The sequence below is a fragment of the Phaseolus vulgaris genome, chromosome 8 (assembly GCF_000499845.2).
Source record: "Phaseolus vulgaris cultivar G19833 chromosome 8, P. vulgaris v2.0, whole genome shotgun sequence".
NCBI classification, from domain to species: domain Eukaryota; kingdom Viridiplantae; phylum Streptophyta; class Magnoliopsida; order Fabales; family Fabaceae; genus Phaseolus; species Phaseolus vulgaris.
Window position 1 is genome coordinate 22,048,655 of NC_023752.2, and position 72,089 is coordinate 22,120,743.

The 72,089-nt window shown below is 37.1% G+C and overlaps 3 protein-coding genes and 1 long non-coding RNA gene across 12 annotated transcripts in view; 3 read left to right on the top strand and 1 right to left on the bottom strand.

Moving 5' to 3' along the window:
* LOC137826904 (rop guanine nucleotide exchange factor 2-like) overlaps positions 1-1,888 on the top strand; it is a 3,939-nt gene extending 2,051 nt beyond the window's left edge. Inside the window, exons 6-7 of the mRNA XM_068633061.1 lie at positions 785-1,129; positions 1,518-1,888. Coding sequence (XP_068489162.1) covers positions 785-1,129; positions 1,518-1,640 — 468 coding nt within the window. The 3' untranslated portion in view covers positions 1,641-1,888. The remainder of the gene's footprint in view (positions 1-784; positions 1,130-1,517) is intronic.
* Positions 1,889-2,112: 224 nt separating this feature from the next.
* Positions 2,113-17,647, bottom strand: LOC137826903 (mediator of RNA polymerase II transcription subunit 12-like). 2 transcript variants are annotated; one of them, XM_068633059.1, is made up of 13 exons: positions 17,507-17,647; positions 16,891-17,388; positions 15,563-15,622; positions 15,155-15,260; positions 12,451-12,519; positions 11,982-12,035; positions 11,714-11,821; positions 9,972-10,118; positions 9,524-9,868; positions 7,004-9,405; positions 3,993-6,599; positions 3,217-3,535; positions 2,113-3,049 (listed from the first exon to the last, which is right to left on the bottom strand). In XM_068633059.1, exons 2-13 carry the CDS (start codon positions 17,016-17,018, stop codon positions 2,612-2,614), a joined length of 6,783 nt encoding a protein of 2,260 aa, XP_068489160.1. In that variant the 5' UTR covers positions 17,019-17,388; positions 17,507-17,647; the 3' UTR covers positions 2,113-2,611. The 2 variants fall into 2 exon arrangements, with proteins under 2 accessions (XP_068489160.1, XP_068489161.1); XM_068633060.1 differs by having other exon boundaries at positions 2,237-3,148; positions 16,891-17,579.
* Positions 17,648-31,925: 14,278 nt separating this feature from the next.
* LOC137826866 (uncharacterized) lies at positions 31,926-34,817 on the top strand. The gene is made up of 3 exons (XR_011083599.1): positions 31,926-32,091; positions 34,174-34,287; positions 34,522-34,817. It is a non-coding gene; the product is annotated as an uncharacterized lncRNA (long non-coding RNA).
* Positions 34,818-41,091: 6,274 nt separating this feature from the next.
* LOC137823420 (probable beta-1,3-galactosyltransferase 3) lies at positions 41,092-44,114 on the top strand. Of its 8 annotated transcripts, none has more exons than XM_068628539.1 (8): positions 41,119-41,488; positions 42,316-42,467; positions 42,566-42,639; positions 42,730-42,941; positions 43,040-43,103; positions 43,281-43,353; positions 43,510-43,630; positions 43,754-44,114. In XM_068628539.1, the coding sequence occupies exons 4-8, from the start codon at positions 42,833-42,835 to the stop codon at positions 43,843-43,845; spliced, it is 459 nt and encodes a 152-aa protein (XP_068484640.1). In that variant the 5' UTR covers positions 41,119-41,488; positions 42,316-42,467; positions 42,566-42,639; positions 42,730-42,832; the 3' UTR covers positions 43,846-44,114. The 8 variants fall into 8 exon arrangements, with proteins under 8 accessions (XP_068484645.1, XP_068484646.1, XP_068484640.1 ...); XM_068628546.1 differs by having other exon boundaries at positions 42,730-42,920; XM_068628541.1 differs by having other exon boundaries at positions 41,125-41,543.
* The last annotated feature ends 27,975 nt before the right edge of the window (positions 44,115-72,089 follow it).

The following is a 72,089-nucleotide window of genomic DNA, read 5'->3' on the forward strand; positions in this document are numbered from 1 at the left end:
GAAAGTTGAAATCTCAAAAATGAGCCTTGTTGTGAAACATGGTTGAAAAGAAAGAGGTAAAAGAAAAATAAAACTACTATTTGATTGAATGAGTGAAGGTAAATTACATAATGAAACTTCTGTTTCAATTTTCAATAAAATATTAAAACTTCTATTCCAACTTTGTTCCCTGATAAATATTATTGTCTTGAAATAGTTAACAATGTATTTACAGAAATTAAAAAAGTGAGCAGGAATATTGTACTAAAATTGATTCTTGCTGAATATAATTTGTCTTAGAGTAATTATTATGTATGAGAAAGAAAACCTTCAAGGTAATCAATTCGAAATAGAGGATTAAGGTAACTAGTCTCTAACCAAGTAGTAACTAATCTCCAAATAGGCATCTCTAACAAGTCTGCATCTCTTTCTTTCCAGCTGAAAGAAATTCTATTGCCAAGTGCTTGAGAATTCCATTAAATGTGACCCCATAAGCAAATGTCTTGGAATTTATCATCAAAATTTATAAGCATTTTATGGAAGCCAATAATAGCAGCTGATTTTTGTAGAAAACGGGATGATATAATTTCAGTTAAGGTACCAATATCAATCAAATCCAATTAGATCTAGTAATCTCATGCATATTCCCTTGAAATTAATGATAAAAATTCAATTACTGACTGAGTTAATGCAGGAGAAGAATTATTTTCGTGTTATTATAAATACTGTATGCATTGACAGCATTTTTATCAAAATGACTATACTTTAATCTTTCTTCTTTTACACTTTTTATGAATTTCTTCAGAGTGGAAGATCAAGTTTAGGGGACTCAATTTACCACTTCATGCATACTTCAGACAAGTTCTCACCTGAACAACTACTTGACTGTCTCAAAATAAGTTCTGAATTTGAAGCACTGGAGTTAGTAGACAAGGTTGAATCATCAATGTACACGTGGAGGCGCAAAGCTTGTTTGAGCCATTCAATATCATCATGGAGCAAAGTAAAGGATCTCATGGAAGACACAGACTACAATGACAAAAGCTACACTTTAGCTGAGAGAGCTGAGTCCTTATTGTTTTGCCTGAAGCAAACATTTCCTGAACTTTCACAAACTTCTTTGGATACATGCAAGATCCAACACAACCGGGTAAGATTAGCAAACTATATAGTGTGAGCATATCAGCACATCATTTTCCACTTAACCAAAAAGATTAACAGTAGGATACCATTTGGGCTTGTTTGTTTACTATTTTCAAAGGCAGTATTCTGTTTTCTAAAATATGTTTCTCTCCTAAACACTTTTAAAAGTGTTTGTCTCTTGACACAATTTTATTTCCTAAATGTTTCTGTTTTAAGTTTCTAAAACACTTATTTTGAAAGAAAAACAAAATTTAAAAGATTTTGGATGCGTAGTTGATTGCTTATTAGAGTATAATTATTGTTAGAAAGCAGTTTTAGAACAAAAAGGTGAGAAGGAAATCAAACAGATTCTCAATATTTTGAATTTGAAAACATGACTAAGAAATGTTTTGCAGGATGTAGGAAAAGCAGTACTAGAGAGTTATTCAAGAGTTTTGGAAGGCCTAGCATTCAACATTGTTGCATGGATTGAAGATGTTCTCCATGTCGACAAATCAATGAGAAATCGAGATGTCTAGAAATCCTAACACTTGCTTATCCAACCTTTGTTTCGTTAAGGGAAACACTTAAGGCTAACCTAAATCACTTAGTAGAATATCGACATAGATGATTGCGTATTCAATTGTATATGTATGAATCATAGTTGCTAAATGTACTAAAGGCAGTTTTCCTTTAAGCGTAATTTTTAGCGGTTCTACCGAACAAAATAAAAGGCTTTAGACTCCTACAATTGAGGGTATAGTAAATAACATCGATAACCATATAAGTTGTTTTTCCCACCTTATCACATCACTTCAGGATGGTGCATTAGTAAACTATTACGCATAATTATTGATTAAAACTAAATCTAATTTTTATTAAGATAAAAACATTTTCATTAATGAGAATTAAAAGAAAATAAAGAATACCTTTATCATATTTTCATGGACTAAACAAATTCAATCTCTATTGATAAAATTCGCTGGACTGGCAAGTAAGTCGAAGGCTGGATTTTCCAGATGAAAGCACATATTTTTCATATTCTGAATATTTAAAAAGTAAATTTAAACACGTGGAGTGGTGTGTATGCCTATGTCCCCAGAAGATAGAGGCAGTTTACACATCGGGACATGAATTAGAACGGCACAACTACAGACCACTTGAGATATATTATCAAATAAATTGGGAAAGTTGAAACAATGATCCTATATTTACAATAAACCACTGAACTGTGTCTCAAAGTGCACTAGTCCAGGGTGGGGGTGATGAACAGGTTAGTAGTAGTCAACCATTCCAGAACCAACACGATGATGAGCTTCACTTTTCTTTAACAAAAAACGCACCTTCACCTGTTTCCCAAATTGATGTCCCCTCAACCTCTCTTCAACACGGGAAGAGCGAGCACAGAAAGGCATCTTCATGCCAGTCTGCCATAAAAAATAGACGATGAAACAACTAATACACCTGCTGAGGGGTTTGCATACATGAAGCCAATAAAAAATCTTGTTAATCAACTATCCTCATCCACAGCGCCAACATATGTAAGGTCTGTTCTCCGCACTCTTACTGCCCCTTTAAGCCAGCTGGCAGCACGAATATTAACTCGATCACCACTTCCTATGATATTAGTATTATTTGCAGATGGGCAAGATCCAGCCCCATCTTCTAAAAGCATCCAAGGGTCAATGTCCAAATCATTGTCCTGCTGCTTTGACTTCCCCGATGATGTAGTCCTTGATGAAGGAACCAGGTTCCTCTGAGGGACAGTTGAACTGCTGGAGTTAAACCAAGAATTTGTAGTGTTGGGTTGAAGAGATGCAAGAGCAGAAGTTGGAACTGTTGGCAGCTGGCATGAGAAAGTGCACCGTATAGAGGGAGGAAGTACAGGCATTGCAGCTTGGATACGCCACCGGATAGTGTCTGGCAGTTGCATGTTATCAAGGTGATTCTGTATTTATATAATAGACCATAAGAAAAGTAAGAAGCCCGCATTCTTTCATTCTAATCAGCATCACCCAGATGATAATATCAACAATAAAATGCCTTCCTATAAATAATAACAGGGATCAGTCAGAGAAACTGGGTTTTGCACATTCATAGGCTGAAAGATCATACCTGCAATGCCTCCAAGGGCTCACGGTCAAATCCAGAAAATTCCCTTGCAGGTTCATTAGCTGTCTTTGTAACATGTTTCGACCTAAGCCAACTTGGAAGAGAACTACTCAACAATCCATGCAAGATCAACAAGAGACGATCAAACAGGCATTCAACAGAAGAATCTACAAAAGCAGCCTCAGCAGGTGACTCCGCCTCCTTTCTCAATGGAGAATATTGCATGGCATTCACCATTGCATCCTCATGCACAACCCGGCTGCCAAGGAGACGAAGAAGTACAGATGCAAGCGTGTATCTCATACTCCGTACAGAAGACTCCCTGCAAAATCAGACATCTAGATAAACTACCACTATGAACAGCCTACATTTGATACACTAATCACAGTTAAACAAGCATATTCCTTCATATCACCACCAAAATCTAAATTTTACTTCTGCAAATATCAGAAGCAAGTTGATTTACAGCATCCAAAATGAACTATCATAATGCAAGTAGCTGAAAACCATGATAATACAGCAGATAGTAGATAACTGTATTGTTGAAAATGTTCATATTGCAATTATCTATCTCCTTTTCTATTAGTTTCAACAAAATCAAAAAATGGTAGACTTTTACCCCCAGAATAGTTAACTATACAAACATGTTTCAAGAAAACCTCATACTACTTAATCCCAGGAAGAGACTACTTTAGAGCAGCAACGATCGAGAAGGAGAAAGCATTTCAAGAAAGCATAGCAAACAATTTAGAGATTAGAAGAAATACAGTCTTAATTACCCATCTGTGCAAATAATAGGAAGAAATCTCATGAGTAACTGCACACGTAAAGATATTGATGCTCGCAAAGCAGCAGGAGAAAGTGGAGAAGAATCCGGAGCAGGTGTTGGTCGTCTGGCTAAACCAGGGCTGCCACTTCTTATAGTTTTGCGGCTATTTACTTTGTTTGTCTGACCTTCAGTTACAGGAGTATTTACTGGCTTAGTTGGTCCTCGGGTAACTACAGCTATCTGTTGCTCGATATAATTTAATTGTTTAATCAAATCACTTGCAAAGGAATTACGAGATTCATCAGAGCTTTGATCTATGCAAGGAAGAATTAACTCAAGAAGTGCCCTCTCAGTCCCATGCTGCTGCTTACTGGTAGAGCTTTCAGATTCAAACATTGGGTAGAACCCTTTTATGGACCTTTTCACATCCATTCCCTCTTCAACAACTTCTCCTTCTTCAAGAGGCATAGAATCAACTTTCTTTTTATTCCCCTTGAGAGTAACTGGAACTTTACATGGGCTGCACCAACCCCAGGGTTCGGAAAACTGTGTCTTAACAGAAAATCTTTTAGACTCTGCAATGTTAATCAGTCGTTGCCTAATAGTCTTCCGACCAAAGAGGACATCTTGACCTGCAAGGAACCATTTAGCCTGTAACAACATTGAATCCTCTAGTGACTTCCCAAAAAGATGAACCACCTCCGAGAAAAGGGGTGCAGCATCAGGTCTAACCAGTAACCTTGTCAGAATTATTTCAATAAAATTGTTCTCATTCTCAGAAGCACCACTCTTCTCTAAACTAGGTGAGGACAACTGTATAGCATCAGCTAAAGATATATCATGCATCTTCATTTTCTCAATGAGGGCTTGTTCATTTAAAAGCAGCCTTAGTTCAACCCATTGCCAGTGAAACTTGGCAGGCTGCAAAGCATCTAACACATTCACAAGCTTATCCTGTAGTGTAGATTCACTATCAGTAAAATCAATTTTAGATTCACCATGTCCAGAATTCCTGCTTCCTTCATCCTTTGTATAAACAGACTGAGGCATCTTACAATCAATCATGGCATTTAGAAAATGTCTAGCACGGAGGGGAATAAATGCCACAGATTTCGAATGGATATCAGAGCCATTCAACTCTAGCAGGGTTGCAAACTCTGCATCAGTCGTATTTCCAGCCATAAGATCATAAAGACCCTGACAATCTCTTAAGCATACATCTCGGAACGGCAAATGTTTTAGTGCATCACTTATGGCCATTGTTAAAGACTGGTAAAGTTGATTCATATCTTCACGAACTGCTACATTGGCATTCATAACAAAAGGCCGCCACATAACAAAAGAAAATATTGAATAGGCAGGTGGAAAGACCAATGATAGAGAAAGCATCCGCTGCATCCTTGAAAGAGCAACAATGGACGGTTCATCCAAGAGATCAACCACTAAGCCTTCACAGATGGTTCTACAGTTTCCAACAAGCAATCTAAACCAATGGACATGAACTTCAACTGAACTATCCACCTTAAAAGCCCCAACTGTACGTACACTCCCATTTGAATTGGATCTTGAGCTTCTTACAAATTGTACAACATCCAGGCCCTCCTTTAATCTGAGAATGGTTACCATTCTTTCCAGGCTCATAACACCAGATATAATTGCACCAACAACAAGGGCAGAAACAGCAGCACTAATTTTTGTTGTTCTTGCAACCACAATTTTACTACTGTTGTTTGAAACATCACCTGGAATAGTACCAGTATCATGGGTTTCAGGTGACATTTGAAACTGAGCTCGAGATGCTTTACTTGGAGCAAAAACTCCAGCAAGAGCAGTAGAGGCCTCCATTGCAAGAGCAATCTCAAATACACGGCTTTGGCGTTCTCCTAAGGCTTCCTTAAGCAAGCACAAACAAGTTATATGCATTCGCAAAATGCATTTAGCATAGTTCAAAGAGCTTGTAGCCAATGACATAGTTGAATGGTTACTTCCAGCTGAAAAATCTGGCAATTTTGCCAAAGTAGGACCAACACTGCCAACAATGGCAGATACAGCAGAAGTAACCAAAGATGGATCCCCTTCTTGAGCAGCACCACCAGTCTGCCGTATGCAATCTATCAGACCCACAACTATTTGTTGAGCAATTTGATACCCATTATCCCATTTTTCAAAAGCAGGACCTCTGGGTGTACCAGCAGCAAATAGCTTCCTGTCTTTACCAAAAAGATAGTGAAATGCTTCTTCCACATTACGCTGCACAACATCTCTCATTCCTGAACCTACTCTGGATGGTAACCGGCCACCACTTATCTTTTGACGGAAAAAGTCATCAGGGTCCTCAACTCCAGCAGGAACACCAAGTGGAAGCCCTAACTCTCCATCAACTGACCGTCCAGACTCAATTTCAGAAGCAAGTCTCTTATCACATGTACTCCTGAAATTTTTCTCCCACTCACTGACACTCACCACATTGCCATATTTTTTTAACAAATGACGACCAAAAGCTAGGGCACCTGAACCTGAAACCCTTCCATTAGATGCCATAATAGCTGCAGCACGATGCATTATGGATGACAGAGCTTCAGGAATAAGATCTGCTGCAGCAAGAATGTTCTCATACCTACATCAAATACAACGAGACAGACAGATAAATCAAAATTAAATTGTATGTAAACATCCATAATAAAAAAATTAAACAAAAGAAGCCGAGTTAGCATAAAGATGAAAAGTAGATTTGCTCAGCTCAGATTAAAAAATAATGAGATATAATTGGGAGTACACATGAAGTCAAAGAAAAATTACTTAATTAAACCTATAAGACAAACAAGAGCAAAAGATGCACCAACATGCAAAAGTTTAACAAGCATTTGTTAAAAAAATCAAGTAAAACACATCGTATGGCACATTACGAGTCACAGTTACTTAAAACACAGGGAACACACAAGGATTAGAACTGATAAAAGGTACAACATAAATTGTGGCAGAACAGACCCACAAAAAATACAAAATTAAGTTGAATACAACCTTCTTAAGGATGATAACAGATAAGCCTCACTAACATCACAAGCTTGGTTCTCCACATTCCTTGGCAGCATTAAAACACTCCTTCCACTATGAATAGTAGTACTGGGGCTACTATAAACCTTTGGCAGCAACCATAAGAGGAATTTGACAGCTGAGACTAAATCATCTGACACATCCATCAGATAAAGTAAAGCAGAAAGTTCATCCTCGCCAAGTTTCCACCGTATTGAACTTTTATCATCCACAGTGGCAAAAGGCCTGCCAAACTGGCTAACTTTACCAACAACTTTTTCAGACTCTTCAATAAGCTGCCTAATTACAGTCAACAGCCAAAGTGTTATTTCCTTTCTTTCAACAAAGCGCAGCTGTTTTAGAGCCTTTCCAATTGAGACAATATCTTCACATTCAATAGATTGAATTCCATCAACACATCTTGCTGTATCTCCATTCATAGCAGTTCTATGGTGAGGGCAGCTAACCTTATTGTCACACATATGACTTGTTGAAGCCCCTTGGCTACCCTCAATTCTAGAAGCTGCCAGTTGAGCAAGACTTTGGGTTTTACGAACAGTCTTCTGCCGAGTCTTAGTAACCTGCTTGATAGGTTTAAGTGGTTGATCAACTTTGAGAGGCTCTGAGGATTTTAGACCCTTCTTCGCCCACCATGTATCTTCATCATCAGACAGTACAGGAGAAGGAGCTTGAACAAACAAACTTCTTTCCGCACTCAATTTTTGTCTCTTTGATTTTCTACATTCTTCACATCCAGGAGTAGTCTCCACTAGATCAATCTTGCTTTGGGACCCAATAGGTTTCCTGACATTGCCTTGAGATTCATCCGTTCCGGTAGAGCTCAAATTAGATAAACTTTTTGGTAGCTGTAACAGGGCTGAGATGAATGTCTTCAGATCTTCAACACCGTTGTCATCCTTGCCATTTTTAGAGGCTGTTTTACTAGAAAGAACACTTTTCCATTGATCAGTTGACACCGTAGAAGCTCTGTCTTTTGTTGAAGATATACACTGGTTTTGTTTAAGAGATGATATATTCACATTACTGGCATTACCATGGTTCTCCCACAAGGAACAACGTAGTATGAGGCGGCGTTCATTCAAGTAAATTTGCAATGCTTCAGTAAGCTGTGGCCCTGCATTAACCCCTGATTCTACCAAAGCATCACGCACAAACTTCTCAGGAAGTTGCTTCAAGATTCGGCAATGTCTCTTCTGTTTCTCCAAATCAATCACATTCATATCCATGATCCCACTCACAATCAGCTGGCGTACATATGCCAGTGGATAAAAGATGCCTGCCCGTATGAGTTCCACTACAAGTAGATGTAGACGTTTGAGACCTCCCCCTTTATGCACCATATGCTGATCAATCCAACAAACAATAATATCATGCAGAGGACCAGGGCTTTCAAATATAGCTGAAGAGCATATATTCTGATCCATACTTCTTGAACTAGATTTTGTTTTGGACACATTTTTCACAATGTTTCGATTACTCTGCTGACCTGAACATTTTCCTAAATAACTGACCCCACGACCACGAGTATTTCCACTCTTTTGTCTTGGAGAAACCTCCATATCCCTCAGCTTCATCTTTAAAAGTCTAATTGCAATATGCACTTGGGAAAGATCTTTCCTGCCAGTGAACTTTACGTCACAGGGAGCAGTCCGAAAATCCCTAAAATCACATGTAGCCCACTCACACAGGAAAAACACTGAATAAATAAGTGATGTATTTACAGTCCGAAACCACTTCAGAGATAACCTTAAGCAATGACTGACTTTCACAACCCAACCTTCAGATACAGTTTCATCACAAAGATCTTCAAAAAGGAATGTGTATGCTCCATGTAGATCCCCAAGTACAAGGGATTTATCCAAGGCTTGTGCCGCTTTAGCCAGATATTGACCTGGATAGCCTGGCTTTACAGCCTTTGTTAGATCTTGTACTCGTTCTTGAATGCATGAAATAACATGATCAAATGCCAATGATTGGTATTGTGCATCAAACCCTTTACTTTTAAATAAACAAACAACATCTTCTGAACTATTTTTTATCTTTCCTGCAGCTTCAGTTGCTTTTAATATAAAATTTCCATCATTTATTGTATATGAAAGTATAGAGGATGGCAAAGGAAAGCAATCCAAAGCAACAAAAGTTTCTGGAGCCCCAAGTATTAAAAACCGGAGCATCTCAATCAGAGCAGAAGTTGTATATGCTCTCCGGGAATTTTCTACTAGATCTGATCCACCAGGAGCAGGATCCCGAATAACACGAAGAGCTACACCAGCAAGAGTGCGAACATATGTTTGAGATAGCACCACAATTTCTAAAAAGCCATATACAATAGGCAATAGCAGCTGCCAAATCTCAAGCAATTGTTTTTCCTGAAAGGGGCAGAAGTGTGAAACATCAACACCACAAGTCTAAATATTGAAATCAGCAAGGCATATAAAAACTCAGTTTAATTTCCATGAACACAGCAGACTTGTTACATGCAATCACCTGTAATTGGCGCAAAACCCAGTCAATGATAAGAGATGGAATAAGAAGCCCTTCGGCGTGATGCCATTGCAAAAGCCGAACAATATACCACCATCTAAAATGTAAAGATGGTTCTTCACCATCAGAAACAGATAACTGATCACTTCTGTGCTGATGTGATGCAGTATAAGGTACTTGGGGTGATCGATCTCGATTATGAGGGGTAAAATGAGAAGTATTTTTTGAAAAAAATTCATCAAGAAGAGTTTGCAAGTATTCAATAACATCTTTGGTCCAAAGCTCAGAACAAGTCAGCTGAGTTTTGTCACCAGTCCCAGAAGGAATACTAGCAGAACCTGGCCGAACCTGCAAAATTCAACCATAATCCATCTTAACTATTGAGAAAAAGGGGAGGGGAACTTCAGGGTACACTAAATAGGTAAATTACATTAGATTGATGCATCCATACCAGATTAAGGTAATTAACCTTTATAAACCAGGTAGCCCTCAGCAATGGAACATTATTCCTAATAAGAACCTCTAAAAGTGATTTCCTTCTAACATGAGGGACAAGATCTGCTAAAGACCGTAATCTCTTGTGCTGCTGAGATAATCCCTGTAAAATAATAACTAAGTTAAAAAAAAACTAGTAGCAAAAAATCCCAAGAAAGTAACTAAGTTTTAACAAAGTATTAAAGACCTAAGCAATATCTTAAAGGAACGTATTTAACAGTAGCCCTCTTAAATTCATGAATAGCTATGGCCTGTACAGAAGTAGCTAGTGTATAAACATATTTTGTATACATATTTTCACACTGCCTCGAGCTGCTTAAACTACAACCTCGATCAACCCAAACATACAAATGAGTAAAACTTCACGCTTTCTAAATATAGATTCAGCAAAAAAAAATTATCAAAACTGTTAGAATACCCAAGTTATTAGTCTTTGTGAAACTTGGCTTATATTAGCAATACTACTACTTGAGTTATTAATATATATATATATATATATGTGTGTGTGTGTGTGTGTGTGTGAGCATTAGGCTAGTATCGTGTAACATCTGATAACCTCCATTGTAATAGATGTTCTTCAATGTAGTCAAACTCGTAACTCGTACGAGGATCGGGAAGGAAATAAAAGATCGTAACTCGAGAATCGTAACTTAACTCGTAAGAATTACTAACATATAAAAAATAATATTCAATACATAACACAACTAGAAACAGGTTCATAAATCATAAATTATTCATACAAAAAACAACTAAGTTCACAAATATCTAATACAAATATCAAATATTTAATACAATTAAACTATCCAAGGAGAACCGTGACTGTGATGGAGAATAAAAAAAGAGGAGAGCGTGAGCAGTTGTTGTGGAAAACGCAAGCGACAACAATGGAGTTCACGAGCGGCGACAATGGCGAATGTTGGTGGCACCAGTGGCGATGGCGAACGTTAGCGTCGGCGATGGCAAACTCGAGCAGTGGCAGTGGCGAACGTTAGCAATGGAGAACGCGACGCGACCACGAGCATTGGCAGAGAACTTGAGCGGAACAGCGACCCCGGTGGAGAACGTGAGTTCTGCAGTGGTTTGTGACTCTTCAGTATCTTTCACTTTTCACTCTACTCTTTCCTACTTCACTCACTCACTCACATATATGTTTTTGGGCCGCACTAGGCATTAAAATGGCCACGCTAGGTCAAATAAATTTTGGCCAAAAACGGGCCATGCTAGGTTACAATTCGGATCGACGATGCCTTCCGATGGAACGATGCCCCGAGCCACACGATGCCACGGTACGATTCGCTCCGATGTCGATCCGTCGGCCAAGTCACCTTGGTTTGGCTTCCAGACTCACTACCTCGTGCGAGTTCGCGAGTTTACTCGCTATTTTGACTACATTGGTTGTCTTTCTCTCTTTACATCCTTTTTTTACCTCAACCATACTATTCTAACATGCTATAACTATGTGGTTTGGGTGAGTGATAAAAATGACTAAAGTAAGCTTGATATTGATAACTGAGTTGTACAATATATAATTCTCTAAATAATTTATACCACTAATTAGGCCTAGCACCAGTATTGTACGAGGTTATAAGCCCAACCAAGTTACAACAAACTAATAACCCTAACATTCTAACAGAAACAAATAACTAGTAATAGTTACACAAGTTGTAAAGAGTAAAAGTGCAAGATTTTCATTAATACCTCAATCCATTTCTTCCGGATGTCTTCAGAACATGGCCTTTGCTCAGGGAAAACACCAGGCTTAGCAAGTTGTGACCCTGAAAGAGCCACTCCGTAAACTTGACCAGCCTGTCAAAATAAGCACTACTATGTAGATCAAATACCTTCATAATAAGTAGGGCCCACTATACCAAAGAAAATCCAAAACATAAATATGGAATATTTTAGAGGCATACACAATGTTTAGCAAGCATAATGAAATAATAGAATAAAGATAATTTGTCATCACCTTCCGCTTCTGAACACGAGATTCATTGATTGCCCTCAGACGTTTTTTGATGGCCTGGAGAGAAGACAAAAGATCAACGAATTCAGTGAATAGAAAAAATATGGAGAATGTCCAATATATTCAAGGCATAGGCTATGTTTTGAACAAACTAACTGACAAGTTTTTAAAGCATATAATCCGATTTAAGAGTTACAAGTCAGCTTATTAAATTAAAAGTATGGTAAAATCAGTTACTGAAGTGGCTGATAAATGTAAAATGACAAAACAGAACATGTTTACATGATGTTTATATAAATGATATTTTTGTTTTGTAGACAAAAAAACACATTTTTAAGTTATTATAGTTTTAGAATCTTTTGTTAATTTTACATTCTTATTAATATTAACTTTCAAATGATCAAATATTTAAATAGTACTAAATAAATGAAAGAAAAAAACAAGCTACAAGCTCACAAAGACTAGGAGTCACCTCTTTGCAGTTAAGTACAATTGCCTTGTTAAAATTCGGAACCTGGGTCAGAGAAATTTCTCTAGATTCCTGAAGACATAAAAGGTAATACCATGTTATAATAACAATAATCAGTTTTAGAAAGCACAAGTTGATTTTCAACAATTCATCAAGGGAAGCCAATCCTCTAGAATATAAAATTCCATAAACCACAATTTCAAAGATCATGAAACAATAGAGGATGCAATGGTCTGTGTATGTAGACTCGTTGTTTAGCTTACTAGGCCAAACTCAGTAGACTCGATACAAATGATTGGATGTCGGGTGAACGAGTGTGGAAGAAAAGCCCAAAACGACCAACGCTCGGATGCTAAGGATGCTAAAGGTGAAGAGAGTGAATAGAGTTTTAGTAGAAGCAAGATATTTAAAAATAAATCTAGTGATGGTGTTCAAGCACTCTAAATCAAGTATACAAGAAAGGTGATAAAGAAAAATTTGATGCTTAAGTTGCTGAATTTTTCTACACAAGTGTTATTCCATTCAATGTTATTAGAAATTCAGCTTTTGCAAAAATGTGACATGATTGGGAGATATGATGTTTGGCTATAAACCTCCATCATACCATTATGTTAGAGAGAAGCCTTTGAAACAAGCATTGGAAAAAATTGATCTACTCCTTCAAGTGTACAAGGATGAGTGGAAGAGAAGGTTGCACAATTATGTTTGATGGGTGGTTAGATAAGAAAAGACATTCAATTTGTAATATTTTGGTGAACAGTCCGAAAGGAACTACTATTTCTTTATTCATTGGATACCTCAGACTTCTCAAACATTGTTGATAAAATAATTAAAATGTTGGATGATGGTGTAGAATTTGTTGGAGAGGAAAATGTAGTGCAAGTAGATACTGATAATACTGCAAATTTCAAGGTAGCTAGAGAATTATTGATGTAAAAAAGAGAACTTTTGAAGGTCCATGAAGTAACTATCAAGAAGGGAAGGATCGCTACCTACATTTATGTTTGAACAATGCTAATTAGAATGTTGAAGGAGTTTACAAAGGGTAGAGACTAGATAAGGCCTAGAATGACTAGATTTGCCACAACTTACTTGACTCTAACTTGTCTTCATGAAATGAAAGCATAATTGATGAGCATGTTTGGAACTTCACAGTAAGGAAGAAAAGTTCAAAATGTAGTATTAGATAGTTCATTTTGGAAGGACGTAACAACATGCTTAAAATTGTTGCCCTTCTTATGGTGGTCCTTTGATTGGTGGATTCATATGCAAAACCCACAATGGGATTCATATATGAGGAGTTGGATTGTGCAAAAGAGAAGATTAAATGCAACTTTAATAATATTAAGAAAAGGTAACATTTCTAAACTTTCTTTCATTTTAAATTTAATTACTTATTTGTGTAATTATTTCTAATATACCACAATTGGTACTTTCATAGTTATGAAATTATTTGGAAAATCAATCAGGGGTGGGATAATCAACTTTGCATGCAGCAGCCTATTACCTAAACCCCCACTTGCACTATGAACCAACTTTTAGAACTGATGATCCTAAGGTGAAAGAGGGGTTGTATACGTGCATGGGAAGATTGGTTAATGATGTTGCAGATAGGAAAAAAATCAATTTGCAACTTATTTTTCTATGGAAAATGCAAAGGATTGTAGGAAAGCTATGGGCAATGGTGGGAGATGTTCTGGGATGGAACTCCAGAATTAAAGAAGTTTGCTATTCAAGTTTTGATTTTGACTTGTAGCTCTTCAAGGGGTGAGCTTAATTGGAGCTCATTTGAAATGGTAATTCAAGTTCATGAAGTTATTTAAGGTTTTCAATTTTCTTTACTTGATATATATATTTACTAAAATTTCATATTTAATTGTAGGTTCATACAAAAAGAAGAAATCATTTGCACCAAAAAAAGATGAATGACCTGGTTTATGTGATGTATAACTTGAAATTGAAAAATAAACAAAATAGAAAAATTGTTACTCTCCCATTTGATGAATGAGTCTGATGATGAATGGATAATTGAAGAAGGAGATAATGTTGAGGTTGAGCAAACACAAGTTGAAGGTGATGGTGGATATGTTGACTTAGTTGGTGCAGATTTAAATGATCCAACTCCAGATGCACTTGATCTTGATAACATGTTTTTTATAACAACGTTGATCATCTGGAGAAGAACTGGATGGTGATGAAGATCTTGTAGATGATTTCATTAGAGGATTAGATGAAAGACACCTATCAACTTGATAACATTTGTGTTTTTTTAGGTATTTAAATATTATCTTATTACTTTGAGAACTAATATTTTGTTGGTGTATTGTATGAACCTATTTATCTTAATATTGTGGAATTGGTATCATGAATGTTTATCTTTTTTGTTGAATTTTTATATGAAATGGACTCTTACAAGTCTACAAGTCGAGTTTACGGGTCAAGTTTACAAACCTCCCACAAGTCTACGTAGACTCTCGAGTCTAATAACATTGGAGGATACATATAAGAAATTTGAAAGAAAAAGTCCAACTATATTCAAATTGATTGAAACTAGGACAGATACAAACACAATGATAAATACAACCGAGAATGAAGGAGAGCATCAAACCGGATCTCCATTCATCATAGATGCTACATTGTAATAATTTTAAATAGCTACTTTATATTATCCATTTCATATAAAAACAAGAACTTTAAAGAAGTGTACCTCAAGCCCTTCAACTGTGTCCCTGTATCCAGATTGCAAATATTCTCTGGTCAGAGTCTCTTCAGGGCAATTTGGTGTTTGGGGGTGATAGTCTGGGGGCCCAAGCCTGATATTAAATAGAGACATTTACAATTTGTACAACTAAACAATAAGGAAAGTTAAAGAAAAAGCTAAAGGTTAATACTACCAGAATTAAAACATTGCAATCTTAATAGCATTGATTAAATAACAACTCTCCAAAATAGACACTTAAGATCAAGGTAATCGAGACAGTATATCAACAATATTTATGAATATTAACAATGTACATGCAAATTTCCTCCACAAAAACTTAAAATGTTTCATGTACATGAACTAACAAAAGTGAGCTACAATTTGAAAATAAGTTTTGTTACAAACAGGAACTACCTAGAGTTCAGAGGTTCTTTATCACACTTCAACTTGTATGGGGTTAATAGTGGTTGTCGCCTGCAAAAGCAAAAACGTTGTGTTTAAAATTATTAACAGCATAAAATAACTGATTTATCATAACAAAATAATAATATACCATTTTATTTTGAAGTATCAACAGAATATAGGACTACAATTGCAAACAGCTCTATCATTTCATCTGTGTATTTAAAGTTGTTGTAAATAATTGGCAATAGTGTAGACTCAATAATCTTTTGAATAGAACATGATTCTTTTTTTACACTATAACTTGAGTAGGGGGGAATATGTAATTCTTTTGACATTCATTGGGGAGAGATATATTTTGATACGGATTAAGATATATAACTATTGGAGTATATTATTTTAAAATTATGGTCATACTCCACAGATACCAACTTCTGCAGATTTATTGTTATCATTCTCTAATTTTATATGAAACTAAATGGTTACTACTCCTGAATCTGATTTAAAAGTTCAACACTTTGTGAATTTCATTCTTAAAACTATAAAGAAAAACATTACATATTTCAGTTGTGTGCTTTAGCTAGTGAGTGGCCATTTTGAGGTTTTTTTTCCTGATAAAACAGTAAGCAGCCATCAAATTTTCAGTGTAAACAACAAAGAAAACTAAATTTCATGGGAGAAAAAAATTCCTATAACATTTACTTCACTTAGTAGTCAGTACAACCACAAGGATAAATATTTGAACAGTTTCTACAAATTTTAGTATAACAATCTCTAGTGAATATGTATGCCGTTCTGAAATATATTAGGATAGGAAATCAAAAAAGGCTCCAAAAATAAACCACACAATCAAGAAATAGATGATGCTTTTCAACCTTGCATATACCAATTTTCTTATAACAAATACTATGGCCCTCTCCAGTGGCTCATTTCAACTGTGGATATGAAACCTAATAATTCTCGCTCATCTGACCACCCAACCAAAGCATCAGAAGTAGTTATAGTAATAGAAAAGAACATAAAAAACAAAAAATGTTTAGTTGGTTCATTTAAATGCATATGAACAGAAATGAAGACCAAAAACTACAATATTGTGATCACTCAAGAACCAAAAAGAGTAGTTTTCCAAGTTACAAAATGACATCAAGTCAAATCAATGACTGTTGCAATAAAGAAATCGTTTAGCTAGCTAACAGGGACTGAAGCAACAGAAGGTGTGTCACAACCACAGTCATTTGGAATATGTAGTAATATTTTGATCACAAGTGCTACAGTAACACCATCTTAGAAGAAAAAATAGGTAAATTGAGCAAAGAAATATAGGCAGAAAGCATGTTCACCTTGAACTCAAAGGAAAGTTAGCTGGCAAGGAAGATGAATCGGTTCTTCCAATGTCCCTAGTGGATTGCCCACCAATTGCAGTGTTATTAACTGCACTAGTGCAGCTGCCAGCATGATACCTTTGCATCTCCCCCAATTATAACCAGCATACTGCCCTCAGCATCAAACCACTACAAGTAGCTCTAAAAGCTAAACTGCATCATCCAATAAGGGAAAACGACCTTAAGCATCAAATCAAATCTCTGTATTGCTGAACTGCCTTCAACCCAGGCCGTGGCGGAGCCGCCCCTAGCCGCGACGGGGCCTCCGTAGCAGCGCGGTTCAGCGTAAACGTGTTCCCTGTGCCCTCATTTGGTGCTTCTCAATCTTCTGACCGTCTCCGGTGGTGTAAACGCGGCGGCTGGATGGCTGATGTCAGAAAGTGGCTAGGGTTTTTGCCTTTCTAAAGTCAGAGAGGGTGTTTATGATTCACAATTCCGCGAACCTAGGGTTTTTTACTACAATTCCGCGAATCGGAACTAAAGGGATTTCGTAAAAATTAAAGGCAATAATAATAATAATGGGGAAATTGCTTAGATAGTTAAGATTAATGGTAAGAGGAAGGTAGAGCCATACCTGAAAAAAAAAATCCAAACTTTGACGGAAAGAGTGAGAAAGTGGGAGAAAGTAAGAGAGAGAAACGAAGAACAAGAAGAATGGTCTGAAGTGTGGTCGAGGGTTTGAATTTTTGTTTTTTTTATTTTTTTATTATTTTTTTTTTTTGGTAGTAACAATGATGATTGTGTTGTATTGGTGGTGTTTTCTCTGAATTGCAATGAAGAATAGTGGAGGTGAAGTAGCTGGTTATGATAATTTGGTAGTCAAATATTGGTGTTTTCTCTTTTAAATTTTATTTATGCAGGAACTGAAAAAATTGTTAAATACTTTATTTGGTTTAAAAATAAAAAGAATAATAGAATTTAATCAGAAAGAAAAGTTGGTGAAAAAATTAATAAAGATTCAAATTGTCTCAAGTAAGAAATCAATGGAACAGTCAAATATTTAATTCATTTGCTTCTTTAAAAGTTTGACAATTTGACTTCTTTTCTTGGATAATTAGTATTTTAACATGTGTATAATGTATGATAAATAAGTATTTCGTTTTAACATTTGTTTCTAAATTTAGTTTCAATATATTTATAAGACATTGTAATAGCTAAATATTATTTTATATCACGTTAAAATTGCTTATCATAAATTTAAAACACAATATATAATTAACATATTTATTTGTTAAAAATTATAAATAATATGATTTATATATTAAAAAAATTAATATCATAAAATTTCAGCTACTTTTTTATTTTCTTCACTTTTTAATTTCTCGATTTTTTTATTTTAGTTCTTTATTCAATTAATTCTTACACCTTATATGTCTATTCAAGATCAACAAGAAAATAATTCAATTAAATAAATTTGAACTATGTCCTAATTAAATGTTAAAAGATAAAAGATTCAAACATATATAAATATAAGGATCAAAATGGTTGAAAAAGATAAGAAAACCAAAATAATGAGTCAAAATTACAATTCACCCTAAATTCAATTATATGAAATAAAATTTTATCGTTTGCATTGCAAATTTAAATTAATGATTATGTAAGGAACATATTAGATATTAGGTAAGAGAATGGAGTTTCGTGACAAAATGAGATGATAAAATTGTAAACCTTTAATTTAAAATGAAGGTCAGAGGTTTAACTAATAAATATGCATGAAAGAAAAACAAGAGGAAAATTTGATTATGTTATGCCATGAATTTTGAATATGCATTTCTCCTTAAATGACTATGTTTTCATTCCCAATGAAAAAATATATTTGTTTTGTCTAAAGACAAAAAGGTATATAATGAGAATTGTGAGAGATTTCAATGTTAAAATAAATTTGTTCTTCGTCTTTTGTATCACTCATACCAAACAAGTATAAGTATAAGTCTAAAAGTCATAATAATTTTAGGCATATCTCTTTAACTATGTCATTCAGTTTCGGTGACCAATCGAGTGAAGACACATATAAAACACTTACAATAAGTAGCACTTAAGGTAATTACAAGAATTCCTTAAGAATTATGGACATGTCCCATCAAATTTGGGTAACACTCCGAGAAATTAGAGAACCTCCCTAGAATAAAGCTAATGTTGATATACGATAGATTTAGCCATTATAACAGATGACGCATGACTAAACACTATAAATAAACCCTTTACAAAGGTGTAAAGTACGCTTTTAATCAATTCTTAATATACACTTTGTATATTGAGTACTTACTTGATCGTCGGAGTACCTTTTGCAGGTCAACCCCAACCGAGGACCGGTAAAACAAAGGAGACTTAGGGTAAGGAGCAAGGAAGCAACCGAACAACCGACATGTCATTAATTGTACAACGAGTTCCAAGTACTATCTAGGCCTTGTCAGTGTATATAAGTACAATTGTCCTCCACCATGGGGTCGAGATAGAATACAACAAACAACAATGGTTTTAACAAGGCAACATCTAGTGAACAATAATATAATGCATGAAGATCAGATTTCTATGCTCCAAATACTTCAAAAACAAGTATAAGAGATGCGTCAGAAAGGCATTGAAGATCGATAGAAAAAATAAAGAAGAGATGTGTCTCCTTAAGGAGCAGAATGAGGAATTAAAATGACAAGTCACCGAATCTGAGCATAGAGAGCAATCTCGTTCAAATGAACCTACCCAGAGTCAAGAAAGAACAACAACCGTTCGAACTCATACCCATCAGACATCCAGACAACATACTGAACGAACACAAATTATTGAGGAGGAGGATTACCCAAAAGGACATCCTTTTACTGATGAAATCATGGAGGCTCAACTCCCCCCAAATGGAAGGGACTTAACATCAAGGTCTATGATGGTTCCACAGATCCGAGCGAGCATATGAATGTCTACAAGAAACAAATAAATCTTTACACCACAAATAAATTGATATGGTGTAAGGTTTTCCTCACCTTTCTCAAAGAAGAGGCACTCAACCGGTTTACTCAGCTTCCAACCAACTCGATGGATAGCTTAAAGCCTTTAGCAGCAAAATTTAACACTCAATGTGCTATTAGTCAACCGCACCACATGTCAACTTCAGCTCTTTTTAATGTCAGTCAAGAGAAAGGGGAACCATTGCAGACATTCATGGAAAGATTCAACAAGTTATCTCTAAGCATAAAAAATCTCATGCCAAAAATAACCATGCATCATTTGATTTTGGCGCTTAGACCCGGACAATTCACTAATAGTCTAGTAAAGAAGCCAACAAATAATCTAAATGAATTGAGAAATTGGGCTACCAAATTCATGCAAATTGAGGAATTGCATGATTTTCACAAGAACGCTCGAGCTCACAATGATATCCGACATATACCCGGTCAGTTCGACAAAATCAGAGATAACAGAGGTCCTCGGTTCCATACTTATACCCCATTAAATGCTGATAGGGGTAAAATCATGGGTGAAGCTTTGCATATCGACCTGATTCTGACATTGAAAAAATTGCAAGGTTTGTAGACATGTCAAAACAATGTCAGTATCATCACAACTTTGAACACATGACCGAAGAATGTCAAGCTTTGAAGGATAAAATATAAGAACTCGTATAAGTTGGTCACTTACATAAGTTTGTTCAAACAGCGATAGAAGCTCGTATTGATCTCCACAAAGAGAAAGGTACCCTTCCAGAGAATGAATAGAGTCATACTCTCGACGTGGTTAAGAAGAAATATCACAACGCCCTAAGAACGACCAATGTCCTACAAAGCAACAAATAAGGAGTGAAAGCCCCAGACAACGTGATCTTCAAGAAGAAGCGAAAGTCCTCAGAATGAAAATTGTTCAAGACGCGGCGTTTGTGAAGTCATTAATACGATCGCTGAAGGATTTGTACTCGGTGGCCAAGGCCGAAAATAAGAGAGATCACGTCGTTATGGTCGACGTTCCTCACTAAGGAACAAAAACCTTAAATCTCATTCGGGACAACATATTGGCGTTGTAGTGAACACAATTGCAGGAGGATTTGCATGTGAAGGATGTTTTAGTTCAACCCGCAAGAAACATCTTCGGGCTATTCAATCAGTCCATTCAACTACTATCAAAGACCGACTTAGAATCCCTCCAATTCTCTTTAGAGATGATGATTTTAGTGTTATTGATCCAACTCAAGACGACCTTATGGTCGTCATAATAGAGATTGAAAAAATTTCCATTACTAAGGGTTTGGTAGATCATAGCAGTTTGGTCAACATTTTATACTAGAAAACATTTAAAAAAAGGAGGATTTCAGAATTCGAGATTCAACCCTATGATGATCAAAATGTAGGGTTTTCAGGAGAACTAGTTGGCATTAGACATTGATTTGTATACCACGTTCAACGAAGGCATATATTTATGTAAAATAATCTAAATCAGGTATTTTTTGGTTAATGCAAGTACTTTGTATAATATTTTACTTAGGTAGTCGTCCATCAACCGCCTAAGGGCAATAATGTCTACTTTGCACCTTGTTATGAAGTTCCCCTCAACTTCAGGTGACATACTCACCATTCATGTTGACCAAAAGGTAGCCCGAGAGTGTTATGTAGCAAGTCTAAATGTCGAGCCTACCAATTGACAACGTTACAAATAATCACCACGCGGACAGTTAAAAGAATACAACAAAGGGCGTTCACCATGGTCCAGAGGGTCATTTAAAGATCATTCTCATGAAATTAAATCTCCTAGACGGGAGCATACAATAGCATTGGTCGACCTTTACCCTAGGTTGAATGAGGCTCACATTGAACCGAGAGAAGATCTTCACCCGTTACCCTTACGTGATGAAGAACATGCAACACATATAGGAATTTGTTTAAAGCCGCCCAACAACAAATTGGTAAGTCAAACATTAATTGAATATGCTTATTTATTTGCTTGGATAACCTCAGACATGGCCAAAGTGAGTCCAGACGTTTACACATCGTCTCTCAGTATACAAAAAAGCAAGACTAATCGCCCAAAAGAAAAAAAAATGGGTGAAGAAAAGCACAATGTTGCACCCAAAAAAGCCGACAAGCTCGATAAAGTTGGCTTCATCCAAAAATAACACTACATCACATGGTTGGCAAATGTGGTCATGGTAAAAAAATTGAATGGTAAATGAAGAATGTGTATTGATTACACCGACCTCAACAAAGCCTATTCAAAGGACTCACCAAGCATCGATCGTTTAATCGACGGAGCTGTTGATCAACAAAGCCTATATGAAGGATTCTTATGCTTGTTGAGCTTCCGTTTTTCTTGCAGACAGTATGTTGGGTAGGTTCAACAAGAAAGACTTGGCAACTAGAGCCAAGAAGATGAAGGCAGCTGATGGCATTGAGCTCTTCTCTTTTACGGTTTTTGTGGTGGTTTGCGGAAGCTTCAATGGATTGTAGGTGGAACAAGGCTCTCTTAAGAGTTGTGGTAGCCTTGGAGGTGCATGAAGAGTAGGAGAGTGAGAGAGGTTCAGCCAACTCTCTTTGTAGGTGAAAGGTTTGAAGATTAGAGACCTAAATCTTAAGAGATTTTAGGCAAGGGAGTAAGAATGACGTATTTTGGCAGCATTTCATTACTCAAATTAATCTTGTGAAAACATGAGGTAGGCTCCTCCTTAAATAGCCTTGGAAGACCGGAAATGCAAATGTAAATGAAAAGGAAATGCTAGCCAAATTACATGAAAATGTGAGCACATGGAAAACGTGAGCACATGGGTGCGCCTATGCTTCACATGGGCGGCCTAAGTTAGTTTAGTAGGTTCTAGAAACCGTAAGCTAACTTAGGTAAACCTATTTTAATCCTAATTGCAATTTAAACAATTTTAACAAAAGGAAATTCTATACTATTTGGACAAGAAATTAAAGCTATGTTACACTTGATGTTGGGCTTCTTGGAGCATGTAAAGATAGATTTCTCTGCCATCAGTGGCAGTGTCCCATTCCTCATCAAGCCTCTTGGTCATTGCCCTTGTAGTTTGGCCCTAGATGTCTTTGTGGGTGACCTTCCTTTGAGGTGGTGCTTGGCCCTCTTCCATCTTTCCCTCCCCCTTGGAAAGGATTTGTCCTCAAATCCAAATCGTCCTCATCTTCATTGGTACCTACAAATGGAGATAAATCAGTTACATTAAAAGTATCATGTACTCCATATTCAATAGGTAAATCCAATTTGTAAGCATTATTATTGACTTTCTTGAGGACTTGAAAGGGTTCATCACCGCGGGGACTAAGTTTGGACTTTCTCTTAGTAGGAAATGTATCTTTTCTAAGATGAAGCCAAACTAAGTCTCCCTCCTCAAAAATTATTTCTCTCTTCCCTTTATTGTTATATCTGGCATACTTTTCATTTTGTTGTTGTATTTAACCTTCTCATGTATTTTCTTAACAAAGTCGGCTTTGATAACTCCTTCCTTATGCACAAATTCTTGTGGATTAGGAAGAGGTAACAAATCCAAGGGTGTAATAGGGTTAAATTCATATACAACTTCAAAAGGAGAAGCATTAGTAGTTTTGTGAACTACTCTATTGTAAGCAAATTCAATATGGGGAAGGTACTCATCCCAAGATTTGTGGTTACCCTTCATGATTGCCCTAAGCATAGTACCAAGAGATCTATTGACTACTTCGGTTTGGCCATCCATTTGGGGATGACAAGATGTTGAAAATTGTAGTCTTGTGCCAAGTTTTCCCCAAAGGGTTTTCCAAAAATGGCTTATAAACTTAGGATCTCTATCGGATACTATACTTCTTGGTAAACCATGAAGTCTCACCACTTCTCTAAAGAAGAGTCTAGAAATATTTTGAGCATCATCCACTTTGTGGCAAGGAATAAAATGTGACATTTTACTAAAACGATCCACTACCACAAAGATGGAATCATGACCTCTTGCAGTCCTAGGAAGTCCTAAGATGAAATCCATGTTAATATCTTCCCAAGGAGCATTTGCAATCGGTAAAGGGGTATATAGTCCATGAGGCATTGTTCTAGATTTTGCTTTTAAACATGAAATGCATCTAGAACAATGTCTTTGGACATCTTTTCTCATGTGTGGCCAATAAAATTTTCCTTTTAAAAGATCAAATATCTTGTCAACTCCAAAATGGCCCATGAGACCCCCCCTCATGTGATTCTTTTACAAGAAGCTTTCTATGTGTACCTTGGGGAATACAAAGTTTGCTTTCTTTAAAAAGATACCCCTCGGTCACATAGTAACCTTCTTGTGCTCTATGTTCACATTTAGGATAGATGGATGCAAAGTCTTGATCTTCTTGATAAATTTCTTTTACGTTGTCAAATCCAAGAATTTGAGCACCAAGTTTTGAAAAGAGCACATGTCTCCTTGAGAGAGCATCCGCCACTATGGTTGTGCTTCCCTTCTTGTATTTGATGACATAAGGAAATTGTTCAAGAAATTCTATCCATTTTGCATGTCTTTTATTGAGCTTGTGTTGGCCCTTCAAATATTTTAAAGACTCATGATCACTATGAATAACAAATTCTTTTGAACAAGATAGTGTTCCCAAGTCTTTAAGGCCCTCACAAGTTCATAGAGCTCTTTGTCATAGGTGGGGTAGTTAAGGGTGGCTCCATGAAGTTTTTCACTAAAATAAGCAATTGGATGCCCACCTTGTAACAAAACCGCACCTATGCCAACCCCTGATGCATCACATTCTATTTCAAGAGTTTTAGCAAAATTTGGTTGAGCTAGAATGGGTGCATTGGTAAGTTGAGCCTTTAGCCTTTGAAAGGCTTGTTCATGCTTTTCATTCCAACAAAATGTAATATCTTTCTTTACAAGCTCATTGAGAGGTGAAGCTATGCTTGAAAAATTTGGCACAAAGCATCTATAAAAGCTAGCTAAACCATGAAAGCTTCTCACATCACTTACATTTTGTGGAGTTGGCCACTCTTGGATGACTTTGATTTTCTCAGGGTCAACATGTACCCCCTTTTTGTTTACTATAAAGCCTAGAAAAACTATACTATCCACACAAAAAGTACACTTATCCCTATTGGCAAACAAACTATTATTCCTAAGCACTAGAAGAACTTCCCCAAGGTGACTTAGATGGTCTTCTAGGTTTTTACTATACACTAAGATATCATCAAAGTATACTACTACATATTTACCTATACAATCTCTCAAGGCATGATTCATTAGCCTCATGAATGTACTAGGTGCGTTAGTGAGACCAAAAGGCATCACCAACCATTCATATAGACCAAACTTAGTCTTAAAAGCGGTTTTCCATTCATCACCCTCCTTGATTCGAATTTGGTGATATCCACTTTTAAGATCAATTTTGGAAAATATAATTGACCCATGTAACTCATCAAGCATGTCATCAAGCCTTGGGATTGGATGCCTATACTTGATGGTGATGTTGTTGATTGCTCGACAATCACAACACATTCTCCATTTTCCATCCTTTTTGGGCATCAACAAGACAGGTACAACACAAGGGCTTAGGCTCTTTTGAACCCATCCCTTCTCCAACAAGTCTTGAACTTGAGACTCTATCTCCTTCGTTTCCTCAGGGTTAGTTCTATATACTGGCCTATTTGGTAGGCTTGCCCCCGGAATCAAGTCAATTTGATGTTCTATACCTCTAATAGGAGGAAGTCCTATGGGTCCCTCTTTAGAGAATATATCATCAAATTCACTTAAAAGATTTTTTAACTTGAGGAGGTAAAATCATAGGTTCAAGATTTGTGGCAGTGCATGCAAGTGTTCCTTTACAAAAGATTAGGCTAGGTTGTTCAACAAGAAGCTTCCAAGGTGTTTTCAAAAGGTTTGTCTTGTTGAATAACCTTATGGGAAGGAACACTCTTCTCCCACGCCTTCCTATCCTTAAGGATTTTCTTATCAAATTGCCATGGTCTACCTAATAAGATATGACAAGCTTCCATAGGTACTACATCACATAAAACTTTGTCTTTGTAGTTACCTATAGAGAACTTGACTTCCACTTGTTTATCTACACTTAGTTCCCCATTCTCATTGATCCATTGTAATTTGTAAGGTTTAGGATGAGGAACTACTTATAGATTTAGTTTCTCAACCATCCTAGTGCTACAACAATTGCAGCATGATCCACTATCCACAATGAGAGAGCATATATTTTCTAAAACATTGCATCTTGTGTGAAAGATGTTCTCCCTTTGTGTTTCTATGGATGCACTAGGTTGATTGTTGAGGGTTCTCCTAATCATTAATAAGCCCCCCTCTAAAGGATTTACCCTCTCATCATCTCCCCCTTCCTTTTCTTTTTCACTAGGCTCATCCTCACCACTAGTGTATTCATCTATACCCTTTTAAGAACAAAGATCTTTGGTTTGGACATTGTGCTTGCACATGTCCTCTTCCAAAGCATTTAAAGCATTTGGTGTCCCTAGTTCGGATGGGTGGGGTGGAGGTATCCTTTGCTAAGGGTTTGGTAGTTTCTTTTGGTTGCTCTTTAGATGTGTTACCTTCCCTTTTAAAATCTCTCTTGGGATAGGAGTTAGGATATGAACCTACTCTTTGACTTGAAGCTTTTCTTAAATTTTGTTGTTCAACTTTAATGCAAAGTTGAACCAAATCATTCTAGTCTTGATAGGGTAGAATTTCAACCCTATCCCTTATCTCAAGATTGAGCCCGCTTAGAAATCTAGCTATGGTGATGATATCATCCTCTCTAATAGAGGCTCTCATCATATAAAGCTCCATCTTTTGTCTATACTCTTCTACACTCATATTTCTTTGTTGGAGTCTTTGGAGCTTGTCCATTAACTCCCTATTGTAGTAGGAGGGTATGTGGCGACGTCTTAGGGCTCCCCTAAGGTCATTCCAATATTCTATGGGAGGCTCCCTATGAAGACGTCTATCTCTCTCTAAAGATGTCCACCAATACATAGCATTTCCTTCAAAACTAAGGGTGGCTAAGGGTACTTTCCTCTCTTCACTCACTCTATGGCAAGCAAAAAGTTGCTCTACCTTCATTTCCCAATCTAAGTATACTTCTACATCTTATTTGCCATGGAAATGAGGTAGGTCTACCCTAACCTCTCTTGGGCTTTCTTGCTCTTTTCTTCTATTTCTCCTAGGGGGTGGTTGATAGTAATCATTTATTCTAAGACTTCCCTCCCTAAGAGAATCATAATCTTTAGAGTTAGATGTATGAGAATGTGATTTTTTTTTTAATTTTGAGAATTCTCATCCTTTGCTTTAGTCAATTCATTAATTTTGGCCTCATTCTCCAATTGTCTACATGAAATTAATTGAACATCCTTGGAGAGTTGTTTTAAAAGAGATTTCAAGGATTTCACATCACTTTCAAGAGATTTAGAGGAGTGAGAAGACATGACTAAAAGTTTGTGTTTATAAGTGCTTTACTTCAAGAAAGAAAAGGAAAGTTAATGAAGGTAGCTTTCCAGGTAAGAGAGGTGAGTCACTAAGGACTACTTAAGTACCAAATCTTTGCCTTAGCCAAAAGCTATCCCTCAAAATCTTCACACAATTCTTTTTCTAAGTAAATCACTTAGAACACAATGAGGATGGAGAAATCAAATTTTATGCAAGAAAACAATGCAAAGCTATTTAACAACTAAAGCAATTTATCAAAGCTTTAAACAAAGATAAGCGTAAGCAAATTGAAGTAAGACTAAACAAAGATTACCGTAGAGAAATCTAGCTAACACAATTAACAAAGCCTAATCTACAAAGCTTAAACTAGTCGTTTCCTAGGTGAGGCTTCTTAGAAACTTTGAGCCTTTGAAGACACACTCACCGTCTAATTCGTGATTAATCCACTAATTAACCAAAGTGAAATGTGATTACAACTCAAGAAATGCAAAGAAATTAAATTGCACAAATAAAATTTCAGCTTGCTAAGCTATGCACTCATTTGACTTGTTGTTGCTCTTCTTTGTTGTGTCCTTCAAAGTGTATGGTTTGTTTTTGGTATTTGTATTTGCTGCTGCCCCTTGCCCTGAACCTCTTATGATTTAAGCAATTAAATTCTCCAAAACAGTACCTACTAAGTAGAGCTAGACTCTCCTCAAGTCAATTTCCACTCAACAAGCACCAATTGAAATTTATCCACCAACAATATAGAGGTCAAGAAAAGAAAGCAAGAAACAATTAAATTTTAAAAACAGAACCACTGCAATTGGATTTAATGATATGACACAACTAGAAAGAGTTCATAATGAAATTGGACAAGCAAATAAAAATAGGCACTCAATAAAGGATGGCACACAAAAGGAACCTAAAGAATGGCACTAGAATTGATTTGAAAAACCAAAACAACACTACTGGAAAATTAAGGTTCAGAAAGCGTGACTTCAAATATTTATGCTTAGCTGGCTATTTTGAATTTGCTTCTGAAAATTTAAACACAAACAATTCAGTCTCTTAACAAAATTTTGGCGCTGGAATCACACCAAAAACATGTACCAATTAATTGTGATAATTTTTTCAAAATCAATGTCCAATTACCGCCAGTTTTTAGCGCCAGAATGCACACTTTTTTTTGTGTGATTTATCTTTTTTTTTTCTATTTTGCCTTTCAACTAATTATTTTTTTCTTCTTTTTCTAACACTTCAAACCACTGAAATCCAGAATCTCATATTTTTCTTTCAACGTATTTAATTTTCATAAAACAAAACAGCCATAACAGAATTTGTTAAAACAGAGGATTCCTAAATCTGGAATTAAAAACAGAATGAGAAACTACAAAAACACAATGGAATGAATGTGATAGAATTTGTATGGATCTAGCATACAAATATGAACTCAAACTAAAAGGAAAAATGCACCAAAGGAACAAATCAATTCAGAATTCAAATTAAACACTCAAATCAAAACAAGAAACAAATGAATCAAGAAAAGTACTACTAAGATTTGTTGACAATTTTGGAATTACATGACTAGACAAAACTTATAGATCCAGAAAATAAAATGACTCAAACACATCATATGAACCGAACAGAAATTCAAGCAAGACTCAAATATCCTAAAATCAAAACAACAACACAATTCACCATAGAATCCTACACAAAATTGAAAATAAGGTGTTCAAGAACAAATTGAACAATTTCTACCGATTGAAATGCTTAGAATAACATCTAAACCAAATTAAAAAAATAAAACCAGCAAGACAACATGAACAAAAGATGAACAACATGAAGATAAGAAGAACTCAAGCAGAAAAAATGAAAAGAGACACTTATCTCTTGAAGAACATAGCTCTAGATACCAAATGATGGCATTGAGCTCTTCTCTTTTACGGTTTTTGTGGTGGTTTGCGGAAGCTTCAATGGATTGTAGGTGGAACAAGGCTCTCCTAAGAGTTATGGTAACCTTGGAGGTGCATGAAGAGTAGGAGAGTGAGAGAGGTTCGGCCAACTCTCTTTGTAGGTGAATGGTTTGAAGATTAGAGACCTAAATCTTAAGAGATTTTAGGCAAGGGAGTAAGAATGACACATTTTGGCAGCATTTCATTACTCAAATTAATCTTGTGAAAACATGAGGTAGGCTCCTCCTTAAATAGCCTTGGAGGACCGAAAATGCAAATGTAAATGAAAAGGAAATGCTAGCCAAATTACATGCAAATGTGAGCACATGGGAGCACATGGAAAACGTGAGCACATGGGTGCGTCTATGCTTCACATGGCCGACATAAGTTAGTTTAGTAGGTTCTAGAAACCGTAAGCTAACTTAGGTAAACCTATTTTAATCCTAATTGCAATTTAAACAATTTTAACAAAAGGAAATTCTATACTATTTGGACAAGAAATTAAAGTTATGATACGCTTGATGTTGGGCTTCTTGGAGCATGTAAAGATAGGTTTCTCTGCCATCAGTGGCAGTGTCCCAATGCTCATCAAGCCTCTTGGTCATTGCCCTTGTAGTTGGTCCTAGATGTCTTTGTGGGTGACCTTCCTTTGAGGTGGTGCTTGGCCCTCTTCCATCAGCAGCTGCCCAAGCTCTTTTTGCTGAAGACCTGAAGCTAAAAGTTGTTGTTGAGGCCACCCTTGTTCCTATTGACGACGAGGAGACCTACTCTGGACCGATCTTCAAAAGGAGGCGTTGAACTCACCGAACTCTCAATCTTAGACGGGCATGCACCTTCATCGCAGGCTGCTCCGCTAAGCCCACCTCTTCCTCGCGACATGGTGGTGGTGCATGAGTGTGAGGGCACAAGTGCTCCAAAGGAAGGACTGTGGGATCCCAATTTGGATACCGATTTCTACCTTGAGAAAATCATGTTGTCCAACAAGACCAAGGAGAAGCTGGAGGTTCTGGAGGAAGAACACTTGGTGGAGCAGGATGTGAAGCAGCTGGGACAAGCCTTAGCCACAAACTGCTTAGTAATTTCCAAGCTGAGGGAGTGGAAAGGATAGGCCAAGAGAATGTCTCACGAGGTCACCGAGCTCTTGCAGCAGGTTGAGGGTCTTGATGGAAGAGGCCCCGACACCAAGCTATTGAAAGGTCACCAAAATGTCAAATTGAGGCAACCACTAGAGTTATGGTCAAAAAGGGGTCAAGAGGACGCATTCTACATGCCATAAACTCTAGTGTAGAATAGTTTTTACATTTTTTGTCAAAAGTAGCATAGTTTAATTCTTTTGTATTTTTGTTGAAACATGCAAAGTGGTACCTAAAATGCTAACCTAAGTTTAATTAGAGTTTTCTACTCCTAATTAAACTTAGGTCCAGCCCGCATTTAGCCTAAGTGGAGCGTAAGGTTCTAGAACTTCTAGCACATGGAAGAATTCTAGAACCTACCTCACATGTGCTGAATTTAGGAGCCACCTTCCCACGTGCCAACATTTGAATTTCCCTCCAATTCTCTTTTCATATTCAACCCACTCTTGCTATATATAGAGGAGCTTGGGTCATGTAAATTCAAGATTAATACATGAGTGAATTGCTACCAAAATTGTACCAATATCACTCTTTGCCCAAAACCTCCTAGGTTAGACTCTTAATCTTCCTAAACCGTCACCTTCCAAGTAGAGTTGGCCTCACCACTCTCAAATCCTACCTCTCATGCACCTTTAAGGTCATCACCACTCTTAGGAGGACCTTGTTCCATCTCCAATCCATGAAGCTTCCACAAATCATCTTCAAAACCGAAAGGAGAAGGACACAAATCCATCATTTGGTATCATGAGCTATGGTTCTACAAGAGCTAAGTGTCTTCTTTCATTTAATTTTTGTGTTATTCTTGTTTCCGTGTTGTTCTTCAATTCCCTATATTGTCTTGCTGTTTTTTGCATTTTAATTTGATTTAGGTGCTGTTTGGAGAAATCCAATCGGTGCATTGTGTTCACATTGTTCTTGAGCTTCTAATTTTCACATTTGTGTAGAAATCCATATAGAATTGTGTTGCCACTACAAGAAAAATTACATTTAGCTGCAAAGAAAAGTGACGGCGCACTTGTGGACACTAAATAGTGTTAGTTTAGCCTTCACAATTAAAGAAAATAGAATAAAGTGTGGGAAAGTGTGAGTTACGCAAACTTAAAAATAAAGTAAATAATAATAATAATAATAATAATAATAATAATAATAATAAAATTGAAGGTTAAGCCCACGCTATGTCTACTTAAATTTGAAGGTTAAACCCACGCTATCCTTATTTTAAATTTTGAAGGTTTAGCCCCTGCTATGATTTTAAAATTAAAATTAAATAAACAATTTGTGAAAGTCAAAATTAGCAACTACGGTTCCATTTTTGGGGGCGTAAACTGATTCAAAAGCTTAAGCATTTGAGCGAGCAACTGAGTAGTGAAGCATTTGAGCATTTGGAACGTGATTGAGCAGTGAAGCATTTGGAACGTGATTGGCAGTGGAGCATTTGGAACGTGATTGAGTAGTAGAGCATTTGGAACGTGATTGAGCAGTGGACCGTGAGCATTTGAGCGAGAGCGATTGAGCGATGGAGCGAGAGTGATTGAGCGAGCGAGACCGATTGAGCAATTGTACTCACAGTGAGTTTCCCTTCTCCTTTCTTAATCTTTCGCACTAACCCTAACTTCTCGATTTCAGATTGTGTTTGCTGATAATATCCGGTGATTGTTGCTAGAAGTCTGGGGGCAACGCTTGTGATACCTGACATCAGAGGAAACCAACCTGGTGATAGAAGGTTAGTGCTGAATTTTATTCTGTGTTTGATGTTGCATCCTGTGTTTGAAGTTGAATAAGATAGACTAGGTTTCACAAATTTCCACAGCTTCCAACCCATATCCACTAGGATACTGAGTTGCTTCTCATTCTCATAACCCTGCTCTCCACTGTATCCTTCACCAAACCCACTTCCAACACCAGACTCAACATAGAAATCATCTTCATGGTCACTTTCCTCGGTCACTTCCAAAAAATAAAAGAACCTTGTCTTCTCCAAAAGCATATTCTTCATGATGGAAAATAAAATAGAAGAAAGAGTAGAAAAAAAAGGAACAGAAAGTTCAGAGAAGTAAGATTAAAATAATTTAAAAGGAATAAAAAGTATAAACCTTGAGTTTGATGAAGCTAGCAGAAACTAGTAGCCGATGGAGGAAAAAACAGAGAGAATGGAGAAGAGAAAGAAACCGACTGGGAATACTATGATAATAAAATAAGAGGATTAAAATGATGATGCAGATGGGAATAGTAATAAACTGTGACGGTTTTGGAGAAATGGGATAGAGAGAGTGAAGAGAAAAGAGAATGATTGTGATGAGAGAAAAAGAAAGCAGTAGAACAATAAACTTAGAACTTGCAATAAAAACACACTTAACTTAACCCTTAAGTAATTGTAAGTGAATGGATGATTAGAGTGGAAGACAAATAACAGTAAGCAATATATTGGTTATATATGGTGAAGAAAAGGATAATCGGCAATATATTGGTTATCTAGGCTATTATATATACTCCCTTGCAGGCACGGTCCTCTTGGCGTAGGTAATTGGTGCTGCTGGAAACACAGATTAAGTGGTGGAGAACAAGCCTCAAGCAGTTGGTTGTCTTTTTTTTATTTTCAGTTTGGTGCCTTGGAGTAGCACCCCTGCAGGTATTGGTGTGTAGCTTTAGTGACCAGGACTAGGAGAGTGCACCACTTTTGTTTCTGTTGTTGCCTAGATTGATCTTAGGTGTGAGGCTCTCATGTCTGGTAATTTTGAGTGAAGCCGCTGGTTGTTGTGGAGGTAGGTTCTACTCAATGAGAAGTTTTGGTGAGGTGTTCTTGGAAAAGTGGATGCTATTACAACCCAATTATATCTGCTCTGTAATGCTGTTGCTGTCATAGTTTTTTTGAGTCTTTGCTGTTTGGAGACTCAGAATTGATTGTGGTGATTTGTTCATTCTCTTCTACTAGATCTTGAAGCTACCAATTTTGTTATGTTGGTTAAGGGCTTCTTGTCTAGTATGAATGGTGTTTTGCTGGAATGTGTGGTTGCTCTTAGTTGTTTTTAGGAAGGGAAGTTGCATTGTTCTGTAGTTTTCAATTTGTGAGCCTTTTATCTGCTCTTTAGTGCTCAAGAACCTAAGGTATTTTGTAATAGTGACAACACTAGAGTTTTCTTTTTCAAATTTCTAATAGCATCTAACTTGTTGTTTTGGGTATTTTTTACCATTAATTTCAAAGTTATTGTTATTAATATGTATTCCTATTAAATAAAGATGTTCCTAATAATAAATATATAATCTAGATATTCCTGATTATAAAAGTTTGCACCTTATATAATCTTGGTATTGCACCTTATATAATTCTGACTATTGTTCTTGGGTTCACTCTGGCACACTGCATGCAACATATAACATACTAAAAGTGCCATCTAGAAGATCTGAATAGTACCAATTCAAATAAAGCATTTCGTTAAATCTCTTTCTTTCATGGACTATAATGAAAAATCACTTAATTTTGGGATTATGTAATTAAATTGATTACAATATAGACATCAATGAGTGCTTGTATATCTTCATGTTAAATTGATTACAATACAGACATCAATGGTTTACTAACTAAGCTATAATGCATAAGCAGTGTTAGCAAAAAAACCAGTATGTCCACTTCAATAATGGTTATCCTTGATGAATTGGGAAAGCTGTTTGGACTTTGAAACAAATATTGTGTATATGCCTGCTAATATGCTTTCTGAAGTTCTATTATGCACCCTAAGATAGGTATTAGGAGATTTGTTATGTCTAATAGCTGCTTAGTTTTTCATTTCCATGCTGTTTTTTCAAGGTGACAAAACCTGTTGGAGTCGTGGAGGCTGATTTAAAATCAAAGACCAAGCAAAGCATAAAGAATGTCAACAAGTCAGAAATAGAATTATGCAAGGATAAAAACAAAATTGAGGCAAGCCAATCTATTTCTTTTGACAACGAATAGTATATATATTTGTTTTTTCTTTTAAATTTTCTATAGGAAGAGTACTAGATAAGACATGACAGTATGAGGTTATGTTGGGACAAGTCTGGTTATATTGTTGATTTTGTTGTTATTGCTGATCTGTGGTTAGTATTTAACTGCTTGGAAGAAGTTTTTTTTTTGATAATTTATATTTGTTTATGATGTGAACTATATTTACAGGACATCCGTGGAAATGATGTGAGTCTGAATGATTTCATTGGGAAAGTTATACTGATTGTGAATGTTGTCTCACAATGGTAACATACTGTGTGTGTTCAGAAAGCTTAGATCTTTGCTGGTGAATGTGAAATAATCTCTACAGGGTAGGGATATTGTAAAGCTATAGTTTTTCAAGGCTAGAGCATAGGTTTTTAGGTTGGACTATGCCACACAACATTGTTTCTTAGTAATAGAAACCGTTCTTAAGAAGATATAATATACATTGATGTTATCAAAGTCTGCACCATGAGTTTCATAATGTTTGGCATGATTTTTTAATGTTATTAAATTGAAAAATACAAGCTCAATTGTAAAACTAACAATTGTATCCAGTAAGCTCATAGAAAAAACAATATTCAATTTTCAAAGACAAGTAAAAAGTATAAAGAAAAAGTTATAAATAAATTTTTTTTCAGTAAAAAACATTTCTTCATATTAGATTGCTCCCTAAAATAATTTTATCTTGAATAATTATATTGGAAAAAATGAAATAGGTAAAAAATAGGATAAATGCAATAAGAAAAAGAGAAATAGAGTAATTTAAAATTGATTTCACATTAGTTAATGTAATTTTAAAATTGATTTATTTTAATAAAAAATAGTTTTCTTTTTAAAATTGATTTATTTCAATAAAAATATATTTCAAACTGTAAACTAGAAACTATAGTTATTTGAAATTCTTTGTGTGCCAAACTTGTAGGCTAAGCCTACACTTTTTCAAATAAATAATATAAAAAATATTTTGAAGGCTAAGTCCACGCTAATTTGTGGTCAACATGAAGGCTTAGCCTACGCTTATTGTGTGCCCCTCTCGCAACTAAACTCACTCTACTTGGACATTTTGAAGGCTTGACCCACGCTAATATAATTTTGCGTGGGCTTAGCGTAGGTCAAACTCACAATTTTTTTATAAATTTCTAAACTCCTTGTAGGCTAAGCCCACGCTTGACCTACGCAATAAACACCCGCCATGTGTCGCCCACACCCGCCAATATCTTTACTTCAAGTATATTAGCTTCAAAATTCTTATTAACGCTATGCCGACGATAATGATCCTTTTGCGTAGGTTTTTCATACTTAGGGTCCCTTTTTGGCCCATGATAATAAACCTTTTTTTTTGTAGTGTGCTGTTCTGTTTTTAGTTTGTTTGAGTCTTATTTGCAATTCTATTTGGTTCATTTTATGTGTCTTGTCATTTTAATTTCTGAATCCAATTGTGTTTTGTCTAAGTCATGTGTCTCCTAATTTGTCATCAAATCCATGTAGTGCTGATTTTGTTGATAATTTTGGTTTCTTGATTTGATTTGAGTCCAGATTTATAATTTCGTGTTTGTTGATCCTTTGGTGCATTTTTGTTTTTAGTTTGAGTTCATATTTGTATGTTAGATCCATACAAATTCATATACATTCACTCCATTGTGTTTTTGAAGTTCTTCATTTTGTTTTTAAATTCCAAAATTAGGATTACTCTGTTTTTCAAATTCTGTGCTGGCTGTTTTTTGTTATGAAATTTAAATAAGTTGAAGAAAAATTATGAAAATATGGATCTATACATTTTGATGTATTAGAAAATCAAGAAAAAAAGAATCAGATCAAAAGACAAAATAGAGAAAAAATGATAAATAAAACAAAAAAAGTGTGCATCCTGGCGCCAAAAGATACAGTAATTGGACAAGAATTTTGAAAAATTTATCAGAATTATTTGGTGCATAATTTTGGTGTGATTCCAGCGCCAAAAGTTTGCTAAGACCTTGAATTGTTTGTGGTTCAAATTTCAGAATCAAATTTCAAATAGCTAGCTCAGCATAAATTTTATAAGTCACGTTTTTTGGACTTAAAAAATTTCCAGTAGTACTGTTTTGGTTTTTCTAATCAATTCTAGTGTCATTCTCTAGGTTCAATTGTAGTGCTACCTTTTGTTGAGTGCCTATTTTTATTGTTTGTCCAATTTATTCAATATTCCTTCTAGTTGTGTCCTATAAATCAAATCCATTTGCTGTTGTCCTATTTTTAAATTTGAATTGTTCTTTGCTTTCATTTCTTGACCTCTAAATTATTGGTGAACAAAATTCAAATTGGTGCTTGTTAAGTTGGAATTAACCTTGTGGTGAGTTCATCCCTACTTAGTAGGTACTGTTTTGAAGATTTTAATTGGCTAACCAAACGAGGTTAAGGCAAGGAGTTGCAGCAAATATAAATTCAAACACATACACATTGTAGCACACAACAAGGAAGATCAATCACAAGCCAAGGACTGCATAGTTTAGGAAATTTGAATTTTATTTTGTGTAATTCAATTTCTTTGTATTTCCTTTGAGTTGTAATTACATTCAACCTTGTTTAATTAGTGGAATAATTATGTGTAGACGGTGAGTGTGTCTTCAATGGCTCCAAGTGTCTAGAAGCCTCACCTTAGGAAACGTCTAGTTTAAAGCTTTCTAGTTAACAATCTTTAATTGTGCTTAGTAATTGTTTTGCTTTAATTACTTGTCTTGTATTTTCTTTTAATTACTTGGCATTGTTTTCTTTGCATAAAATTGTGTCTTCATTCTACTTGTGTCTCACGTAGTTTACTTAGAAAAAGGTGCGAGACAAGTTTTGAGGGATAGTTTTTGGCAAGGAAAGACTTGGTACTTAAGAAGTCCTAGTGACTCACCTCTCTTTCCTGGAAAGCTACCTTCACTACTATCCTTATCTTTTTTGAGGTAAAACACCTAGGCCACAAGTCTTTAACCATGTCTTCTCCATCTCGCAACTCTAGTGAAAGTGATATGACATTTTTTAAAAACCTTTTGGGAAAAGTTGCTCAAGATGTCCAAGCACTTTCATTTAGACAATTGCATCATGAGGCCCAACTTAGAGAAAGGGATGCTCAATTTGCTCTAATACGAGATGATTTAAAGTGGTTAAAGATGAATTCACAAAATCTAAAAAGAGTTCACATCCATCTAGCTCTAGGGGTAATGAATCCTATGGAGAACAAAGCCTTAGGATCAATGAATATTATCAACCACCCCCAAGAAGAAGTAGAAGGGAAAAGAAAGAGAGCCCTAGGGAGGTTAGGATAGATCTACCTCATTTCCATGGTCAAGAGAATGTAGAAGCCTACCTAGATTGGGAAATGAAGGTCGAACAATTATTTGCATGTCACCATGTGAGTGAAGAAAACAAAGTATCCTTAGCCACCCTAAGTTTCCAAGGTAACACTATGTATTGGTGGACGACCCTTGAAAGAGAGAGACGTCTTCATAAGGACCATCCCATAGAATATTGGAATGATCTTAGGGGAGCCTTAAGACGTCGCCATATGCCTTCATATTACAATAGGGAGTTGATGGATGAGCTCAAAAGACTCCAACAAAAGACCATGAGTGCAGAGGAATATAGGCATAAAATGGAACTATACATGATGAAAGCCTCTATTAGGGAATCCAAATCCATTACCATAGCAAGAATTTTAAGTGGGCTTAACCTTAAGATTAGAGATAGAGTTGAACTTTTACCTTACCAAGACTTGAATGATTTGATTCAATTATGTATCAAAGTGGAACAACAAATTTTGAGGAAAACTTCAAGTCATAGGGAAAACTCATACTCCAACTCTTATCCCAAAGAGGAGTATAAAATAGGGGAAGAACATATAAAAGAAACATCTCTAGAACTTTCCCAAAACCTATCCGAGCATATCTCACACACTCACACTAGAATAATTCAATGTTTAGAATATCTTGGTAAGAGTCAATTAGCATCTCATTGTTCCAATGAAAGATCTATGATCTTAAGGAACAATGCTAACAATATTAGCCAAGAAAAAGAAACTAGTGAGAGTGAAGAAAATGAGAAAAAAGAAGAAGAAAGAAATAGAAAAGTCAAGTGAGGGGTTGTTTGAAAAAGAAGAAGAGGGATCTACAAAGAATGAGAAATATCTTACAACACCCCTTACAAGCATAGTAAAAATAGAATCTTTAAAAAGGGATTGCATAGGTAAATATGTAGTAGTTTATGATTACCTAAGCCACCTTAGGGAAGTTTTCTTAGTGTTTAAGGCTAATAGTTTGTTTGCTAATAGTGATAAATGTACTTTCTATGTTGATAGTGTAATGTCTTTGGGTTGTATAGCTAATGAAAATGGGGTACATGTTGACTCTGAGAAAATCAAAGCCATCCAAGAAGGGCCAACACAACAAAATGTAGGAGATGTTAGGAGTTTTCATGGTCTAGCAAGTTATCATAGGAGAATTGATCCTAACTTCTCAAGTCTAACTTCACCACTCAATGAGTTAGTGAAGAAAGACACTCCATTTTGTTGGATGGAGAAGCATGAGCCAGCCTTTCAAAGATTGATAGCTCAACTCACCAATTCACCCATTCTAGCTTTACCAAACTTTGAAAAAACTTTTGAGCTAGAGTGTGATGCATTGGGAGTAGGAATAGGTGTTGGGTTGTTGCAAGGTGGGTACCCAATTGCATATTTTATTGAAAAACTTCATGGTGCAACCCTCAACTACCCCATCTATAACAAAGAGCTCTATACACTTGTGAGGGCCCTACATGAGTCTTTAAAATCTTTAAAGAGTCAACACAAGTTAAAAATACATGCAAAATGGATGGGATTTCTTGAGCCAATTCCATATGTTATCAAATACAAGAAGGAAAATACAAATATTGTGGTGGATGCTCTATCAAGGAAACATGCCCTATTTTTAAAACTTGGAGCCCAAATTCTTGGATTTGATAACATATCTAAATTTTATCAAGATTTTGCACCCACATTTGCTAAATACCCACATAGAGCACATGGAGGGTTTTATGTTTATGAGGGGTACTTATTTAAAGAAGAAAAACTTTGCATACCCCAAATAACACATAGAAAACTCCTAGTAAATGAGTCACATAAAGGAGGATTCATAAGTCATTTTGGAGTTGATAACACTCTTGAGCTTTTGAAAGAAAAGAAAATTATGAACTCCTCTCTAAAGAAATCTTGTAAAAAGTTGCCAAAAACAATAGAAAAACAAGGGGAAAGGCAACTTAATAGAATAGATTTTTATACAACTGCTCAAACTAACACATTTGCTTTGTTTGATATTCCCATAGATGAACGTTTGATCCGGGAGGACGAGCATAGTTGTCAAAGCAAGAGGCTCCTATCCGAGATCGACCCTGTGGATCTGAGGATAGATTTTCTCAAGAAGGAGGAGATGATGGACACCATCCAGCCACATACATCCCCTTACTAATGATGAGGACGAAGCCTTGGATTTTAGGACAAATCCTTTTCAAGAGGGAGGGGATGATGGAAGAGGCCCTGACACCAATCCATTGAAATGCCACCAAAATGTCAAATTGAGGCAACCACTAGAGTTATGGTCAAAAAGGGGTCAAGAGGACGCATTCTACATGTCATAAACTCTAGTGTAGAATAGTTTTTACATTTTTTGTCAAAAGTAGCATAGTTTAATTCTTTTGTATTTTTGTTGAAACATGCAAAGTGGTACCTAAAATGCTAACCTAAGTTTAATTAGAGTTTCCTACTCCTAATTAAACTTAGGTCCAACCCACATTTAGCCTAAGTGGAGCGTAAGGTTCTAGAACTCCTAGCACATGGAAGAATTCTAGAACCTACCTCACATGTGCTGAATTTAGGAGCCACCTTCCCATGTGCCAACATTTGAATTTCCCTCCAATTCTCTTTTCATATTCAACCCACTCTTGCTATATATAGAGGAGCTTGGGTCATGTAAATTCAAGATTAATACTTGAGTGAATTGCTGCCAAAATTGTGCCAATATCACTCTTTGCCCAAAACACTACAAGAAAAAAAGGTTTTAATGGAGGTTATTTAGCGGAGGTTAATATAACCTTAGGAATTGATTTAACTAATGGAGGTTTTTTTCTAAAACCTCAACAAAATAATGGAGGTTTTTTAACCTTAGTTAAATTCCAAAGGTTTATTCTAAAACCTCAACAAAATAACGGAGATTTTTTTAACCTTCGTTAATTTTCAAAGGTTTATTTTAAAACCTTCGCAAATTAACGAAAGTTTTTTTAACCTTCGTTAATTTACAAAGGTTTATTTTAAAACCTCCACAAAGATAACGGAGGTTTTTTTAACCTTCATTAATTTCTAAAGTTTATTTTAAAACTTCCGTAAAATAAGAGAGATTTTTTTAATCTTAGTTAATATTTACAAAAATTTATTTTAAAAATTCTGCAAAATAAGTTTATTAAAATTAATTAATTATTTATTTATTTTATATAGATATTTTTCTTAAAAATTTACTATAAGAAAAACTAGTATTTTTATCACTAAAAATATTATTTTAACAAAAATTATTTAGAAAAATATTAATATAATTCAAATATAAATTTAATAAATAAATATTTTTTAATTGTTAAATTACTAAGGTTTTTCGTACAAACCTCAGTAAAATACCTGAGGTTTCTAAAACCTCAGTAAAATACCTGAGGTTTTCTAAAACCTCCCTAAATATCCCTAAATAAATATAATTAATTTTTTTTATCTTCCTTATACACTTAGTTTTCCACCACATACTCACTACATCTGCTAAGCCACACTTCCATAAAAAAAGTCACAAAACCCATTCTTCATTTGCTGCTCCAGAGAAGCTCTTTCCGCCTTTGCTCCACCACAGAATCGGTTCTTGGAGAAACTCTCAACCTTCTCATTTTATCTCATCTACATCTTTGTCTTTTCACATTCTCGTTCTTTCTCCTCGTCGTTGACGCCAAGTCATAGCCGGAGCTTCTCCTCGCCGAAAATATCGCAACCTCCGTCGTCAATGCCGCTCTTGCGACCTCTTCCTCAACGCATTCTCCTCTGATTCCTCCCTCCGGTCAGCAGCTATCACCGACCTCCGCGCCGCCCGCGAACGTGACCCTGCCTGGTTCTCCGCTTCAGTTCTAGGTTTTATCTAATTCAGTTTAATTTCCATGCACATCATTATTCATTCAGAAATCATGTATGTGGTGTGGTACCTGACTTTTGTGTGGAAGTGTATGAAATTTATGGCATCTTATGCACTTTTTTATCCCTTCTTAACTACATAAGAAAATTATACCGGTTTTAACATGCCTTGTGAATGCCTGCATGCTTGGAAACCATTACCCCCTAAGTTTCAGAACCCTTCCAACATGTTTCAGCTCTTGAAAAGAAATTATGCTTTGGTTCATTGTGGTAACATGCCTTTGTTAATTTACAGATACGCTGAAAATAATGGTCTTTTATTACAGTTCACAGCATATGTGTGCCTGTTCAGTTGTCATACGAAAAATTCTAACTGGTAGTTTGAGGGCAAAGTAGCAACTGGTATTAACTTTTCTATGATTTAGGCCATAATTCTTTTAAATTAAACAGGGAGAAGAGCATGGTTATGAAAAAGAGACTGGGTAGTTGCAACTGAAGCACTTATTTTTATATTTACAAGTTGGTGGAAATGGACCTTTTATTTTGGGATCTGCCTTGTTATTAAATAGCGATGGTCCAACATATTTGGGGGTGCTTTAGTATTTTTAATTGCATCTATTTGCACATCATAATAGACTCATGAAGGATCAATGAAAGTGTGGTCACTAAAGAAATTTAATTCAACGTTCATAGTTTCTATAACAACTTGACATTAATTTCTTTTCAGATTCTGATTTGACAATAATGCATCATGTTTATGTACCTACTGCGGTACTTTGTTACACAGTTATTGTGGTGCTTTGCTTATAAGAAATTTAAATGTATAGCTGGATATGGACTATTCCTGAACCTAAAGGACTTGGAAGGACAACAGCTGTGGAAGCTGAAAAATTGAATGTAGTTTCAGAGGATTGTAATTCAAGAATTCTAAGCATTTGTTACATTTCCTCCCTGCTTGATCAGTTTTAATAATTACGTGGTAGTTATCAAAGGCACTACATAGTTTCAATTAAATGTTTCGGCTATGATGTAAATCATCCTTTGAAATTCCTGTGTTTGTGTGCTTGTCTCCCTTAGTTGCAAGAGAAGGAAGTGAAACGTGAAACTAAAGGCATCTATAAAGAGGCTTTCAAGACACAAAATGCCATACAGTAAGTTATACTTATCTTACCATTTGTAGTAATTTTATTTTGTTGTTGCTTTTATACTAAAAATGTGTAACTGCATGGAATGGAATGTAGAACCCTTGATTAGACAATTTCAAACTTGGAGTTGGAATTAGCAGCTGCAAAGGCAGCTCAGGAGTCTATACGAAGTGGTGCTCCAGTACCAGAAGATATCAAGATGAGTGAATCATCTGGTAGGAGTAGGTACCTAATGGTAGTAGGAATCAACACTGCTTTCAGCAACAGAAAAAGAAGAGACTCAATTCGTGAGACATGGATGCCACAAGGTTCATAATTGCATTATTTTTCATCCTTTCTTTCTTCCCAGTTATTTTTTGTTAGTACTTTTTCTTATAATGTGTTCTTGTGATAAAACGGTAAATAGGTGAGAAAAGAAAGAAGCTAGAGGAAGAGAAGGGCATTATCATCCGATTTGTAATTGGTCATAGGTGCATACCTCAACTCTTTTTCAACGATTATATAGCATAAATACCATCGTTTTATTGTCTTTATGCATCCAACTTGTATCATATATTAATTGATAGAAATAACGTGCGGTTCATCCATTAGTCATATATTGAATTAATTGTAACTTGAGCTTTTTGGTTTTTCCTTTCTTTCACCAGTGCCACATCAGGGGGTATCCTAGACAGAGCTATTGAAGCAGAAGATAAGAAGCATGGAGATTTTCTGAGACTGGTAATGGTCCTATTTGTCTTACTGCATTTTTGCCCCAATCTCCCTTCACTTATTTGGTCTCTACTTGAATAATCACTTGACAAAATAGCATGAATTCATTTATTTAAAGGTAAAATTAAAAGAAATGCAACAAATCTGAGTGCTTTGATTCTGCAGGATCATGTTGAAGGATACCTTGAATTGTCAGCAAAGACAAAGACCTACTTTGCTACTGCTGTTAACTTATGGGATGCTGACTTCTATATCAAAGTTGATGACGATGTTCATGTAAATATAGGTATTTAAGCTTTCTCAATTTCTCATAAACTAACCTTGCTTGAGGTGTTTGTGATTAATATTGTAGGATTCTTTAAACTATTCCACATGGATTCTTGTTTTATACTATTCACTCCTTTTTCAGCAACACTAGGACAAACTCTAGTGAGACACCGATCAAAACAACGGGTGTACATTGGATGCATGAAATCTGGGCCAGTTCTTTCTCAAAAGTGAGGATCATTTTTTTTTATCCTTCTACTCTTTTTATGAAATGGTTGTAAACATGTACTCTTTTTATTTTAATTTTATCATGGTATCCAGAGCTTGAAAATTCATGTATCTCTTCTACTTTTTCTCAATTTTTCGTAGCTTCATAGTTTCTCTATGCCTTCTCCAACTTCTATAGCATCAACCACTCAGTTATCTTTTTGTATTTAATATTGGAGAAGCTATCTGCTGTAATTTTTTTTATTTAGAAACAAGTTGAACCAGTTTTCAAGGCATTTCTTTATTGTCTTTTATTTTTTATTTTTTTTATATTGCTCAACCTTACCATTTCTATTAGCATTCCAATCCTGCACAATTTTACAATTCACAGAATTCATTCCTTAAGAATTTATCTCAGCCGCAATCTTCTTTTCAGTTTTATACAAAAACAATATAATATTTTTAAGTTTTAGTTATAACTATTTTTTTCAGTTATAATTAAAAGTTGTAAATGTTATAACAATTATAACTATTTATTGTACTAATTTACATAGAAAAGTCATTTCCTTAGTGCTTGCTAAACACTAATTTATCTTTGCTTAATCTTCATCCTAAGATATTGTTGAAGATAAAACTTGGTCCCAATTATTTCTTTTATTTATTGAAAAAAAAATACTTTAACAAACATAGATAAATAAATACAATAGATGTAAATAATTGTGGTTTAAAAAACACATGAATGCCTAAATGGTAAATGAATAAAAAAAAAACAAATTTCATAATTTTGAAACCTATGGTATTTTTTAAGGAGGTTCTAAAACATTTTATGGACGTTTTGAAACCCATGGTATTTTACGGAGGTTTTGAAACCTATGGTATTTTACGGAGGTTTTAAAACCTATGGTATTTTACGGAGGTTTTGAAACCCATGGTATTTTACGGAGGTTTTGAAACCCATGGTATTTTACGGAGGTTTTGAAACCCATGGTATTTTACGGAGGTTTTGAAACCCATGGTATTTTACGGAGGTTTTGAAATCCATGGTATTTTACGGAGGTTTTGAAACCCATGGTATTTTACGGAGGTTTTGAAACCCATGGTATTTTGAAAGGCTTTTCCTGAGGTTTAAAAAAACCCTGGGGAACACATTCCCCAGAGATGATTTAGCGGGGGAAACTACAACCCTGGGTAAATGACTTAATGAAGGTTTTAACCCTGGATAATGTAAAAATAAACCCTCGTTAAAACCATTTTTTCTTGTAGTGAAACCTCCTAGGTTAGGCTCTTAATCTTCCTAAACTGTCACCTTCCAAGTAGAGTTGGCCTCACCACTCTCAAATCCTACCTCTCATGGACCTTCAAGGTCATCACCACTCTTAGGAGGACCTTGTTCCATCTCCAATCCATGAAGCTTCCACAAATCATCTTCAAAACTAAAAGGAGGAGGACACAAATCCATCAAGTCTCAAGCAGGAAACGTCCAAGCTTCACGATGAGCTTCAATAATCGCAACAAGAGGCTAAGGCTCTCTTTACTGAAAAGTCCAATGAGGCCTTAGAACTATCCAACAAGAACGTGGAGCTTCAAGCCGAGGTGGAGAGGCTGAAGGAGGAGCTGGCCAAGAAGAATGGGGGGTTGATCCAGAAGGGCGAGGAGATGGTGAAAGAAAGGCAAGCCCTTAGGGAAGATGCTGCGAACTCTTACATGGCGAGCTTTGAAGATGTCGTTGCCCAAGCCTCAAGGATCTACCCTGAGATGGATTTCTCTGAACTTAGCTTGGGCAAGACGGTGGTAGATGGGCAACTAATGGATGAGTAGCACATCTGACGGAAGAGGGTCAAGCACAACCTCACAAGAAAGACAAAAGCCAAGACATGAGCATCCAAAGCCAAACCAAGAGCATCTAGGGCTATGGGAGGAGTGTCTAGGCCAAAGGGGATGAGTGTCTAGCTCAAGGTGGAGAGCGTCTAGGCCAATGAAATGAGCGTCTAGGACCAAATTGCTAAGCCCATGGCCAAGCGAATCCATGCAGATTTGTTTATGCTACATGAAGGCCCATTAAGGATAGCTTAGTATTAGTTGTGGTGTAAATAGCATAAACTTGATTCCATGAGACTTGACCTAGATTTGCTAAAGATTTGGTCACTTTCTAGAAGGATTCTCCACATGGCCATGTGCTCCATGTGATGTAAATTTGCATTTCGTTTTTTATTAGCATTAGGGTTGCATTATGGTCCTCCTTAGCCTATAAAAGGAGGAACCTACACCTTGTATTTTCAAGATTGAATAGAGTAAAGTTATGCTGCCCATTTTGAGCCACACACTACTCTTTGCCTAGTATCTAGGTTTTAATCTTCATTTCATCACCTTCAAAGGGGCTGGCCTAACCTCCCCAATTCCCCACTCTCATGCGCCTTCAAGGCACCCATACTTCCTAGGAAGGCCTTGTCCACTCTCCTCCACTAAGCTTTTGCAACCATCATCATCAAAATCAAAGAAGAGCTCAAAGGAATGCCATCAACATCTTTGTAGCCAACTGCCTTTTGTAGTCTTCAAAACAACTTTAACTTTCTAAACTCTTGCATGTATATTAATTTACTTATTTAATCTTGTTTTAGATTAGACTCACCTCGACTAATATATTAGTAATGCATGTCTTGGTAAAAAAAACTAGCATAAAATTAATATAAAGTGGTAATATAACTAACTACCTTAACAACATAATGCATCAACCGTATATGGGAAATCACAATGCTCTTGTAGAGCTAACCCGTGCATGAATCATACCCATTGACCGTGAAAAATGTCTTACATGCTCGAGTGTTGACTGATCACATGAGCAAGGATCTGGTCCTTCGATCCTGTCAAATAGGACTTGTGTGCTTGGAAGGGTTGTTCGTTTTCTGCACGCACCCTTTGATGTGATTCCAATAGCAAAGAAGAGAATGATTCTTGACATTCTTAGGAATCAACTTGAGTTGGACAATAGTTAGGCACTTTTTCTTAGAATTGGATCAATGTTCTAAGTCAAGAACTCACCAAAACTAGCACCAAATCCAAACTCATATGGAAGTTCCACATATTGTCAAATTGAACCAACAAAAAGAGAGAAAGAGCAAAAGCACCGAATAGAATTGAATAGGAACAACAATGAACCGAACAAAATGAATTAAAAGACAAGAAAACTGAATAGAAGTGCTGAAAATTAAAAGGCACCGAACCAAAAACAAAGAAGAAGAAGAAGAACAGCTGCTGGAAAAAGAAAATAACCGAACCAAAACACAAGAACACAAGCTTCAAACATGAATAACAAAAGAGAAAGAAGGAAGGAGAGGAGAAAGCTCATGAAGATGGATGTATGGTTGGATGATCACGCCACTAGAAGGATGGAGACTCCTAGATGAGTGTGCAAGCCGCCACTTGAGGTAACCATGGAACCATCAAGATAAGACTAGAGAAGAAGGCACAAAGCTCTCCAATGCTCTCTCAAAATTTGAGTATAGTTTCTCTAATTAAAATTCAAATCTGAAATGTACAAGGGCAACGCCTATATTTATAGCCTAAGGGTGCTGAAAATCAAACTAAGAGAATTCAAAATTCCCTCCTAAAAGCAACTAGAACCTGCGCCTAAAACAAGACATGAGGAAGGTGTGATCCCTTCTCTCACTTTGACACCTCCTTATTTACTTCTACACCTATCTACTAATACACCCCCCCCCTCCTAAAGCTCCTAACTAAAGACTAAAAGATGCTTTAACAATAGAGGTTTCTAATGTTTCCCTCTAAGTACCTTCAACCAAAGAAATTACAAAAAGAGAAAATAATCGTCTCCTAGCTCCTAAAGCTTTGAACATGCTTCTTGTAAGCCTTTGAGGTGGGCTTTGACCTCCATGGGCATCCTCCATTTGAGCCTCTACCTCTTCTTGATCTTGTTGATTGGCCTCCATGTCCACTTGAGCTTGATCTCCATCACCCTTCCCCAGCATTGTAGGTGACTTGAGTATCTGACTTTGGTGTCAATCTCTTTGACATTTTATGGAATCAACTTGAGTTGGAGACAGAAAAGGCGCTTTGAATAGAATTGGATCAATGTTCTATGTTTCAAGAACTCACCAAAACTTGCACCAAACACCAAACTCACATGGAAGATCCATCTATTGCCAATTGAACCGATTAAAATGTGTATTAAAGCAAATGAACCGAATAGAAAGCTTCAAAAACATAAATGAACCGAACAAATCAAGTTAGAACAGCAAAGAATCGAACATAAAGTGGAAAGAAAGCACAACACCAAATAGAAAGAAGCTTAAGACATGTTTATCATTTCGTAAAGCATGGAAAATGAAATGGAAGATGAAGAAGAGAAGAACTTATGAAGATGAAGAGCTTGACTTGTGATCACGCCACTTGGAGTGTGAAGGATCCAAGATAAGTGAGCAAATGCCGCCACTTGAGAGAGCCAAGGCACTCAAGATAAGACAAGATAGAGGAGAAAACAAGTTCTCACACAATTCTCTCTCAATTTGAGTAGAGTTTCTCTAATTCCAATTTCAATTCTGAATTTTACAAGAGCCCACCCCTCTATTTATAGTGTGAGGGTGCTGGAAAATAGGTGGGAAAATTCAAATAAAACTCATTTGAAATTCCCACCAAAAACAAGTCACATGGGAGGTGATGGAGGAGGGCCAAGCACACCTCACCATGGAGGCCAAGACCCAAGACTAGACCGTGATGAGCGTCTAGACTCAAGGAGGGAGCGTGATGTGATTCCACTAGCCATATAGAGAATGATTCTTGACCTTCTTAGGAATCACCTTGAGTTGGACATTATAGAGGCACTTTTCTTAGAGTTGGATCATTTGTTCTAAGACAAGAACTCACCAAAAACTAGTACCAAATCCCAAACTCATTTGGATGAACCAATTTTAGTCAAATTGAACCAAAAAAGAAGAGAAACTAAAAGGAACAACAGAATTGAAATTAAAAGGCAAGAACAGAACATAGGTGTTGGAAAAACAGAAAAACCAAACCAAAAAAACTCAAGAACACAAGACAACATGAACAATTGAAAGAGAAGAAAGGAAGGAGAAGAGAGTGCTCATGAAGATGGAAGAATGTTGGATGATCTCGCCACTAGAAGTGTGGAATGCTCCTAGATAAGAGTGATGCCGCCACTTGAGGACTCCATTGATCCATCAAGATAAGACTAGAGAAGAAGGCTCCAAAAGCTCTCCAAAGTTCACTCAAAATTTGAGTAGAGTTTTCTTAGATTAATTCCAATCTGAATTTTACAAAGGGAGCACCTCTATTTATAGCCTAAGGTGCTGAAAAATAGGTGGGAAATTTCAAATAAAACTCATTTGAAATTCCCACCAAAAACAAGTCACATGGGAGGTGTGACCTTTTTCTACTATGACACGTCCTAAAAACTACACCTACACCACACTCCTAAGTCACATGGACAATGTGACTTTATTTTACATTTTCACACTCCTTTATTTAATAACCACACCTCCTAAAACTATACAAGATTATTTCAAAGCTTGGCCTTGTCCCTCATGGGATGGACTTGGGCTCTTTGGGCTTTGGCCTTCTTGGGCTTGGGCTTGGGCTTTGGGCTTGGGCCTCATCTTTATTTTATGTCTTCTTTTTAATTTTGAGAAGACTAGAAGGAAGAACTTCAAATGTGAGGGTGGATGTCCTCTTCCTCCATTAATAAAAGCCTCCTTTATTTGATTCTCCCATGATGAGGGAAGGCTACACATGGAACGTCTAGGAGGAGGCCTAGACCGTCTAGGCCCTATTACAAGGTCAATGGCTAAGCATATTCACGCCCAAATGGACCTAGCCACGGATGGAAGAGAGAAGACCTTGTATATGTTACATGGAGGCCCATTAGGGGTGGCTAAGTAATTAGTGTAGTGTTAGAAAGCACAAACTTGTCTTATTTGTGATTTACCCTAGATTTTGTGCATATTCTAGAACCTTAGCACACATGACCAGCCATGTGGTCCAAGTGCCATGTGTCCTCTCATTTGCATTTCATTTTGCTCACATTTCATGTGTAATTAGCTTAGCTTTTACGGCCCATTAGCCTATAAAGGGGAAGGCCATCTCTTGTATTTTGCAAGATTAATGAGAGTAAAGTTATGCTGCCAACATAGTGCCATACTTTGCTTCTATCTAGTTTCTAGGATCTAATCTTCATCTTCATCACCTACCATAGGGTTGGCCGAACCTCCCTCTTTCCATACACATCATGCACCTTCAAGATCACCATAGCTCCTAGGAGGATCTTGCACATTTACATCCATGGCTTCCGCACCATTTTTCACATGATTCTAAGAAGAGCTTCATGAATTTGCCATCATTTGGTATCATGAGCATAAGTTCTTCAAAGATGAGTAGTTCTTGGTGTTTTTATTTTGAGTTCTTCTTTATTTCATGTTGTTCATCTTGTTTCCATAATTGTCTTGCTGTTTTTTAAATTTTAATTTGTTTTGGTGTGCTATTTGGAAGATCCAACCGGTGCACTTTGTTCAATTGATCTTGAACAATCCTTGTGCAATTTGTGATAGGATTCCATACATCTTTGAGTTGCTGTTTTTCTTTTAGGTTTTTGAGTCTTTATTGCACTTTTATTTGGTTCATATTATGCTCTTTGAGTCTTTTAATTTCTGAATCCATATATGTTTTGTCAAGTCATGTTCATCCACAATGTCATCAATTCATAGTAGTCCTTTGTTGGCTTGATTGTTTCTTGATTTTGGGTATTTTTGCTTACTTTGAAACTGCTGTGATATTGATCTTTTGGTGCCTTTTATTTTTAGTTTGAGTTCATATTTGTGTTTAGATCTTACACAAATTCCTTTTTCATCAATTCCATTGTGTTTATATTTTGGTCTCTTGCTGTTTTTGTTTCCAGTTTTTCCAGAATCCCCTGTTTTACATTCTCTATGCTGGCTGTTTTGTTCCAGAAAATTATTTTCACTCATAGGAAATTTTTTTTTCTCTGGAATATGCAAGATTAGGCTGTTACAGAAAAGACAAAAAAAGAATCAGCTCAAAAGAGTCAATAGAAAAAAAAATGATAAATATTTTAAAAACAGTGTGCAAATCTGGGCGCTACAGTTGGCGTAACTGAACACTGAAATTGAAAAAATTATTAAAACAAAATGGCTCATGCGTTTGGAGTGATTCCAAAGCCAGATTTTAGTTAAGATCTTGAATATTTTGAATATCAATTTTCAGAGGCAAATTCCAAAAGGGAAGCTCAGCATAAATTGGGGAAAAACACGTTCTCTGGCCCACAACAATTTTCCAGTGGTGCTGTTTTTTTATTTTGTAATCTAATTCTAGTGCTATTTTAGGATTCTTTTTGTGTGCCTACCTTTATTTGAGTACCTTTATTTGCTTGTCTAATATTCTTGGAACTCTTTCTAGTTGTCACAATCTAACTCCATTTGTGTGGTACTGTTTTCTTCAATTAAATTGTTTCGTGCTTTTATTCTTTGGCCTCTAAATTTGGTGCTGGAATTTAGTCTCTTTTGGTGCTTATTTGAGTGGAAATTTGACTTGGGTAAGGTCTAGTCTTCTTGATAGGTGCTGGAATTGGAGAATTAAAGTCCTTAATTCTAAGGGGAAACAAGGGCAAAGGCAGAATCAAACACTTCTCAAAATACCACAAACACTTGGAGGGCCCAACAAGAAAAGACAACCAAGGAAGTGCCAATAGCAAAAAGGATCAACAAAGGGAGTTTTCTTAATTTTCTTTGCAACTTAACTTGTGTTAATTACTTCTTTAATTACGTGATTAGACGGTGAGTGTGTCTTCAAGGGCTCCAAGTGTCCAAGAAGCCTCACCTAGGGCCGACTAGTATGGAATTTTCTAATTAGCAATTGTTAATTGTTTTTAATTACGTTTACTTGCCTAATTATCTACGCTTTGCATGTGTGATTGCTTTGTTTAACCTTTAGTTAATTCGTTTTGCTTGGTTCATTAGTTAGCTTGCATTGTTTTCTTGCATTAAAATCTGATTTCTCAACTTCATTGTGTTCTAAGTAGTTTACTAAGAGAAAGCTTTGTGTGAAGACATTGAGGGATAGTTTTTGGCTAAGGCAAAGGCTTGGTACTTAAGTAGTCCTTTGTGACTCACCTCCCTTACCTGGAAAACTACCTTCTTTGACTTTCCTAAATTTTCTCAAGGTAAAATACTTGTATACACAAAACTTTAGCCATGTCTTCTTCTCCTCACTCTCCAAAGTCTATTGAAAGTGAAGTAAAATCTATAAAAACTCTTTTGAAAGAAGTTTCACAAGCTGTGCAAATGATTTCTTTTAGACAATTGGAGAATGAGACTAAAATTAATGAGTTGGCTAAAGCCCAAGAAGAGAAATCACAAAAATCACAAAAATCAAAGAAATCTCATACTCATGCATCTAGGAGTAATGAGTCTCTAGGGGAGGGAAGCCTTAGGATCAATGACTATGACCAACACCCCCTAGAAGAAATAGGCAAAGGGAACAAGAGGGGCCAAGGGAGGTTAGAGTAGATCTACCTCACTTCCATGGAAAAGAAAATGTAGAAATCTACCTAGATTGGGAGATGAAAGTAGAACAACTCTTTGCTTGCCATAGGGTGAGTGAGGAACGAAAGGTACCCCTAGCCGCCCTTAGTTTCCAAGGGAACGCCATGTATTGGTGGACCTCTCTCGAAAGAGAAAGACGTCTTCATAGGGAACCTCCCATTGCATATTGGAATGACCTTAGGGGAGCCCTAAGATGTCGCCACATACCTTCCTACTACCATAGGGAGTTGATGGACAAGCTCCAAAGACTCCAACAAAAGAACATGAGTGTGGAAGAGTATAGGCAAAAAATGGAGCTCTACATGATGAGAGCATCCATTAGGGAAGAGGAGGACACCACCATTGCTAGGTTCCTTAGTGACCTATCACTTGAGATAAAAGATAGGGTAGAACTCCTACCTTACCAAGACTTGAATGACTTGGTTCAACTTTGCATTAAAGTTGAACAACAAATCTTGCGCAAAACTTCAAGTCAGAGGGTGAGTTTCTACTCTAGCTTTTATCCCAAGAAAGAGTTTAGAAGGGAGGGTAGTACATCAAAAGAAAAACCAAAAGAACCTACCAAACCCTTAACCAAAGAAACCTCAACCCCACCCATCCGAGCTAGAGATGTTAAGTGTTTCAAGTGCTATGGTAGAGGGCATGTGCAAGCACAATGCCCAAACCAAAGGACTTTGTTTCTTAAGGGTGTAGATGAATACACTAGTGGCGAGGATGAGCCTAGTGAGAGAGAGGAAGGGGGAGAGGATGAGAGGGTAGCTCCACTAGAGGGAGAATTGCTTATGATTAGGAGAACTCTCAACAATCACCCTAGCACATCCATGGAAACACAAAGAGAGAACATATTTCATACAAGATGCAATGTTTTAGAAAACATATGTTCCCTCATTGTGGATATTGATCTAGTTGTAATTGTTGTAGTGCTAGAATGGTGGAAAAGCTTAATCTACAATTAGTTCCTCACCCAAAACCTTACAAACTTCAATGGCTTAATGAAAATGGGGAACTAAGTGTAGACAAGCAAGTGGAAATCAAGTTTTCCATAGGGAACTACAAAGATAAAGTTTTATGTGATGTAGTGCCTATGGAAGCTTGCCACATCTTATTAGGGAGACCATGGCAATTTGACAAGAAAACCTTGCATGATGGTCTCACTAACGAGATTTCCTTCACCCACAAGCATAAGAAATTTGTACTTAGTCCTTTACCATATTCAAATACAAATGAAACATAAAAGGGATGAGGAAAAAAAAAAGCGCTAGAAAAAGAGAAAATCCTTAGGGATAGGAAGGCGTGGGAGAAGAGTGTTCCTTCCCACAAGGTTGCTCAACAAGAAAAGCCTTTTGAAAACGTTTTTGAAAATTTGCTTCTTGTTGAACAACCAAGCCTTGTCTTTTGTAAAGGAGCACTTACATGCACTGCCACAAGTAGTGAACTCATGAATCTACCTCCTCCAATAGAAAAACTTTTAAGTGAATTTGAAGATATATTCTCTAATGAGGGGCCCATTGGACTCCCTCCCATTAGAGGTATAGAACATCAAATTGACTTCATTCTTGGGGCAAGCCTACCAAATAGGCCCGCTTATAGAACAAACCCCGAGGAAACCAAGGAGATAGAATCACAAGTTCAAGACTTGTTGGAGAAGGGTTGGGTTCAAAAGAGCCTAAGCCCTTGTGTTGTGCCTGTCTTGTTGGTGCCCAAAATGGATGGAAAATGGCGCATGTGTTGTGATTGTCGAGCAATCAACAACATCACCATCAAGTATAGGCATCCAATCCCAAGGCTTGATGATATGCTTGATGAATTACATGGGTCAACCATATTCTCCAAAATTGACCTTAAAAGTGGATATCACCAAATTCGAATAAAAGAAGGTGATGAGTGGAAAACCGCTTTTAAGACCAAATTTGGATTATATGAGTGGTTGGTGATGCCCTTTGGGCTCACTAATGCCCCAAGTACATTCATGAGGCTTATGAATCACACCTTGAGAGATTGCATAGGTAAATATGTAGTAGTTTATTTTGATGATATCCTAGTGTATAGTAAAACCCTAGAAGACCATCTAAGTCACCTTAGGGAAGTTCTTCTAGTACTTAGGAAAAATAGTCTTTTTGCCAATAGGGATAAGTGTACCTTTTGTGTAGATAGTGTAGTTTTCTTAGGTTTCATTGTCAACAAAAGGAGGGTGCATGTAGATCCCGAGAAAATCAAAGCCATCCGAGAGTGGCCCACCCCACAAAATGTAAGTGATGTAAGAAGTTTTCATGGGTTAGCTAGCTTCTATAGAAGGTTTGTGCCTAATTTTTCTAGTCTAGCTTCTCCTTTGAATGAACTTGTTAAAAAAGATGTTGCATTTTGTTGGAATGAAAAGCATGAGCAAGCCTTCCAAAGGCTAAAAGCTCAACTCACCAATGCACCAATTCTATCTCTTCCAAATTTTTCCAAAACTTTTGAGATAGAATGTAATGCATCGGGGGTAGGCATAGGTGCGGTATTGTTGCAAGGTAGACACCCCATTGCATATTTTAGTGAAAAACTCCATGGTGCCACCCTCAACTATCCCACCTATGATAAAGAGCTCTATGCACTTGTGCGAGCCCTAAAGACTTGGGAACACTATCTTGTGTCCAAAGAATTTGTCATCCATAGTGATCACGAGTCTTTAAAATATTTAAAGGGCCAACACAAGCTCAACAAGAGACATGCTAAATGGATGGAATTTCTTGAACAATTTCCTTATGTAATCAAATACAAGAAAGGAAGCACCAATATAGTGGCCGATGCTCTTTCAAGGCGGCATACACTCTTTTCAAAATTGGGTGCCCAAATTCTTGGATTTGATCACATAAAAGAGCTTTATCAAGAAGATCAAGAACTCTCATCCATCTATGCCCAATGTCAACATAGAGCGCAAGGAGGTTACTATGTGTCCAAGGGATATCTTTTTAAAGAAGGAAAACTTTGCATTCCCCAAGGTACACATAGGAAACTCCTTGTCAAGGAATCACATGAGGGGGGACTCATGGGCCATTTTGGAGATGATAAGACTCTAGACCTTTTAAAAGCAAAATTTTGTTGGCCACACATGAGGAGAGACGTCCAAAGACATTGTTCTAGATGCATATCATGTTTAAAAGCAAAGTCTAGAACAATGCCTCATGGACTCTACACCCCTTTGCCGATTGCAAATACTCCTTGGGAAGACATTAACATGGATTTCATTTTAGGACTTCCTAGGACTGCAAGAGGCCATGACTCTATCTTTGTGGTAGTGGACCGTTTTAGCAAAATGTCCCATTTTATTCCTGGCCACAAGGTAGATGATGCTCAAAATATTTCTAGACTCTTCTTTAGAGAAGTGGTGAGACTTCATGGTCTCCCTAGAAGTATAGTATCCGATAGAGATCCCAAGTTTATAAGCCACTTTTGGAAAACTCTTTGGGGCAAACTTGGAACAAGACTACAATTTTCAACTTCTTGTCATCCTCAAACGGATGGCCAAACCGAAGTAGTCAATAGATCTCTTGGGACTATGCTTAGGGCTATCATGAAGGGCAACCATAAATCTAGGGATGAGTATCTTCCCCACATTGAGTTTGCTTACAATCGAGTAGTTCACAAGACTACTAATGCTTTTCCTTTTGAAGTAGTATATGGTTTTAATCCTCTCACACCTATGGATTTGTTGCCTCTCCCTAATCCACAAGAAGTTGTGCATAAGGAAGGAGTAATCAAAGCCGACTTTGTGAAGAAAATGCATGAGAAGATTAAACTCCAAATACAACAACAAAATGAGAAGTACACAAAATACAACAATAAAGGGAAGAAAGAAATAATTTTTGAGGAAGGAGACTTAGTTTGGCTTCACCTTCACAAAGATAGATTTCCAACTCAAAGGAAGTCCAAACTAAGTCCCCGAGGTGATGGACCCTTTCAAGTCCTTAAGCGAGTCAATAACAATGCATAAAAATTGGACCTACCTCTTGAATATGGAGTACATGACACTTTTAATGTAATTGATCTTTCTCCATTTGTAGGTACTAATGACGATGACGAGCTGGATTTGAGGATAAATCCTTTCCAAGGGGGAGGGGATGATGGAGGAGGGCCAAGCACACCTCACCATGGAGGCCAAGACCCAATACTAGACCGTGATGAGCGTCTAGACTCAAGGAGGGAGCGTCTAGGACATGATGAGGGAAGGCTACACATGGAACGTCTAGGAGGAGGCCTAGACCGTCTAGGCCCTATTACAAGGTCAATGGCTAAGCATATTCACGCCCAAATGGACCTAGCCAAGGATGGAAGAGAGAAGACCTTGTATATGTTACATGGAGGCCCATTATGGGTGGCTAAGTAATTAGTGTAGTGTTAGAAAGCACAAACTTGTCTTATTTGTGATTTACCCTAGATTTTGTGCATATTCTAGAACCTTAGCACACATGACCAGCCATGTGGTCCAAGTGCCATGTGTCCTCTCATTTGCATTTCATTTTGCTCACATTTCATGTGTAATTAGCTTAGCTTTTACGGCCCATTAGCCTATAAAGGGGAAGGCCATCTCTTGTATTTTGCAAGATTAATGAGAGTAAAGTTATGCTGCCAACATTGTGCCATACTTTGCTTCTATCTAGTTTCTAGGATCTAATCTTCATCTTCATCACCTACCATAGGGCTGGCCGAACCTCCCTCTTTCCATACACATCATGCACCTTCAAGATCACCATAGCTCCTAGGAGGATCTTGCACATTTACATCCATGGCTTCCGCACCATTTTTCACATGATTCTAAGAAGAGCTTCATGAATTTGCCATCGGGAGGTGTGACTTTTTTCTACTATGACACCTCCTAAAAACTACACCTACACCCACTCTCCTAAGTCACATGGACAATGTGACTTTATTTTACATATTCATACTCCTTTATTTAATATCCACACCTCCTACAAGAGTAAATCAAATTATGCTCTTTTATTTAATGCTTGGCCTTGCCCCTCATGGGATGGACTTGGGCTTTTTGGGCTTTGGCCTTCTTGGGCTTGGGCTTGGGCTTGGGCCTCATCTTTATTTTATGTCTTCTTTTAATTTTGAGAAGACTAGAAGGAAGAACTTCAAATGAGAAGGTGAATGACCTCTTCCTTCATTAATAAAAGCCTCCTTTATTTGATTCTCATCAGCTACCCCGCAGGGTTAACCTTAACTCTGCCTTTAGAGCACCCAAGCTCTGGTAGTTTCACTGACGCCGAGGTGGGTCGCATTTCCTATCCTTATCTACACACTTTTAGTTGTAGCTAATCGTGGCCTAGTACTTATGGAGAATCTTACTTAGAGGAGAGTGTACTACGTCATGGTGGATACTTAGGGTGCCTGAACTCAGATTCTTATCGAGGCAGGTCGACTTCTCGACTTAAGCTAAACAATCTTAATTTTGGCTAAACATGGTTATGGGCACTTGAACTCATAATCTTACTGAGGAAAAGTCATCCTATCTGAATTACCATGAACTTCAGAACACCTAGACTTGGAATCTTACCAAGAAAAGGTCACCTTATTTGAAAACAATTCGCCCAGATCTTCCCAAGGGTATGATTTCTTCTTGCTCTTAGAGTATCTGACTTGGGTGTCGACTCACATGCCAAGTCTACTCTTTTAATGACTTTGGTTGTAGTATCTGAATTGGGTGTTGGCTTTCATGCCAAGTCTACTCTTCAAAACCGAGGTAGGTTAGCCTACCTGCCCTCAGCCAAACAATTTTAAGCCAATTCAGGGTGCCTGGACTCATAATCTTACTGAGAAGAGACTTCCCCATCTAAATTGTAAGAGTGTCGGGTCACCTAGGCCTGGAATCTTACCAGGGGAATAGGTTGCCTCGTTTAATAATCAATCATGCACATATTGCGCTTACCCGGATAACTCACTGGTCAAGTCGCCTTATCGTGTGTTAACAAAGAATCCTGCCAAATCAATTTAAAGAACAATTTTTCATTGGGCGACCTCATTAAGAAACCCTCGTAAGGGAAAACGAGTGTCCCATTAATTATTCAAATTGTTCATAAAGACACAATATATCAACTAAAATAAAACTTGAGGTTGGTCCCATTCCACGTTCGGGGTATGGCTCCGCCCTCTAGAGTCTCGAGCCTGTAGGCTCCATTTCTGAGTACCTCTACCACGCAGAATGGGCCAGTCCATTTGGGAGATAAATTATTCTCCGACTGGTAAGGATGAGCCTTTCGCATTACTAAGTCGGTCACCTAGAACTGCGCGGGTCTAAGCTTGGTCCTTTGCTTCAACTCTACCCTTTTCTTCAAGGCTTCAGCTTTGAAGCGTGCTTGTTTATGCACCTCGTCAAGTAGGTCTAGGTTTTCCTTCCTCCCTTCGTTAGATTCTTCCATCACAAAGTTCTGGAATCATTGCAAGCTCTTCTGGATCTCTACAAGGATCATGGTGTTTGACTCATACACCGGACTAAAGGGCGACTCCTTCGTGGTGGACTGAGGAGTGGTGTGGTAGGCCCACAAGATTCAAGGCACCTCTTCTGCCCTGGTCCCCTTAGCTTTCTCCAACCTCCTCTTCAAGCCCCTGAGTAAGACTCTATTGGCGAACCCGACCTGGTCGTTCGTAAGGGGATGCTCCACCGAGGCAAACACCTGTTAGATCCCAAGCTCTGTGCGCAACTTGCTCAACTGCTAACTTGCAAACTGGGTACCGTTGTCGGACATCAAGTGTGTCAAGATCCCAAAATGACAAATGATGTTTCTACACACGAAGTGTTGAACCTTATGGGTAGTTATCTACGCAACTGGTTCAGCTTCTATCCACTTGGTGAAATACTCAATTGCCACCACTAGGTATTTGATCTACGAATCGCCAAAGGGAATAAGTCTAAGATGTCTATTCCTAAGAGTGGAAAGGTTAGGGGCTATGTATTGATCGCAACTCTTCGAGGGGTGCATGATACCAATCATCATGCTTCTGACATTGTTTGCATCGCTGCGCATACTTCATTCAGTCTTCCCTCATAGTCGCCCAATAGTACCCTGAGCGAGCAACCTTCAAAGAGAGAGATTTCTCTCCAACATGGCTTCCACAAATGCCATCGTGGAGCTCTACCATGATACGGATACACTAATCCCCACTTATACAAGTGAGGACAGGATGAGTGTAGTTGTGACGAAACAACTTTCCATCAATCAGGGTATATCTTCAATTTATTTCTTTTGATCGCCTTCACTTCTGCAGGCTCTTTCGGGAGCATCCCGTCAGAAAGATAACGTTAGTATGGTGTCATCCAAGTCTCCACTACGGCGACCTGCATGACGTCCAATGAATCCTTTCCCGATAAGGCATAAACACTTATCATGGGCACCTTCAACATTTCTTGTGTCTTGTGTCAACAATTTGTGCCCTCTTCTTTTTACTGAGCCAACCTCCACATGACTGACCTCTGCTGCCCCATCTGCAGAGGTCCTGGGTGCCTTCAAGGTCTCCTGAATAACTAACCTTTGTCGTCCTCCCTTGCCTGAGCTCATCAGTTTAGCCAGTAGTTCTGCTCGGGCATTCTGCTCCCTTGGGACATGCACTAGTTTGAACATAGGAAAGGCTTCCCTTAGGAAAGTAATGTATCTCAGGTACAAATCTATTTGTGGATCTTTGGCCTGGTACTTACCCGTGACTTGCCCGATTACTAGCAACGAGTCACTTTTCACCAACAAACTTCGAGCGCCCAATTCCTTAGTCAATAGCATCCCAACTATCAATGCTTCGTACTCGACCTGGTTATTGTTGGCCTTGAAAGCGAATCTAAAGGCTTGCTCAGTCAACAGTCCATTAGGTCCCTTCAGAATGATGCTAACACTGCTACCTTGTTGATTAGATGATCCATCTACGAAAAGGACCCACTGAAAGTCTTCACCATCCACCTGGATGGCTTTTGAGGATAATTCAACCACGAAGTCAACATATACCTGACCCTTGATGAGTCCCTTGGGTTCATATTGATCCTTCTCTTGGACAATGACCGAGCTGATTGCCCGATATGTGATTTCAAAATAGAGACGAAAGGGAGTACCTGGTACGGCTTACAAATGACAGGTGGGCTGGCTAAGTACTCCTTCAACTTGAGGAACGCCTCTTCGCATTCGCGAGTCCATGTGAAGAGGTTGCTCTTCTTTAAACACTGGAAGTAAGGGTACCCCTTATCTCCTCCTGCTGATAGGAACCGAGACAGGGTGGTCATTCATCCAGTCAACTGTTGCACTTCCTTCACAGTGGCGGGGCTCCTCATTCCTATGATGGTTGCACACTTGTCCGGGTTCGCTTTTATCCACCGTTTAGTGAGTAAGAATCAATGTTGGGCAAGGAGTATGGATCTTTAGGACATGCTTTATTTAGGTTTGTAAAATCAACGCACATTCTCCACCTTTCGTTGGCCTTCTTTACCAACACCACATTTGCTAGCCACTCAGGGTACTGGATTTCCCTTATGTGACCAACTTTCAAGAGTTTATAGGTTTCTTTTCTGATGACTAGACGTCTCTCTTTTTTGAACTTTCTTATCCTTTGTATTACTGGCTTGACTTTCTCGTCCATTGTAAGTCTATGGCATAATAAGTCAGGGTCTATTTCGGGCATATCTGCGAAAGTCCATGCAAAAGCATTTACGTGTCTCACTATCACCTCTGCGATCTGATCTTGCATCTCCTAGCCTAGTGATGAGCCGAGCTTGAACTTCTTCCCTTTAATCTCCTTTTCTTGAACCTCTCCAGCAGGCTTAGGTCGTCTTTCACTGGTGGCTTCCGCTCGGGTGATCACACCAGCTTCATGTGCCTGGGTGGTGACCATACATATCCCCCTTCTGCTTTTTAAGCTATTTTCATAGCATTTCCTCGTCGCCTTCTAGTCGGACTTGGTGACGATTATCCCTCTTTCAAGGGAGGGCAACTTCATCTTCATGTGCCTTGTCGAGGCCACTGCGCCTAACCTGTTCAAGGAGGGCCTACCCAAAAGCATGTTATAGGCCGAAACAACGTTAACAACCAAATACCTGATATTAATTGTGTGGGATGAGGTGCCATCTGAGAAGGTCGTCCTCAGTTCCACATGCCCCCGGACCTCCACCTGATCTCTAGTAAAACCGAACAAGTAGCCGTCATATGGTCTCAGCTGGTCAGGTGACAACTGTAATTTACTAAACGTTACCCAAAAATCACGTCGGTCGAGCTCCTCTGGTCAATAAGGACCCTGTGAACTCTTCTTTCCACGATGATGACCGAGATCACTACTGGATCATCCTCGTGCGTGACTACGTCTCCCATATTAGCCTTTGTAAAGCAGAGATCGGGCTTGGCTGACTGGTAAGATCCCCGCGCCTCTACTTTCAGCACCTCCCTCGCGTACTCCTTACGCTTGGAGGCGGAACATCCTCCACCTGAAAATCCTCCTGAAATAGTATTAATCCTGTCGTGGACAGGTACCTCATGTCCTTGGTCTGCTGGAGGAAGCTCGTCCTTTGACCCCTCCTAACTCCCTTCCAGGTATTCTTTCAAGAACCCATCTTTTAGCAAGCCTGCTAACTAGTAGCCTAGGGCTATACAGTGTTCCACGTCATGCCTGAACGCTTTGTGGAACTCGCACCAGACCTCCTTGCATGGTCCCAAATTCTTGTCAGACTTTGGGGGGAACTTTAGTTTTTCTGCCATTCCTGGCATAGCCAACAAATCCTTGTACATCATTTTGAATTTTGGTCGAAAAGGCAAATTATCTCTCACCTTCGTTCGAGGTTGACTCTTCCTTGGTGCGTAAGGTGCTCATCGTGCGTCTGACCTCTTCTCGTTTACAACTTCATGTACCCTCAGGGGTTGAGATCGACTGCCTTCTTTGGTCTTGGTCTGCCTTGGGTACGTGTTACTGCGCTTCACTGTTACAGCCTCTTCCGCGACGATGTGGGCAACAGCTCATCATTGGATCTCCCAGAACGTCCTTGCCTGATTTCTAATCAGCTGGTCTCTGAATGGTCCTAACATGATCCCATGCCCAAAGGCATGGACCATCAAGGCCTCATCCTGAGACTGGAGCTTTACTACGAATGCTCCAAACCTGTTCAAAAAATCCTTCAAAGGTTCTCTCTTTCTTTGCTTCACACCAAAACGGTCAAAAGGGACTGGCGGTTGAGCTTGGTTAACAATGAATTGTTCCCTGAACAATCCAGAAAATTGATCGAAAGAAGTGATGTGACTGTCCGAGAGGCTAACAAACCACTAAGCGTCGTACCCGTGAACGTGCACATAAACATCTTGCAATGCATAGTATTTGTTCCTCTCAAGATCATCATTTGGGCATTAAATGTTGTAAGATGGGCCTCAGGGTCTTCTGCACCTGTAAAAACGATCTTGGGCGTTATGAAACTGACTGGTATGACAACGTCCATAATCGCCTGTGAGAATGGCCTGGGGCGAGCCCTTCGTTGAATAGTCGAGTCTCGCTCCCCTATGGAGTGTTCGCTCAGTTGTTGTAGGTCCTTACGCAATTCGTCGTAGGCTTTGCATAACTCCTCGTTACTCACCCATGACACATCTATTTCTGCCATGAACTGGTCTTGCCTGAGCACCTGCTCGGCTCGAACCTCCGCTATGAGCCTCTCCTACTCAGCCCTGGATGTCTCTATCGCCTCCTGGAGAGCACTCACAGTCTCCATAAGTTGTTGTATGGTGGTTTTGTCACTCCCTTCAGATCTTAATGGACCTTGCCTCGTATTCCTCATCACGCCTAAGAACTTAAGTACAATTACGGTTTGGATCTGGTTTTATCGAGCCCCACGGTGGGCGCCAAATGTTCTTGTCGGTTGACCTGCTCACCGGTTAACTCGGATGACAAGCTCTAGCTTCGTCTGTCTCTTATGGAATATGTTATGCGTCTTAATGCACTGGAACGTTGCTCCGTTGAAACAGAGGGGCCCTACCTGTTGATTGCACTCCGACGATCAAGTTAGTACAGGGCTTATAAGAAACAAGAAGTAGTAAGTTTAAGTCTTAGAAACAACATACCTTAACCTTGGCTCTCAAGTCCCTTTTATAGTTTACCTCTTGTAACAACTTTCTATCACGATAATATAATCTCAACTGAAAGCATACTCAACAAAAAAATATTTTGTTCAAGGGCTCACTCTCACAGTGCTGCAACAGAACAAAATCTTTCCTCCAAGGAGTGCATAAAATAATAACAGAATAACCACCAAGGTACCAACTCATGTACCAACATCAAGGGTCCAGTCTGTTTACGTAGGCACCCTCAGCATGGCACTACGCATCATTCATGCAACCTAAACTTTACGTGCCCTAGCACACATGGGCTTAGGTTTTAAAGAAAATGTTTACTTAAACTAGACCCCCTGCACATTGAGCACACCCCTAGGTCATAAACTACCCCTCGCCTTATGCACAAAGGGTTATTCGAAAAAGGAACTAATACATACATTTGGGCCTAATCACATGGCCCACCAACTTGGCCCAAGAGCCAAGCTGACTTGTCTTTGGCATGTACTAAGGTCCAACCACCGAGCGCTGAGCTCTGAGCGCTCTAGTCCAATACAGTTCTTTTGCCATTGTAGGATAACATAATAGTAGTATGAAAAGAAGGATTTATAGATAAATATAACTCTTCCTTTCTCTTTAAGAATTAATAAAATAAACATGTAATATATAATCCATGTGTATGGTGGTAAATTTGAGGGTTTTAGTGATCACAAAAGTATCAGGTACTTGTTTGACCAGAAGGAGTTAAATACGAGACAAAGAAGATGGATGGAATTAACAAATAAGAGCAAATTAAGCATACACCCGGGAACAACAAATTCTACCAAGTGAAGGTTCAATTGACTCTAAAAGGAGGGTGACTAGAGCCCACACTCAATAAGAGAAGTATTCGAAAATTAAAAGCAGTGACTAAACAGTGGTATAGTGAGATAAGTAGACAAAGATTTATATTGGTTCACCAAACAACAAGGGTTACGTTTAGTCTCCTTAAGCAACTCGTTCAAGAGTCTTCAATAGGTATTCTTCACCTCTCTAGATATACAAGTATTCTTACACCTCTTCAGGTCCATATTTTTTCTTACACCCTTCAGTTCACCCACTATTCTTATACCTCTATAAGTCACCAAGTATTCTATACCTCTACAGGTGCCATATTGTTCTTCTCATTTAACGTGTTAAACACTTGATATAAAAACTTTTGCTTTCAGTTTTACTCGTGTCTTTAAGTCCCTTTTGTTGGGTCTATTAGTGTCTAAGTTCAAGAGGGGAGGGGTGAATTGAAGTTATAAAATTTTCGCAAACACAAACTATTTTACAGTATATCAGAAGAAAAAGAACAAATTGATTTTAGAATGAACAAATTGATTCTTCAAACCACTTTAACACCAACAAAACATATCCAGATTAGGATTAAGATCAAACAATGAAAAATAGCAACACCAGATTGGTTCACTCAAACAGTTTTGAAGAACACAAAATTTGTCGAAAGAACAATCACAAATATTCAACACAAGGCTTCAAAGACAATGAATCTTTATCAAGGCTTTAATGAAGAAAACTATTCATCCTTAAACCAATTACAAACTTATATTCAAAAGTTTTGTTTATGATTGAAGAACTTTTCCAGATCAAGAAGAACAATTTTTATTAAGCCCAGAATTAATAGATTTAATTTGAAGAAAACATATTTTGTTCTTGACAGATTAAACAAAAACCAGAAACGAGTGCAGGGATGAGAAGATCTATGCAAGCACGGTTTATACTGGTTCACTCATAAAGAGCTACATCCAGTTTCACCTCACTCTAAGGTGAAATACACTAAAAACCAATTCCAAACAATTACAACACAGCAGTTCTTGAAACCTACAAGAACATTACAACCAAAGCTGAAAAACCTTATTTCAGCACACCTTGCACTCCAAGAAACCCTATCAAAGAGTGACTAACACTTACACCTTTAACAAGAAGGAATAAAGGAAAGATAACACCTGAAAGAAGATGCAAGAACAAAATCCAGTTGTCCCTATTGCAGCAAAACAATACCAACACCTTCACCAAGATCAAGGTTTTCCTAGAACAAGTACACTTGAAGATCTCTTTGGAAAACCTTTAAAAAACTCAATTCAATCCTTCTTCTCACAGAGAAAGTGTTTAATCTCTGTCAAAATCGTGATTGCTCAACAACCTTTCATGTGAGAGAAGCTTTTCTTTATATAGAAAATAGTTTCTAACTACTTTTCAAAAAACAGTTGAAAAGTTGTTATGAAAACAACATATTCATTTTAAAAACAAACAGATTTATTTTAGGAAAACTGCCAACTCAGCTAACTGAAATAACTGACTAAGTTGTACCTTTGGTGCCCTAACAGAATTTCGAAAATCCTTTTAGCAAAACAAAAAGAAATCTATTGTTTTTCAAGCAAACAAATTTCTTTTTGTGCAGTATCCTGATTTTTGAGAAAACTCTAAAAAGCTTTTTGAAAAACTTTTAACTACTTCATGTGCTTGATCTAAGCTTGATTAGGCATCTAGGATAGGTCATGTAACAAAAGGAAACCTTACACATACACAAGCCTAAATACAAGATTATCTAAACCCATTATAACTTCAAAGCAAACTAGTTATTTTCTTGATCAAACACACACAAGGACTGAGTAGAGAAGAAGCTTCCTCCATCTTCAACACCTTTGATAATATCAGAAAACAAAATAAGTATCAATGAACATTATAATTTATAATTACTAAAACAATATCTTATAATATTTGCAAATCATTGAAACTTTTTTTTCTCAAATATTTTTATCTTTAATGCACTTTCAAATTATTTCCAAGTTAATATTAAGTTAGAACATTGTACCATAATACATTTAACCTAGATGTTATTCCACTAGACATATTTTGAAAAATCTTTGATATAGAAAATATTTATGCTTTATTTTTTGAAGACTCTACAGTAAAACACTGTTCATAGAAAAACTTACCAATACAATATTAAATCTGATTCTAATTGCTCAGTCGTATTAAAAAATGTTTTATAATCATTGTGGAATTTCTTTTCCAATCATAAAACATTAAAGCACAAGGTATCTGAGATTTTCAAGTTCTTTGTATTATGTTCTCAAATATGAAAACTTTCCAAAATCATTTAACCTTAAGCTTATTTGAAAATAATGCTTTCTATTATTTAGACATGTGAAATAAGATTTGAAAACCTGAGATAAGTGTCATAAAACATTATAAGAATGTAAAGAATAAGTATGGACATTTCTTTGGTGTAATGGTTCTTTTGTCTAGTAGAAAATGCTTGTATTGTTTTATATGTCTAATCTTTAGTGTGTATTTGATGGTTTTAGAAGCACTGTAAAAGTTCTTCTGTCTAGTAGAAAATGCTTGTATTGTTTTATATGTGTAATCTTTAGTGTGCATTTGATGGTTTTAGAAGCACTGTATAGGTGAGCATCTAACTTGATATCAAATTGTCTACCTTGTGAAGCTTTTTAGGATTATCTGATGAGATCCTCTGATGAATTCATGAGTATTGGGTTCGTTTAACGAGTCCATCTTATGTGGTGTAGTCTTGTGAGACGTCTGATTAGAACATCTTATACTATGAGATTGTCTAATGCATTTTCTTCACATTTGATCTTCTTATATGCTCAATGTTCTCCATTCCCAATGTTTTCTTTTAATATTTCAACCACTTAGGATATTTCTATAACATAGACACAAAGGTTAGATCGTCTGATGACCTTTGCTATAACAATGTCTAACATATAGACAGTGTAGGTTGTCTAACAAGCCTTTTGTTGTTGTATCGTATGATATGTTACACATATTGTATCTTGTTCATCTTCTCTAATCTTTTTGTCTTAATCTTAATTGCACATGAGTGAGCTTTGTCATACCACATTACACCTTATAGGTTTTGTTATCATCAAAACACATAGTGTTGGGTCTATTAGTGTCTAAGTTCAAGAGGGGAGGGGTGAATTGAGCTTATAAAATTTTCGCAAGAACACACAATTTTTCAGTATATCAGAGGCAAAAGAACAGATTGTTTTTACATGAAACAGATTGATTCTTCAGAGCAGTCTAGCACAATTTGAATTTGTTCAAATTAAAATTGTAATCAACAAAGGGTTATAACAGAATCAGATTAGTTGGATTTTATGAGTATGAAGAATACAGCTATGCTAAGAAAACAATCAAATTCACTCAACTCAAGGTTTTAAAGAGAATGAATCTTTCTCAGGTTTTAATGAATAGACTATTTGTTCACATATCAATTACAAAACATCATATACAACTGCCTTGTTTATGATCAGAGAACTTTAACAAATCAGGAAGAACAGTTTTTACTTAAACGCAGAATTAACAGATTCAATTTCAAAAGAACAGATTAGTTCTTGACAGAATTAAGCAAAACCAGAAATGAGTGCAGGGATGAGAAGAAAAGGCACGCAAGTTTTTATACTAGTTCACTCATACAGAGCTACGTCCAGTTTCACCTTACCCCAAGGTGGAATCCACTAAAAACAGTACCAATCACTTACAAACACAACAGTTCTTGAACACTACAAGAACAATACAACCAATGCTGAAAAACCCTATTTCAGCACACCTTGCACTCCAAGAAACCCTATCAAGGAGTGACTAATACTTACACCTTTACAAACTAGAATAAAGGAAAGATTACACCTGAAAAGAAGATGCAAGAACTCAAAACCAGTAGTTCAATTTGCTGCAAAACTGCACCAGCACCTTCACCAAGATCAAAGGTTTCCTAGAACAAGCACACTTGAAAATTCCTTTGGAAAACCTTTCAAGAAACCTTTTAATCCTTCTTCTCACGTAGAAAATGTTTGATCTCTGTCAAAAACGTAATTGCTCAGCATCCTTTCATGTGAGAGAGGCTTTTCTTTATATAGAAAACAGTTTCTAACTTCTTTTAAAAAAAAAGTTGAAAAGCTGTTATGAAAACAACAGATTCAGTTTTGAACTTAACAGATTTCTTTTGTGAAAACTGCCAACTCAGCTAACTGAAATAACTGTCTGAGTTGTACCTTTGGTGCCCTAACTAACTTTCGAAAATCCTTTCAGCAGACCAAAGAATAAACAAGTTCTTTTACAGAGAAACAGATTCATTTTTGTGCAGTATCCTGATTTTTTAAGAAAACTCTAAAAAGCTTTTGGAAAACATTTTAGCCACTTCATGTGCTTGATCTAGGCTTGGTTAGGCATCTAGGATAGATCATGTAGCAAAAGGCAACCTTACACATACACAAGCCTACATACAAGATGATGAGAGTCAAGTAAAGGAGGTTTTTATTAATGAAGGAAGAGGCAATTCACCATCACACTTGAAGTTCTTCCTTCTAGTCTTCTCAAAATTAAGAGAAGACATAAAATAAATAGAGGCCCAAGCTCAAACCCAAGTCCATCCTATGAAGGGCAAGGCCAAGTATTAAATAATAAAGAATATTGTTGAAGGTGCTTAGAGGGAAACATTAGAAACCTCTATTGTTAAAGCATCTTTTAGTCTTTAGTTAGGAGTCTTAGGGGGGGTGTGTTAGTAGATAGGTGTAGGAGTAGAAAAGGAGGTGCCAAAGTGAAGGAAGAGGTCACACCTTCCTCATGCATTGTTTTAGGCGCCATTTCTAGAAGCTTTTTAGGAGGGAGTTTTTGAATTTGTGTAGCTTACATTTCAGCACCTTAGGCTATAAATAGAGGTGCTCCCTTTGTAAAATTCAGATTGGAATTAATCTAAGAAAACTCTACTCAAATTTTGAGTGAACTTTGGAGAGCTTTGAGCCTTCTTCTCTAGTCTTATCTTGATGGATCAATGGAGTCCTCAAGTAGCGGCATCACTCTCATCTAGGAGCATTCCACACTTCTAGTGGCGAGATCATCCATCCTCCTTCCATCTTCATGAGCATTTCTTCTCTCCTTCCTTTCTCCTCTTTCATTTGTTCTTTTTAGCTTGTGTTCTTGAGTTTGGTTTGGTGTTCTTGCTGTTTTTATGAGTATTTTGGTTCGGCAGTTTTATAATTTTGTCCATTCATCTTGTTCCTTTGCTTTTCTTACTCTTTTGTTCGGTTCAATTTGACTAAAATTGGTTCATCCAAATGAGTTTGGGATTTGGTACTAGTTTTTGGTGAGTTCTTATCTTAGAACAATGATCCAACTCTAAGAAAAGTGCCTCTATAATGTCCAACTCAAGGTGATTCCTAAGAAGGTCAAGAACCTTTCTCTACATGGCTAGTGGAATCACATCATGTGGTATCATGAGTTTAGGTGTGTTCTTGTTTAATTGTTGAGTTGTGTAGCACTTTATTTCAAGAGCTCTTTTAATTTCTTGCAATTTTCAGTTCTGTTTTTAGGCTTATTTGAGTTTGCTTGCTGTTTTTAATTCTTTTGCCTATCATATGTTTGAGTATTTTCCTTTTTGAATAATGTCAAGTTTTGTCTTAGTCATGTTATTCCATAATTGTCATTACTTCTAGTAGTACTTTTATTGTTTTTGATTGTTTCTTGCTTTAGTGTCATATAATTTTCTGAATTGATATTGATCCTTTGTGCATTTTTTCTTTTTAGAATTGAGTTCATACTTGTATTCTAGACCTATACAAGTTCCAATACATCATTTTCAATTATGTCTTTGCTAGTTCATAATTCTGTTTTTTATTCCTATTAGGATTCCTCTGTTTCTGAAAAAAAGTGCTTACTGTTTTTCCTTATTGCAATTGATTTACTTACTGGAAAATTCTGAAATTCTGGATTTGAGATATTAAAAGTGTTAGAAAAGAGTAGAAAAAAGAATCATTCAAAAATTCAAAGTACACAAAAAATGATAAATAAAATAAAAAAAGTGTACAATTCTGTCGAAAAGAATACGGTAATCTGGCAGCGATTTTAAATAATTTATCTCAATTAATTGGCTTACTGTTTTTAATTGATTCCAGTGCCATTATTGAGTTAACATCTTGAAGTTTCTGTGGTTTAAATTTCATAGTCCAGTTCGCTCTACATCATTCCAGTTAAATCAGTGAATATCAAGCACAGTTTGCATTAAAAAAAAATAAAAAATTCCAGTAGCTAATTTTTTGTTTTCTTCATCTACTCTAGTGCTTTTCCTTAAGTTTTCTTTTGTGTGCCTACTTTCTCATTGAGTTCTTTATTTTCTTGATTGTCTTTCATTCTTTACTCTTTGAGTTTGTCTTACATATAGTTTTCCTTTTGCAATTACCTTTCCTTGCTTATACCTTTTCTTGTTTGTCTTTATTGTTTCATTGGTTTTGTGGTGGTTGCTTTTGAGATTAGTGTGCTTGCTTTGACATCTTTCATTTGAGGATTCCAAGGCCTCAAGATCAGATTGGTGCAAGGACATTATTTCTTTGAGAGTGACCTATTTTTTCTGCCTCAATTCACTTCGGCATTTTTTTGCTTAAAACACTCGCTGTTTTTGCTAATTTTTGTTTCTTAACTTGTTTGCTGTTTTTGTGTGTTTGCTGTTTTTTATTTCCAAAATGGTTGGATTTTCATGTGATGCATCATACAAGCAGAATTCTCCTTCCAAAGCTTCAATCCTTGGTGAATTACATGAAGCTCAAAGAACCATTAGACGGTTGGAGGAGAAATTGCAAAAGATGGAGGTGCAACAAGCTAGACCATCTCCTTCAATTCATGATGAGCATCATAGACCTTCAACAAGAGCTTCTTCCAATGATTTTGGCCGTGAAGATGAGCATAGGAGAAGGAGAACTCCACCCCAAGTCCATGGACAAAGACATCATCACCAAGGGGAAAGAACTCACTACGGCAATGGCTTCTATCATGATGCAAAGTCTAGGCTTCCTTCGGTCAAGCTACCTTGTTTTAATGGCTCTAGTGATCCTAATGTATATTTAGATTGGGAGGCTAAGTGTGAACAAATATTTGAGATCCAAGATGAGCATAAGCTTAAGCTAGCCACCCTAGAGTTTAGTGATTATGCCATGAAATGGTGGCATGGAATTGTAAAGGACATTATCTATCACAAGGGTCCTCCCGTGGACTCTTGGAACTCTTTAAAGCATCATATGCGTGCTAGATTTGTGCCCCCACATTTTAGGAAAGACCTCATGTTGAGACTCCAACGGTTTTAACAAGGCACGCTAAATGTGGATGAATATTACAAGGAGCTAGAGACGCTTGTGCTTAAAATTGAATTAGAAGAAAGTGAGGAAGCTATGATTGCTAGGTTTGTGAGTGGTCTTAGGAAGGATATTCAAGACATTGTTGAGTGGTCTTAGGAAGGATATCCAAAATCTTTGAATGATACTCAAAGAGAAAATATTTTTCACACCCGATGTCTTATCAACAACAAGTTATGTTCCTTGATTATTGATGGGGGAAGTTGCACTAATGTGGCTAGTACAAGAGTTGTGGAGAAGTTAGCCTTACCCACTATCTCTCATACCAAGCCCTACAAATTACAATGGCTTAGTGAAGTAGGTGAAATCATGGTGAATAAACAAGTCCTCATTAACTTTGCAATAGGAAAGTATAAAGATGAGGTTTTATGTGATGTTGTGTCCATGGAAGCATCTCATATTCTTTTAGGAAGGCCTTGGCAATATGATAGACATGTTTTACATGATGGCCT

Bases quoted from the DNA above. Each gene is read 5' to 3' on its own strand.
- LOC137826903 (XM_068633059.1), bottom strand. From the start codon at position 17,018: ATGCAAAGGTATCATGCTGGCAGCTGCACTAGTGCAGTTAATAACACT. The intron at 12,036-12,450 runs GTGACTCCTAGT...TCTTCTCTCCAG, and splicing joins TTGTACTTAACTGCAAAGAG to GCCATCAAAAAACGTCTGAG. The intron at 3,536-3,992 runs GTAATTAAGACT...CTGATTTTGCAG, and splicing joins CCTATTATTTGCACAGATGG to GGAGTCTTCTGTACGGAGTA.
- LOC137823420 (XM_068628544.1), top strand. From the start codon at position 42,833: ATGAGTGAATCATCTGGTAGGAGTAGGTACCTAATGGTAGTAGGAATC. The intron at 42,942-43,039 runs GTTCATAATTGC...AACGGTAAATAG, and splicing joins TGAGACATGGATGCCACAAG to GTGAGAAAAGAAAGAAGCTA. The intron at 43,104-43,280 runs GTGCATACCTCA...TTCTTTCACCAG, and splicing joins CGATTTGTAATTGGTCATAG to TGCCACATCAGGGGGTATCC.